This window comes from Carassius gibelio, chromosome B19 (assembly GCF_023724105.1).
Source record: "Carassius gibelio isolate Cgi1373 ecotype wild population from Czech Republic chromosome B19, carGib1.2-hapl.c, whole genome shotgun sequence".
Lineage (NCBI taxonomy): Eukaryota > Metazoa > Chordata > Actinopteri > Cypriniformes > Cyprinidae > Carassius > Carassius gibelio.
The window spans coordinates 28185278-28248993 of NC_068414.1; the positions used below are offsets into that span (position 1 = coordinate 28185278).

A 63716-nucleotide genomic window follows, 5' to 3' on the forward strand; every position below is an offset into this window, starting at 1 on the left:
AGGATTTATGAAATGACATCAGGCACTATATTCCAATTAATAATAGAATTTTTACATCACTATTTAATGAAAACCTTGAAATCTCCCTATGATTACCAATTTCATAAATTAATCATTCATTTAAATTTTTTGTACCAAAAACCATATCAAAAACATGTCCAGGTCATATTTAAAAACAAAATCAACAGAAAAAAACAAAAAACATTTTTGTATACAGAAATTTAAGCATATTTTAGGATTCATTGCACAATGACATTATCTTCACAATAATTACAGCCAATAAATAATAATAATAAATACAATTATTATTATTATTAAGTTGGGAAAAGTAAATACATCAAGTATTTATCATGTGATAACACCTTTAATAGATGAAATAAAAATATAGTATAGGATAATAAAAATATCCCTATTGAGAATAAAAGTTAGGGAGGGTTCTTAACTGTCCTGAATATATATATATATATATATATATATATATAGACTTGGTTTTCTTTATGCAATTTTTTCCCAACTGAACCGAATTCATCTCTCAAAAATTGTAATCATTAGTTCTACACATCAACCGATGCGGTTTCTCAGTTCAAATCACTCAATGATCCGTTCGCATCAGTTAACAGCTCATTGGAGTGGAAGATGATCCGATTATAACGTATTTTGAGTGAAGCATTAGTTTAACAGGAAACAGTTAATGTTCACACTGCTCTTCTAGAAGACAAAGACCCAGTCAAATGCAGACACATATGTTGGACAGCTCTGTTCATCTGACAATGACAGAGATCTCCAGGGTGAGATGTGAATGTGGTCCAAACATTAACTGCATGGTCTATTCAGCTCCTTTCTCACTCCCTGTCCTTTTCACAGCCAAACGCATTCATTTTACTGATGCACTCTAAACTACAAACCTAACCGTTTACAACTTGGCCTCCTGCTCTTAATGTTACTGTTTAGGTCACTTTTGCGGTTTAATATGTATAAAAACTTTTGTCCTTGCCTCTCTGGCTCGGCTCCACCCTATCTTCCTTTCTTTCTCTCACTGCCACATTCACAGTCCTATCACGTGCGAATGCGGCATGGTGGTGCCAGTGCCAGCTTTTTGCCAACCTGCATGTGTATGTGTGTGTCTCTGCCAGCACAAAGCATTGGGACATAAGGTCACACACTTGCCATGATCTTAATTATGAGACCACACAGTGATGAACCTGGAACAAATGAATTATTTTCATTTTGCGTTCTACATTTCCAAATGTGGATGTAGTTGGAATTTTAAATAAAAAAAGTGTTACTAAAAAGTATACATTTTCATTTAGTGTAAAATATAAAAATGTATCACGTTTGTTTAAGTTCAATTTAGGGCTAGTTAACAAACTCTCTCTCCATTTCTTTTACTCACTCGTTCCTTTTATTTCCTCTGTCAATCTTCCTTTACTCTCCACCTCACCCAAAGCCATGAGCCTGTGTGTCTGTCTGATGATACCTTATTCAAAAAGCCAGCGAATGGCAGGTTGCTATGGGAACTCGCTACTTGGCAACTTGCTGGCTTGGCGATGTGCCCATCGGTTGCCAGGGCAGTGTTGTCAGTGGCAGCTAAGTGCTGTGCCAGCTGTGTGCGTCTGGATGTGGATCTATAACGTGTTCGGTTTGTGTTTGAACATAACTGTAAATAATATGGAAAGGGTAAATATGCATTTAAACAGCTTTTTTGAAAGTAAAATTATGCCCCAAAATATATTCATAAAATCCATAAGTAGGTGAGAATTGCAAAGTCAGATTTGTATTCGGTGAATCTCACAAAAACATGCCCACATCATATTCAACACCAAAATCACCAGAAAAAAATAAGAAATGTGGCACTTAAACAAATTGTTAGGCTTATTGGAGACATTTTGCACAATTATTTTATTTTAATTCATTTAAATGCAATACATCTCATTATGTAGGAAAGCAACATCATGGTATATTATTTGTAGAACTGTTTATGCAATAAAAATATTTGTATTATAGCACAGTAGAAGTGGGCGATATTACCAAAATCTTATATCACGATATAGCTATTAACGATATATATTAAAATATAGTTATTTTTGCTTTTACTTTTTGATAACATAGAAATTTCACAATTCTTCACCGAAAACAAAATTAATCACCAAAAACGACAAATGACAAATATTCTATAAATTTTGTTTTAATTGTCATGAAAATAGACAAAAAAGAGACCTCATTTTCACATATTATATAATTTTTTTCTCTATGATCTTGTGGTGAAATGTGACCATGTTTTAACAGATTTCATGTCTCAAATATTAAAATCGTTATTTCTGAACATCAAAGAAACATGAAATGCTGGAAATCCCCTTCAGTCATAATGTATGACAGAGAGGTCAAGATATAAAAGAAAAGAATGAGAAAGAAGGTGATTTTATTACCGTAGATGCTGAAATTCTTTCCATCATTCCAGTCTTGAGGAAGGAATAACAAGGATGATTCCAAACTATAGTTCCACAGTATTCCTGCCATCAGAAAAGACATGAATTCTGTATTAAAAGATTTTTTATTTTTTTTTGCTTTACACAAAACATTTATCATATCTTAACTAGGTTTGCCTCTTAAAAAGGCAATAAAATGACAAATTGTTCTGAATGACACATTACATTGACAGATTTATCAATCTGTCTAAAATGTTTATCAATGTTCACTAATTGTGGATGTTCAGTACAGCAGGATTTACTTTAGATGCTATTATCAGTGTACATTGTCAGGTAGTACTTCCACTGTAGAAGTACTCCTTGACTAATGTAGAGAGACATAATCGGCAAGCAGAAATCTGAACTGAGGTCTACGTCTGTTGATGAAAAAGTCTATAGGTTAAGAGCTGCACTTATCCTGAATTAATAAAAAAATGCATATGTGGCTCGCACACACTCTCCATTCTTACATTGAACAATACAAGCTAATAAATTCTGACTCTCATATACATGAATAGTGAGAAAGGCAGATGACATATTACCAAAAAAAAATAAAAATAAATCTATGAACATCTTAGCTACATGAATAAAACAACACAAAAAACTTAAAGTGCCAAATTATTATCTCTAAATAAATTGTGAAGCACATTTCACATTATAAAATGCTTTAAAACTAGCATTAAAAACCCCACAGTGAGCAAGTCAGAGGTGACAGTAACAATGAAAAACTCATTAAGATGTTCCCAAGACATTCCCATGGACTTTCATGTATGAAAATGATAGAAATCCATGTTAGCTTGTTTTATAAGATATTGATCAATTTAATCAACTGATGTTGAACATAAATGATGAAAAACAAATATTTAAAAACTATAACTAAACCTCTGATGAATTCTTTTATTTTGTAATATTTACTGTATTTTATTTCTATTGTATTATATAGAAAATGCCTCTGACTCATACACACAAATATTCTCTTAAAACGCCATTCTATTTTTTCAATACTCACAAATTACACCCCCCCCCCCCCCCCCCCCCAAAAAAAAAATCTTCTTTTTTAAAAACACAAAGCATTTTTCTTATAAAAGAGGCTCTTTAGAGGTTTTCAAGGGACTGCGGCTTTAATTCTGTCACTTGTCAGGTCCTCCTCAATTCATTCTTTCAGGACAGTGATCAATATGGCATCTGCGCCTCCAGTCAACATCATTACACAGCCTGATAGAAGTGTGTGTCTCTAAACTCTACTTCTGAATTAAAAAGTATATTTAAGGATGATTGTAATTAATAATAAAAACCTTTTATGTCTTTTGTATTTGAATGGGAGTGATGTGCACTAAAGAAGTGACTGGTTTATGGCGTGCGAGGCTGAGTGTGTGTTGGCAGTGGTCTGAGCAGTCTGTGTGTCCTTGTGTTTGCACAATGCGGCAGAGGGCGGAGAGCTAAATCAATAAGAAACAAATGAATTCAGATCAATATTGAGTCGAGTGATGGATAAAAGGGGATAAAGGAGAAAGGGCGAGAGAAAACAGGAGAGAGGGAGAAAATGTACAAAGAGCCTCTTGGATTCACTAATGCACTAATGCAACGCAAAGAACACTTAGACTGGACTTTTGTGTTTTATTTATTGTAAAAGTCTGTTTTACAAGTATTTATGGGCTAAAAGGTGGCATTTAATATAAATGACTACCTAAGTTTTTTATTTTTGTAATGCATTTTATTCTCCATAAAGGCAGGTAACGGGGAAGCTGAGCTGGTTTTTCTCTTTGGTATCATCATTAAAAGAATTCACCATGGTAACCATAATTTTCCAAAAATGCCCTAGTAACAACAGTTATCATTAGTACTGTAAAGCATATCCATAATAAATGAATACTGTGGCATCACCATGGTGTCAGGTGGGAATACCATGGTACTTTGATATTAAAAATACTGAATTGTCAGCATATATTTATTTGAAGTACTATGGTATTTAGGTGGCAATACGGTAATAAAGTAGTTTAAAAAAAAGATTTATGGTAATCTGTTTTATTTTGATTAAGTGATTAATGTATTTCGGCAATTCAACTCTGATCATGTTTACAAAGACGGAACATGATGCTTAACATTAAAGTAAATTCCAAAAACGCTGTTTAAATTTTTTTTTCTGCTGATAGGCGGTAGGATTTTTTACGTTTTTGTCATGTTTTTATACTCTTAGGCAGTTATTTGATAAAAAAGGGAAATATTATTACAATATAAAATAGAAGTATTCTATTTGAATATATTTTATAATGTAATTTATTAGTGTGATGCAAAGCCGATTTTACATTATACTTCAGAAATCATTCAAATATGCTGATTTGGGGGACAAGTAATATTTCTAAATATTAGGTTAAATTGTGTGCATGATTTACTAATTCATTCCCTCGATTTACAATTTCGTTCACTCGATTTATAAATTGTGAGCACGATTTACTAAATTGTGAGCACAAAAACCATCGAGGGAACGCAATAGTAATCGTGTGCACATTTTAGTACATCGAGGGAATGAATTAGTAAATCGTGCAAACAATTTATACATTTTTTCTTGCATGTCATGTGCGGGGCTCCGTATTATGATGCTTTTTTGTGTGTATTTTAACCTGCAATCTTGCTGTTCATAACTAGTCAACTTAAAAAAAAAAAAGTAAGATCATTTATTCGATAATATTTTTTTTAAAACCATGACACCTATTTTGTGAGGATTCTTTGATGAACAGAAAGTTAAAAAACAGCATTTCTTTGAAATATAAATCTTTTGTAACAGTTAATCTGATCGATTTAATGTGTCCTTGAAGAATAAAAGTATTCACTTTTTGAATGGCAGTGTATTGCAGATTCACAGAAAAAGGTCTTAAATGATGGTCTATAATATGTGAAGAAATCCTTGTCAAACCACAAAGCCCAAATCCACATCTGCTCCCTTCCCTTCCTCTTTTACACCCATCACTTATCAAAACCACCTCGTCTGTTTGAGAAGATCGCCACAGACTCTTAAACACGATTTCAGCCTTGTTCAAGTCACCACACAGTCAGTCATAAAAAACAAATCTATAAGTCTCAGTTTATCATAACGCAAGTCACTATCTGAGGCAATTTCACTGAGGTACATTGTATGTATTTCCCATGAACTCAAATAAAGAGAATGAATGGATCACTCAAAAAGCATGGTCACAAATCAAGAAAGAATGTATTTATTTATTTTCTTGCTGCACTAAGTGATGCATGCGGCGAGATGTGCGTATGCGTGTGTGTTTAGGAGGACATTCAAGGAGGGAGGCAGAAAAGGATGAAGGGCTGGAAATCTATAGTAATTGAACTATTTTGCAATCAACTTTCAGCTAAACGAGTGACTCATGCAGCTGAGGGCGATAGAGAGAGAGAGAGAGAGAGAGAGAGAGAACAATGCAGGGCGAAGAGAGAGACGAGAAAAGGACAAGTATATAGTGACAGCAGATTTGGTAGCAGTCTGTGTTTTTAAATGTCGTAGAGCCTTGAACCTGAACTTAATTATACTCATCTTCTTGGTCTATGTGTCTTCTTTCTATGGCAATTTCAAGGTTTTGTGTATTAAAGGTATAGTTCACCCCTACTATCCCTTTAAAGACTGCTGTACTCTTTAGCTGTGTGGAAGCAACTGTTCTGAATCCACTGCAATGGGCAAGTTAGAAATGACTGCAACAATGTAGTTTATGTTTGACCTCGACATCTAACATTGTTATCAAGGTACAAAAAAAATGCATGTTTGCAGCATAACAGTTCCCACTTCAACATCTATCTGTTTTCTTTTTATTTATTATATTAAAAAAGTCATGGCACTTGCATATCGCTCTTTGGTTGATTTTGATTGCTTCCATTGTCCTCATTTGTAAGGCGCTTTGGATAAATGTAAATGTAAAGGTAACATCTTTCATAACAGAGAAGATAGATAGTACTGTAAACAACAATTTAACTGGTAGATTCATTTAAAAAGTATTTATTAAAAAGTAATTATAATAAGAAAATGTGCTCACGGTTATTTTCCTCATTTTGATCATGCATTTAATTACTTTATGTAACTGCTATTTCTTCCAGCTGAATAAGAACTGTGAACTGAAAAGAAAGAAAGAAGGGAGAGAAAAAAGAGTGTGATATAAAGATCTGACTCATATATCAACTCAAGGTCCATTAAATGTACATTCAAGACATACAGACACAAGCCCCAACATTAAATTTCACAACCAAATTGTGAAACTGAATCAGTATTACCGCAAGTGGATGAGTACGATTAAAATTAATATGAATCAAAAGCGTCAGTTAGGAATTAGGAATAACTGACCTGCTCACACAAACATTTTTAGATGTTTGTCCCCCATCATGCAAAACTAGGGTTGCAAAGGGCCAGAACATTTCCGGTAAAATAAGATGGGGAATTTTGGAAATATTCAAAGCTGGAAGCATAATGGGTAATAAAAGGAAATCTTTTGAAATTTGGAGTATTTAAATTTTGAATAATAAAAGAAAAAAATCATTTTTGACATTTTTTGTGTAGAAATGTATTCTTTCAAGGAACAACAAAATAGCTGAAAGAAACCTATTCAAAATAATGGTCAAGGTTTTTGGATGGATGAATGGATGAAAGGACTGACGGACTGACGGACAGACAGACAGACAGACAGATAGATCCTCATAGAGCCCCTCACAGAACTAAAAATATTAAATGGTCCCTGACATCTGGGAAAGGACGCTTAAAAATATTTTCTTTGGTTTAAAAGCAGAGTGTCTTGTCTCTAAAGCATGAATTGAATTTCTATGAGTGTCCCAAAGCTCCCTTGAGGGTCTGTTTAGCCACTTAGATCTATACAGACTGTTTACACAAAATGAGTTTGAGAAGTGAGTTGTGTGGAGATGGGGTGTTAAAGGGATAGTTCAGCCAAAAATGAAAATTATCATTATTATTTACTCACCCTCTTGTCATTCCAAGCCTAATATGATGTTCTTTCTTTTGCATTCATTGTGCATTAAATGAAGGTCCAGTGCATCCAACATTCTTTAAAATACTTTTTTGGTCACAGAATAAAGATCATACAGGTTTGGAATGACACAAGGGTAATAAATGATGACAGATTTGTAATTTTTGGCTGAACAATATTGTTCACTGCATATTACAGTAACAAAAAGTGTTAATGTAATGGTCACGACAGAACACCAGCACTCCTTTTCACTGTTAGATGAAACTCGCCAATCAAATTGTAAGAGACAGATGTGCGGCCCAATTACTGCAGGCCTTTGAGAACGAGAGCTACATATCAAACACGGCCAACAGTACCAGGCACTCAAATGCATTGATAGCAGACACTGTCTCTGTCTCTCTGTCTCTCGCCAGACACAAACACATGTTTGCATGTAAATGAACATACTGAAGTATCTGCTTTAGGATCCTCATACTCTATGCATGCATATAGATGACTCGTTCACACAAATACAGTCTCTCTCCTTGTCTCGCTATCGTTCACACCCAACCCCCCAGCACCTCAGGGTTTGAAATTCATGTGCGAAATAAATAGAGAGAGAGAGAGAGAGAGACAGACGGAGAGAGAACACATGGGGTAAGGCAGGAGGCTGGTGAAGGAAAGAGAGAGGAAAGGGGGGGAGGGGAGAAGCTAGCAGGAAGACAGTGACGTGAGGACAATAGAGGGGGAAAAAAGTCAAAAATGAAAAAAGAAGCACGACATCTAATGAAAAAGAGGATCTTGTCAAAGGTACGACTTTGCCAGGGAATTCTCTGCATCAACCTGGAAACATTCCAACACACACACACACACACACACACACATGTGGACACATTCCAGCGAGCCGCAGCTGTTAACCCTTACACCACAACTGTACTTCCATAATTACTGCTTCGCCAAAGAAACGTATGTTCAGACAGACCGCTGTTACCTCCTGCTAGATATTAAGTGCAGTGTATTAGACACACTATCAGCTCCAATCATCAGATCCTTCCTACACAGTGAAATGTCATTGCCTCTAACAGTAACACTCTCAATGTCATGACAATCCAAACACACGCAGACGACAGAAAACTCTGACAATAATATCCCAAAGCTGTTAACACAAACACAACTAGACACACCATTCAGAATAATGGTCAAGGTTGTCCAATAACCCATTTATAAACTTAATATAATATATAAATATTTCTCAAAAGAAATTTTTCAAAGACTTGAAAAATACAATTTTAAAATTTTTTTATGACATATTTATTTATTTAATCATATATAATCAGTACAAATACATCCATGGAAATTCATGCATGGCAGATGTTTATCAAAGAAATCATCTGTATAAGATAACAGAAATTGCTCTTAATAAGGTCCCATTAGGTCACTTTAAATGAATGCATTAATTAACATTAAATAATAATTAGCAATAGTATTTATTCATCTTTGTTCACATTAATCAAATAAATTTGTTCACTGTTAGTTCATATTAGCTCAGGTAATCATGTAATTAATATTACCAGATACAAGTAAGTAATTTTAATATAAGTATATGCTGAAATTAAGTAACATTAATTTAATATGCTATAAATTATTTTTCATTTTGAGTTTATATTAACTAATGTAGGTAATAAATGTAAAAAAAAAAAATAGTACCTGATGGTTTAGGTGGCATTTATATTTGTAAATTTTCAGTAATACAAAAATGTATTATTATATTATGATATTATATTATATCATATTATATTATGTGACAATAATGTATATTATATTATATTATATTATATTATGTGACAATAATGTATATTATATTATATTATATTATATTATATTATATTATATTATATTATATTATATTATATTATATTATATTATATTATATTATATTGTGACAATAATGTATATTCCTTAACTTGGCAATCATTTAAAAGCCGATGAACCACTATAAACCTGGGAGTGAAAAAATGTAAGCTAGTATGTAAATCAGGTTGAGGGTACTTAATAAAAAAGTGCTGATTCCAGCTCCAAACTTCCACTGCAAGCATATTTCAGTCTATAAGCTGAAAGTCTATTAAAAAATTCTTCTAGTTGTAACATAGCTTATTCGCTCTATAGCCTCAATCTAAGTACAAAAAAACAACAACATTTGGCCATCATTATAGACATGTGCATTACATGCGTCAGATCCACATTAGTGTTTGTTTGCGTTAGACAATTTGCAAAGTTGATCCCTTATTAATGCAGATTTAGTGCTTCAGTTGCGAGCAACGGTAAGATTACACAACAAAGATACATTTCAATGTGCCTTCCATTTGCTACAGATGCATATTCAGTGTTTTCCAAAAATGCCTCCCGGTCAAATTAGCGGGAACAATGAACCTGATACTTTAAACTGGTAAACAGCCCTTTAATTTTCAGCCCATGTTTTCCAAATGCATTGTTTTATGCTACTGACTGGAAATTGCATCATTCAGTTAATTGAGACATCTGGCTGAATCACACGCCACTGTGAGTTTGTACCAAGCGTGTGTGTGTGTGTTTGTGTGTCTGAATGCAGAGCTATGTGTGGCCTCCTGACACAGCGTTGAGATGCAGGGGAGGATGATATGAACACATGGTTGAAAGATGAATTATGAGATCCATGCAAGAATTACAAAAAGAGGCGATGAGCTCAAAACATTTCTCAAAAAAATTTTTTTACAACCTCTGTCTAAAAACAAATCGCATTTACATTAGCACTGGACCACTTGAGCATCTGCTCATAGTACCTAACATCACAATGACATCTGACAGACTTTTCCATTCAATTAATTCTATCCCATGCAAATTTACAAAAACAGTAACGATTCTTGGATTCTTTGTCCAGTTCATAAAAGATTAGCTTAGTGTAAGTTAAAATAACACTGATGTACCTGTGTTCTCCTCAGGTTCCTTTCAAGCTTGTACAAGTACAGCAGACCTCAACTGAAAAAATTCTGCATAGGGTTTAGTTTTAATCTTTCTTGAGGAATTCATCCTCCTGTGTGCATTCATCCTCCACGTATCCTGTGGCTATGTGGGAATTGAGACGTCAAAGTATCAACCCATTTCTGACACTGACACCAGGCTCTTCTGCTACCTCTGCTTCCTTTTTGGAACACTAACTGCTTATTTTCCTAAAGGATCTATCCTAAAGAAAGTTCATGAAACAAACAACCGATTAGTCCAAGATTCTGGGAAAAGTGGAAAGTCCAATAACTTATAAATTCTCTTCTTCAGTATTTTTTTCACCCAGAATTCCAGAGAAGCTAATGTTAATGTTTTGTTTCTCACCACAAAGATTTCCTGATTATCCTAAGAAATTCCTATTACAATCCTCTCAAGAATGTTATTATATAGTCAAGTATTTCAGATTTCAGTTATATATTTTTTTAACCTTATTTTAATATTCCACTTGCAACACAAGTTTGCATATAGCTGTTAACTCAACACATCAAATAATCACAGCTGGGTTGAGTTGACCCAAATTGGGTGGTGCGATTGCCGCAAGAGTGCGATATTGTGTGTCTTCCATATCTGGGTACTAGATGTAACTAGGTATGTATCTAGCAGTCATTAATGCCAAATGGCCCCTCATTTATTTTGAACACTTATTTTGTAAATGTGCCTTATTATGTTTTCTCCAATGCTTTGTTTGAAACATACTATGGTATTGTGGTTGTCAAGACCGCTAGAGACAATGATATATATCAGAAATATGTTGAACATTTGTTCCTGAAATATTCACAGTTCATTCTTTCTAAGAAGTAAAGCATTTCCCATGGTATCAGGTCAAGAGTAAGTGAAAGTTCCTCACGAGATGGGTTCATCCATCTCCCTTAACGGAAAAATCCAGCACAGTCCAGTGACTGGGGATATCCTGAGGTGTATGCAATCCATTACAGTATGGTATGTGGTTGAATTTCATCCATTTTGAATGAGATAAACATGAGATGGAGAGAACAGAGGGAGGGAGTAAAACAAGGAGTGGGAGAGAAAGAGTGTTACAATGAAATGTTGAAATGTTCCACTGCTTGATCTGGACACGGGAAAGGTAAGTTGTGAATGGATAAGAAAAGGAATGGTATATTGAATGTTGTGAATGTAATTTTTTTTTTTAAATGGTGCTTTGGCATGGGTGGGATGGGTGGGATGATCAAATTAGTTACTTCAAATAAAATTTGGATAGCACCAGAGAGTACTTCAACATACCTGTTGCAGAATATTAAGAATATTATACACACATACATACTTTAATAGAAATGTGTAGTTTAATTTGATGTAAGTCAATCTCAATGTCAGAATGATATACCGAAGGTAAATGGGAGTAATGATTCATGCATTTTCATAGTTCATCAACTGATTAATCCTACCATTTTGATTTTGAAATGAGTTTTTAATAATTGTGCGTCAGTATGTTACGTTTTTTTGTGGCAATATTGAAAATAACATATGGTATTAAGAAATATTTGAAGTCAAAGCTTTTTTCTCTATAACGTATCCATAACCATTTCTTAACCAGTTTCTAATTTTTCATTTTCTTGGCTAAGATACTTCAGAGGAGGTATAATAAAAACTCTGTAAAAGAGTATGTACACGTTACTAAATTGAATGACTATTCATTGTCCCAAGGTGCATTGAATCACTCTGAAAGAGTTATGAAAGTCTTTGAAGAAGCATTAAAGTTTCTATACACAGTTGATATTCAATACCCACAGGGCTCTGGCATGAACAAACACGGCTAAGACTGATGAAGTTTCTGACCTTGATATAAAGCACAAGGTTGGCGCTAATTTACACACTGTTCTGTTACAGAGAACCATGGGAAACATTCCATGATGACAACTTGGTTAGACTGATGAGCCTGAAACAAGGCCACAAGGTCTGCTACGCTGAGAGATTCAAATTTCGTACGAAAATATACAGAAGAATAAAGATCTATTCTCCAATGTAAGAAGAATAAACCACTTTAATGGCAAAAAAATTTTGTGGGTCAAAAACAAGCTTAAATAGACAGATATCAATTCCATAGACATCAAGCCATTCAAATAATCTGATACACAGTAAAAATCCCTGGCTCAAAATCAAATTTAAACCAGTAAATAAACAGAAAGTTTTTAGAAACTGTGTAATATAAACAAGCAATATTCTGCTCTATTTCAACATAATCTATTTTAAAAATCAAATTAGTGCCACTTATCACGTGAACCTCCCTTTACAGAATATCAGATACTCAAAAGAAAAATATCCTTACTGCACTACAAATTCTGAAATAATACAATTCACAATTGGAATGTTTAATTGCATTGTTGGATTTCAAAAATTATTTGAAAAGTCTTCATATATTTTGAAGCCTACTGTTATTTTAGAAAAAAAGGGACTTGTTAATGAAGGAAGACGCATGTTACTGTTGAGTCGTTCCTGTTGAGGTGCATCAAAAGAAGGGGTTACAAACCCAGTGACTGTGATTACATGCACTTCTTAAATTATACACCAAAGGACTTCTTCAGCCCCAATCCATACATTTCAAATATCCTCCTGATCACAAGTTGAGCTCCAATAACAGTTAGCACGGCAGCCTGGGTTATGTAACGTTACATAACAGACAGGCAGTATGAGTAATATTTCATAACACTAGAGACCCTGACACCATGGCATCATCTCTCCTTTGCTCTTTTCTCTCACTTCATCTCTCCTAAGATGTTGAAATCAATGTGTTATTTTGCAGAAAGTCCCCTTGACAGCCATCGATGGCTTGGTATCAAACGGAGCGTGTCGCTGCAGAGCAGCCGTGTGTTTTTTCCTCTCTCTGTCTAGCGCTGGACCAGACACTTTGCTCTTCCAAATTTTTATATCAAAGAGACATCAAATTCACCCCCCACCTTCGTCTCCACTCGCCCTGATTTCTTTCTTCCTTCTGTCCCCTTGAGTGCTAACAGGGTCAGGCTAGGGTCACGGCACAGATGCACGCCATCCACCAACAGGCCATGGCATGCAACCAATCACAGACAACAGACGGCAAAACCACCATCAGGATGCTTTTCTGAAGAATTGCTGCAGATTAATGAATATCAACAACAGGCTCTTTGTTAGATCAGATGTTCTGAATATGAAAGCTACAAACTGTAGACACATAAACAAACAAATAACAGCAAACACATTATTCTGATCATACTGCTGAAACACTAAATAATAAACATGTTAAAATGGGAAACAATCAAAAGGAATTATCTAATATAAATTTGTGTTATTACCTATATCTAAAATGTCCTTGTGGTTCAAAAGTCAAACCACTACAAATGATATTATCAGCATAACAAAAAGTGAAAAGAAATGAAAAGTGAGCATGAATTGACAAGACAGCTGACCTTTTATACAAAGGGCTTCACATGGTCAGTGTCACTAATTTAATAATATGATTAGTAATTATTCATTTGCATATTTGGATATTTTTTATATCTTAATATCATTTTTGACCCTAAATAGTTTTTCAGAATCCTATAACGTTACATTTATTTGCAGATTTGCATTAGATTTTAAATCCAATTTTTTTAAGTCGTATCAGACTTGTGAAGTTAATTTTTTGTATGTGCAAATAATATCTTAATTTATTAAGCTCGTTTTTTTTTTTTTTTTTACAGAAAATAAAATGACAAAACATCAGCACTTCAACTTCAGGATAACAACACTCTAATTGCAATGTGAACAATATTAATTTATTTATTTATTATTGTATTACTACTATTACAAAACATACTCCAATCTACAAACCAAGCATAATTTATATAAGACCAACACAATAAATTAATTCATTTTGAAAATAGACCTTTAATAAATTAAGTATCTTTGATGTTAATTAAGAAATACACAGTGCTAAACTGAAAAATCTAAACTGTTCAAATATGCAGCACATAGAATGTATAATATTCTAAAACAGACGCATAAAAACAACCATACATAATAAATGGACCCAAAACTGAAAAATGTGTCATTTACTCACCTCGTGTTGTTCCAAAGCTGTATCACTTTCTTTATTCTTTGTAACATAAAAATAATATATTTTGAGAAAAGTCTCAAAGTCACGTCTTTTGTGTTCCACAGAAAAACAATTGAAAAGGTGAGTAAATTATGACAGAATTATCGTTTTGGGGTGAACTATTCCTTTAATGCAGTATGTATAGATCCCTATTAAACTTGCTTCAAAAGAACAGCCTTCTGAAAATCACAAACACGCACTTATTTTCATTACAGCCTGCTTACCAATAAACACCTACACCCAGACAAACGTTAAACCTACCAGATCCAGGTGCATCGAGGACCAAATGCAGACAGCGGAGCATGATCTAAACCACAGACACTCCCTCTGTACAAAAATGTGGAGAGATGCCACAATAACCCACAAATATCTCATCCAGAATTATTCCAAGAGGAAACAGAGAATCGAACCTCATGACACACACAGCCAGAGCCAGAGCATTTGACTTTTGTGCATTTCAACAATAACATCTCTGATTCAATGCCTCGATGCACCAAGTAAAACCCTGGATGAAATGTGCACTTTACCACATGTTTCCATGAACTTGCTTGCCGTTCCTTAGCGGTGCAGTCGATGTATCGCCCTGGCGTTCGCAAGAAGAACCGTTACTTTTCCCAAACTCAAAGACCCAGTGTGCCTTTTTGCCTAGTGCTAACTGTACAAGTCAACTGTGTCACACATACAGGCCTGAGATCTGTGGCCATTGTCTCTGATTCCCCTGAGCTAGCGGACGACCGGATGGATGGACAGTGGTGGGGGTTCCCGGATGAAAGGGTGATGGACAGAGGAAGTTAGGGGCACACTGGGAACAACGAGCGAGGCAGAAATGGTGAAAGAGAGCGACCCCCACAATTCCAAGCACGGTTCGCCCTCCTGCATGTTCAAGCACGCATGGTGACATAAACACACTCACGACACACACATGCACACGCAGAATCATTTACGGACAAAACCTACCGTGCATACTCACACACAATATTTGCAGCACAAGCATTAGACAAGAAAAGTGAAGGAATGAGGAAACAATAATCATCCGTTTTCAACACGCATCTCACACACGCTTTGATTGTGTCGTCTGGCGAAGCCTGAATGGTCATTCTCGATATCAGCCTCGCAAAATATGAAACGAGACAATCCAGACTGAACTGTTGGTTTTCAAGAAGATTAAAATGCAGGGGACAGAAAAAAGGAAAAATAAGTGCCTTCTGAAGGTGATTTCAAAAAGTGAACAAGAAATAGTAGGAACAGAGACTTAAAGTTGAAAGATAGGGATGAATAGAAAGAGATGGTGACTAAGGAAAAAATAGAACTTGAGTACCTGCTCGGTCCTTCTTCTTTTCCCGCGGTTTCGCTGATCCCACGTTTGGCACTCTCTCGTTGCTCCGGGTCCTTCCTCCTCTCCGCTATCCCAGTCACTTCTCTTCCCTAAGCGTTTCCTCCCAAACCACGTTTTTCCTCCTACCCATCCCATTTCCTACTCTTCATTCAGCACTCTGAACTGCTTTCACATTATGAATGTGAGAATTTGCGGGATAGAGCTGGAAAATGATTCAACGCAAAGAGAAAACGAGAAAAAATGATAAATGTAAGTGAATTGTAAAGGAGAGCGGATGGTGATCAGGCACCGAGAGAAGTAGGAAAAGGGGCCTGTTTTTTTTTTTAGGGAGGCACGCAGAGGGGTGGGGGGCCCATTAAAAAGGCTGCGTGTGTTTCTCTGTCCAGGAGGGAGGAACACGGATGGAGCTGCCAGACAGCGAGGATGAGAAGAGAAGCACTGCAGCCGGCGGAGAGAGAGGAAAAGAGAGCGAGATCGTAAGGGCGCATGTGTACGCAAGCGACTGCATGAGGAGATGGGAGGGGAGAGGATGACACAGAGGGAACGACAGATAGAAAAGAGAGGCTAAGGGGTTCACGGGAGGGAGGAAAGAAGGAGGAGTGAGTCGTAGCCGAGAGTTCAGGGGAGGGGGCCGGAATACATTTTTCTAGTCCTCCGCTCTCGTCTCCCGGCGTTCGATTTTCTTTCATTTGCTCTTTTTGAGAGTCGAGAGTGCTTGTTTTTTTTGTTAATCTCACCTTCTTTGTTCCAGGGCAAAAATCAGTGCCTGGAAAAAAAGAGGATATTCCAGCCTGCGCTTTCCCATTCCGCTCTCTGTCTCGCTGTCTTCCAGGTCATTTTCTCCACATGCACTTGAACTCCAAATCCTGTCTGCAGGCCCCTCCCCCCGACCTCTGTGACTCGCTCTCCTTCGCTCCTTCTGATGGAGGCTTGAAATAGTGCTCGCAGGCTGTAAGTGAGAGTGAGAGGGAGGGGAGGACGAGGGGGACAGAAAGGGAGAGAGATGTGGGGGGAAGGGGAGAAGGTTTACACGAACAGACTCTGTGCAGAGAGTGTGTGTGCTGGTGTGTCAGACGAAGAGAAAACCAGAGGAAGAAACCCCGTGCACATACATGTGTTCAGTGACTTTGATTCTCAGAAATTACATTGAGCTCAGCTGCACAAAACATTAATTCTTGGAAGCAGTCTGAACAGGGGCATCTATTGTCTTCGAGGGGCCACCGCTGGCAGTCCTGGCTCACTTGAAACCCTATAGGCGAGATAAGATAGTATTAGCAAAAGGGGGAAAAAATTTACAACTTAGTAACTCTCTACATAAGTGCAAGTATTTTCTAAATAAATGGTAAATTAACTTGTTCATAATGCATTTTCATTGTATGGATTTTTTTTAAATAATAATTCTACTGGACAAGTAACATGGGAGTAACATGTGAGTAGATGATTACTTAAACCGATTTGTCAAGTTAAAGCAAATTAACTTATAATTAAAACATTAACTAAAACTAAATTTATTTTTGTTACTTGAATGGAAAATTAACTGAAATAAAAGAAAACATATAAACAATCTTGTTTTAATTTCAGCTAATTGCCAAAGAACCATATCTCACTAACTTTTAGTTTAAACTGAAGTACTAAAATAACTAAAAACTTAAAATAAAATCTCTAATAGGCATATTTAAAAAAAAAAAAAAATATATATATATATATATATATATATATATATATATATATAAATTACAAAAATACACAATAAAATTACTAAAAAAATCCAATTAAAATAGGTTTTTATCCATTTTTTTGTTTGTTTTAAAAAAATATTAATAAAACCTATAATAATATAACCCATTGATGTCTAATTGGATTGACCAAATTTAGACACGTTAATGGGTGGTTTTGTCATAGCATTGTAGACAACCAGTTTTTACCTACAATAAACATGCAACATAATAATTATTTGAAAAATGATTTCTTCCTTTACTGTTGCATTCAAAAAAATAAATAACCTGGTCAGGCTTACTGAAGTAATATAAATTCAACCATGATATGTTTTGGTTGTTGCAACAATATTTAAGCTGTTAAGTTTGTTTTTGGGGCATTTCAAATGTTAACATTTCGCTTAAAATAGCGAAAGTAATAACATGTGATTTAACTTAGAATCCACCGATGAAATACGAAATTGGTTTAAAATCCCATATTGCGTATTGAAATAAAAAACATATTTTCACTTCATTATCGATAGGCCTTTATAGTATAATGGGCTAGACATTATTTGTATAATAACCTGTCCAAAAGAGACAAATTATTGCTTTACTTCCACCTTTGCTGAGGACGATACGGTATCATAACGAAACATAAAAGTTACAAAAATGTACTTGAACATAACCTTATTTACCTAGGGTGATATCAGCTAAATTGGGCCACTTTTTGGTAAATCGTTTGGGACAATAATACAATACCATATATGCCTATTCCATGTGTATTTATGATTAATAATGACTGTTTTTGATCATTTTGTGTTGAAATTATGTAATAAAATATAATTATTTAGGCCCTACAGTTCTTGAAACATCAGTTGTGCCAACTTTTTTTGCATGAGCAGTTTAAGGTAAAATGGGCCAGCTGTTCAGGTAAAATGGGCCGGTCAAACTGCAAAGGGAAATAGTAATTTATCATCAATTTTAATTTAAAAACAACTGCTTATACAGCCACATAACATTTAAACTGCATTAAATAAACATATCCATATGTGCCATTAAAAAAAAAAAAAAACATTTTGGGTGCAAACCCACATATTCAAATGTGCAATTAAAAAAGTCAATTTTGGAACAACATAGATCAGTGAACTGATGTCAGTTGTGTGTGTGTGGGTGTGTATGCGTGTGTGTTTTTTGTGTGTGTGTGTGTGTGTGTGTGAACAATACATTTAGAACAAAATGTGCAAATTACAAAAATTCACATTCAAAATTGATAACTGATAACTGATTTGTGTGTGTGTGTGATGAAAGTTTTTTTTCAAACACAGTCTTTGCAAATTAAACCATCGTCATCACAGATACCATTCTCTTCACCACAGCTCTCATGAAACCAGGCAGAACATGGATCACATTTTATGTTTGTACACCTTTGGTGTGAGAGCCCTGGGTTCAAATCCACTGTGAGACACCAATGTGTCCCTGAGCCAGACACTTAACCTCTAGTTGCTCCAGAGGTGTGCTACCTCTGACATATATATATATATATATATATATATATATATATTAATTGTAAGTCGATTTGAATAAAAGCGTCAGCTAAATTTAAAAAACAGCTAATTTACACATGTATATGTATGTTTGTGAGTGACACAGATGATGGCCCATTTTAGCTGAAACCATGTGGCCCATTTTACCTCAGTGGGTTAAGGTAAATTGGGCCGCCAAGAAAAACATCACTTTTTCAAAAAATATGTTCCTATACCAAACTAACAACATTATTTCTGATTGATGCCATCAAGGCAGATATTATGCATAATTTTTTTATGTGCATGTTTGTTTTTTTATAGATTTATCATCCTTATAATAGTTTAGTTACATTTGGTATGCCAGGCTACTTACCATGCAGCTCTCTGGTGCAGTCTTGATAAGAATTATTACCCCACCCACCATAGCAACCATAAACCAACTAAATCACCTGCTACTTGTTAAGCACAGTTATGACAATAGTTTGAAATATTTTGTAGTCATTGGTTCTAAATTCCAGAGGGGCTAGGACCCCCAAACCTTAAATGGCCCATTTTACCTGATGGCCCATTTTACCTGATATCACCCTATAAAATATAAAGCACAAGGCATTTTAAAAAGTTATTGGTATCTAACTTTACAGTGATCGTCAATTAGATATCAAATCGATTTAAGAAAATACAAAACGATATATTGTGTTAATTATAGTTATAATAGGCCTACAGCAAAACGGAAAAAAAAAAAAAATTTTCAAATTCCAAGTTAAAAAACATATTGTAGTTGTAGTTATTCCACAATGATACAATGACTAGCTCAGTAAGACAATATCAAAATTGTGTATTACTCTATTCCTGCAATGTTAACATAAGATATGACATAAATAAAAGGAGTATGTAGTGCACTATTCACAAAGTCCCAAAGCTACAGCAGGAATGAAGTCGAAGGTAATGAGCCGATATTCAAAACAGCGCGACCTCTTTTAAACAAAAGTTAAAAAACAAGAGTATAACACCACTAACTTACATTAAAGACACAATTTTTCCAGGTCGTCTTTCTTATATAGCTTTGCCAACCACATTAGTTCCAGAGTCTCCGAGGAACAGGCGACGGTTTTAGTTTCTGTATGAATCTGATTCAATGACTCACTCAGCAGTGCAGTTTCCGTTCCTTAATGAATCAGTTTTATAACGAATCATTTGGTTGAATGATTAAATGAATGACTGTCATAAAGAGAACTGTCGCCACCTAAAGTTAACGAAAGACTCTGCACCACTAAAGCACCGATTCAAACTCTGTAACGTGTAAAACAGAGACAAGCATGTGATACAAACAGTCCCAATGTTCATTAAAGTAACATTAATGAAAAAACTTGTCTGACTAGCCAATTAGCTTGTAACCAAGACATTATGTCTATAGACAATTATGTTTTTAACAATGTAAATAAATACCATTTATTGAGGTCTCATATTTATGAAGGCCAAAGTGAGCCCTCATTTAAGTCTAAAGCAACCTAATATTTAAGTCATGGAGGTCTTTAGTGAGATAACAACCCTGCTGTAACACCACTGTGTCCTTCACCTCAAGCTGCTCCGCGGGAATCGTCCCTGCAATTAGTGTACTCGAATTCACTGTAGATAAAAAAATACTGCTAAACCACACATAATAGATCCTGTTATGTCCTGTTGTTTTTAAACTAAGCAGCAATATGTAATGATAATTGGCTGCTTGCTAATTGGCTGCTATTGTTGCTATTTCTCATACTTAACTTTATGATACATACTGTATCCTTACTGTATCTAATATGTGAAATTGTAAGGCCTCTAAATGCTCAACATTATCAAAACTTTGTTTTGTACACAATCTGCTTCATCCCTTCTGCCCTCTGACTGATAATTTGTTGTTTTTATACAGTAATTGTAAAGATAACTTCTATATTGTTAGCAATATTTCAAGATAAACATTTACTGGATTTATTAAGTTTAGGTTTACTTGACCATCAATACATTATTATAATTTTATTTATTTTTTAATAGGCATTACATTTTTGTGAAATGTTTAATTGTACATCTCTCAATCACGATTGCATTGCATTATATGTTTTGAATGAAAACTAGAGCTTAGATCATAAACCTAATCATCTTACTACGATATCTTATATACTATATAGAGTGACAATGGATATTTATATGCATGTATGTATACAGTCTGCTATACTGTTATACAGATCTCATTTAAGTACATTGCAAGCCAACATAATTTAATCTTAATTTTTAGTAACAACACATACTGAGCAGAGAGTTTTCATTTCATTCATTAATTTTCTCTTCAGATCCAAGTAAAGACAGTGCTTAAAGGAATAGTTCACTCAAAATGAAAATTCGGTCATCATTTCCTCACACTCATGCCAATTAAAACCTGTATGATTTACTTTCTTCTATGGAACATACACATATTATCAAAGTCAATAAACTTAAGTGGGCTATGTCAAAACTTACCTTATTATCTTTTTTCAATTGTGTGGATAAAAAAAGAAAAAAAAGGAATATTTCAGTGAACGATGACTTTTTCTGATGAATTTTTAATATTGGGTGAACTATTGAGCATCTTATATGCAAGAGCTCAACAGGGATGGCTCATGGCTTAGTCCTCATAAGGATCAAAACACCAATGTTCTAGTTATGTTTAGTTTGTATTAACCACAACAGAATAACACAGCTACAAAATTTCTACTGACAGTAGCAGTGTATGGGTTTCTTTCAGGTACTGTATTCAAACTCTTTTGGCTTCTCCACCAGAAGCAGCCAGGTGCACACATGCATCATTCTGGTGCTGATAAAGCTTCATTTTTTTATTTCATCTTTTGTTGCCTTTATGCTCATTTCCTCAGCTCCTCTACTTCCCCTAGGTCTCCAAACAAATCAGTCACAGTGACAGTACTGCAAACAGAGGTGAGCTGATACAATAGAAAGTCCCTTATCCAGACACACCGCCTCTGCTAGTGGCTGAAATTATACTCAGAAATCCAGCCATACTGATCTGAAGACAAAATCAAAATGAAACTATATAAAAAATATATAGTATCCTCTAACTACAGCATGGCATTAAATTTTATTGTATTTATGTCTATCATGGCGGCCAAGAAAGAGGATCTGTTTGGTGTCCAGTCAGTGCAGGTGGAGTGAGCAGCAGATGTCCAGCGCCCTCTGCTGGTGGATAATGGATAATTCAATTACTGCAAGGCAAAATGAATTAGTTCAAGTTTCCCTTTATTAGTCAAATGGATTACTTCATACATTTTATTAAAGCAATTACATTTGAGATGGCTGAGCTTTTTATAAATTATGTTAGGCAATTTACACCACAACAATAATTGTAAATTTTTTACTAATAATAAATATGTATATTAATTTACTGTATATGCATATGAATATTGTTACCTTTAAGGGCCCTTTTAAGTGATCAAATGCTCAAAGTATAACCAAAATGATTTAATGCACCTTCAAAGTACAACCAATGGCATTTAAGCATTGATGTATGTTGCTTTTTTCCCTTTCTGCTGACTTCGCAGACCCATAAATAGATGTTAGACATGCTTTCTCTATACCTCACTGCTGCCATCTTACTCCACCATCTTTGCATGGTTCTTTGGTAAACTAGAACTTCATTCTGATTAAGCTATTATTCAGTTAAATAGTAAATAAATAAAGGTCATAAAATCATAAAAAAGCAGAACAGATGTAATTTTTAAATATTTTAAAAATGAGCCGTTTAATCCAACATCAATGGAATAATTTCCCCAAAAATGAAAATTTGCAAAAAATGTACTCACTCTCATGCCATCCAAAACTTAGATTTGGAGAAATGTAACATTGATGTACTGGAGTCATGTGGATTACTTGTGGTTTTTGTGATGTTTTTCTCAGCTGTTTGGACTCTCATTCTGACGGCACCCATTCACTGCAGAGGATCCATTTGTGAGCAAGTGATGTAATGCTACATTTCTCCAAATCTTTGAGTCGTCTACATGATGGATGGCCTGAGGCCTGAGTATATTTTAAGCAAAGTTTCATTTTTGGGCACACAAACTAGAAAATATCTTGTTTACAGATTTGGGAACCAGCATCAGATGCATCCTCACAATGAAATGATGAAGCCTACAGCTCAGTTTATCAGACCTGACTTCAACATAATTGACTGGAAGCACCACAAAATCCTGTAGAATTAGAAAAAGGGTAAGGAAGGGTCATCACTGAATTTAGGTTTTGCCTTGAGAGAAATTAATCAGACAGCAGAAAGGCCAGAGTATTAACCAGGACTGTATTTGTGGCTTCAGCATCAATTTGCTAAGAGTTCTGAAAGAACAAAATGAAAACGTTAACAATTAAATCTCAACATTCCATGTTGTTTTCGGGTGTATTCTACTTTATGGTTTTGTAACTACTCATTTTAGAATTAAATATTTCAGAACTTGTAAATGTAAATGTTCTTACTCAGTGGAAGCACTGATCCTTTCCTCCAGACCATCAATATTTGTCGAAGACCATTTGTGTGATACTTTTAAAGGTTCTTTTTAAACACAAAGAAAACAGTGGAATTGTTATGTACAGTTTAACAGTTTAATTGTAATAATAATACAACATTAAAATAAGCATGTTTTTAATGTCTAAAGTAAGAGGTATGTTTGATGTTTTTTTTAGTTTTTCTTGTTTATGGAGACGTGCAAAATTTTATTACTAATAATATTCCATATTTCATATAAAGCACACCCCAAAGACAACAGAAAAGACAATTATTGCATTAATGATTAAATTATAATGATGAATCACAACATATTCTTTAGTTGATCTACATTGTCATCCTACAGGTGTAGTATGCTCAAATGTTTGGTAATTTGGCATTTATAACATATTTATAGTGCCCAGACTGATTTTACAGGCTAGTGTGAGATTAAACGTGTTCTTACTTCAATTTGGACAAAATGTCCTTGCCTACTAATTCAGCAAGAATGTCTTCAGTGTCAGTAAAAAAGATCATTTACTTCAGGCATCCCAAGGACATTTTTTTTAACAAACTTTCATAAATTGGAAGAGGGTATACTGTCAGCATCTTCATAATGGCTCTGTGAAACAAAAAGCAGAGTCAGTGGACATACATCGATGCATCTATAAAGGATGTTCAAACGGACTATTAAACTGGAATGCAATACATTCATAAGCCACAGCTTATGCTTTTACACCCACACAATAAGCATAACAGCATTATGAATGATTAATGGATTTTAATCATCCATATTTACTCTAATTATGGCTTGGGGTTTGTGGTCTCAGTTATTAATAATACAAAGTTATGAATTCCCAGTCATTTATTCTGCACTGTGTGCAATGAATTGAAAGTACTGTCATTCTAATCAGTTAGATTGATTGAATCTCTAATCTCTAATTACCCCATCAGTCATATTCTAGGGCAGCATTGTCAAAAAAAAAAAAGTCAAATCTTCCTTGCCGCTGTCGCCTCTTGGCTTGCTTAGTTTGGGTCACTTCATGTACAGCGATATCGTTGACTTGCACAGAAACTATTTAACTGAACAGAGATGACATCACTGAATTCAATGATGAACTGCCTTTAACTGTCATTTTGCATTATTGACACACTGTTTTCCTAATGAATGTTGTGCTATATAAATAAATAAAGGTGACTTGACTTGTCCAGCCCTCCGCAGTTCTCCTAACACCCTCCGGAGCCGCTCTAGGTGGTCGACGACATCGTCCAGGTAAGCGGCGGCGTAGGCTTGATGGGCCACAGGAGAATGTCCATCATGCGTTGGAAGGTTGCCGGCTCCCCATGTAGGCCGAATGGGAGGGTCCGGTATTGCCAGTGGCCACTTGGGGTGGAGAAGGCGTTCTTGGGCTTGGCCTCCTCTGTGAGTCCGACTTGCCAATACCCTTTTTGTCAGGTCGAGGGTGGAGATATACCGGGCCCTCCCAAGTCGGTCGAGGAGTTCGTCCACTCTTGGCATTGTATAGCCATCAAATTGCGAGATCTCGTTTAGGCGGCGGTAGTCATTACAGAACCAGAGGGTGCCATCGGGCTTCGGGACCAGGACGATGGGGCTGGAGCAGGGGCTCCGAGATGAGTCCTAATTTCAACATCTCCTTAACTTCCTCCTCGATGGTGTGTCTCCGAGCCTCCGGGACACGATAGGGCCGATGCCACACGATGAGTCCTGGTGGTGTTCGGAAGTCGTGCTGTACCACATTGGTCCGCCCAGGGAGGGGGGAGAACACATCGGGGAACTGACCGACCAGGTGCTGCAGCTCCGTCTTCTGGGCGGCGGACAGTTGGGGCTCCATGTCCACAACCACGGGAGAGGAGGTGGTAAGTGCGGAGAGCTGGGTCCGGGTTCCAATCCACATTTTTAACAGGTTGATATGGTACAACTGGCTTTCCCGTCTTCGCCCAGTTTGAGGCACCCTGTAGGTGACCGGGCCCACCTTCTCGGTCACGGTATACGCCCCTCGCCAGGTGGCCAAGAACTTGCAAGCCGCGTTGGGGACCAGGACCAGGACCAGGACGTGGTCTACCATCCAGAACTCCTGTGGCTGCGCCGCCTGATCGTAGTGGCGTTGTTGGGCCCGCTGCACTTGACTGAGGTGTTTCCAGACCAAGGGCATCACTCTGTGGATCCTCTCCCACATCAGATGGACGTGCTTGATTGACGACCGGTGGCCAGCTGGCTGCTGCTCCCACGCCTCTCTCACGACATCCAAGAGGCCCCGGGACTGCCGCCCAAACAGGAGCTCAAAGGGGGTGAAACCGGTGGACGCCTGCGGGATCTCTCGGATGCCGAAGAGGACATAGGGCAGCATTTGGTCCCAATCCCGTCTATCTTCAGCGGCCACACGTCTCAGCAAGGAACAGCTCTTGGGCAATGGCCTTCTGTAGGGGAATAGCCTCGGGGTACCGGGTGGCGTAGTCGACAATCACGAGGATGTGCTCGTGTCCTCGGCGGACTTTGGCAGCAGCCCCACGAGATCCATCCCAATCCGTTCGAAGGGCACCTCAATGATGCGTAGTGGAATCAGCGGGCTGGGGGGAGGGGTCCGTGGTGACGTCCGCTGGCAGGTCGGGCATGCCTGGCAGTACCTCTTCACCTCGGCGTCCAGGCCGGGCCAGTGGAAGTGATCCTGGATCCGTTGGATGGTATTCTGGACCCCAAGGTGCCTGCCATGGGGTGTGAGTGGGCCAGCTCTATCACAGTCTTCATCCGAGGCACTACAAGCTGGGTTTTTTCCTCCACCCTTCACGGTGCGACACTATAGAGCAGGCCTTTCCTGACGATGAAGTGTGGGACCGGTGTTAACACATGAAAATAGATCCAGATGTTATTGATATTAAGCTTGTGAATTTAATGTGTTAAGATGTCGGAGGATAAAAATGTGTAAAACAAATCAAAAGAAATGCAACAAAACAGGTTTCTGATGACAACAAAGCATTACAGTGGAACAATCAGAATGGAATTTGTTTTATTCAACGTAATCACCAATGTAATCATCCTAGTATTCTTTCAGAGACAGGTATGCAATAACAAGTTAATACATTGCTGGTATAATTCTGTTCATTGTCAGCAGTTGCAATCTTGACATTGCCTTCAGAGTTACTTCAACAGCAGGTCCCAGACATCATTTAACATGATGTTTGTGATGATATGAACTTGCAATATAATATGAACTTGCAATATTAACTGATATTTATTAGCAATCTTTTATTTACACAAGAAGTAACATTCAATATGGTTTCTGTTCAATTGCAGATATGGTGCTGAAGAAAGTCATAATCTTAAAAAACAGTTGTATCGAACTATATACATTTTACAAAGTAATTATACTTTTTTAAAGTGCAGTGTATTAACAGGTGTCTGTGTATTTCTGGCATCAAACAGGGTGGTGAAGTCCCAGCTGGTGAACATGCTTGAAGCTGCAGGTGGATACGGTCATGGAGATTGGAAAAACAGATTTGAACCAAATTGAGGAGTAAGAGCGGTTTAAAACCATGCTGTTCGAGCTTAAAGCAACTAAACTGAATTATTGTCCTCCACATTTAAAGTTTTTGGCTAAAATGCACCCATAAGCCCATTACACTGCATGTCATTTTAACCAGAAAACGACATGACCAAAATTGTCTACTCTCAGTGAACACATGCTTACCTCCAGATGTCTGCCACTGTCTCGTTTTTTAAGGTTTCAATGTAAATCTTCATATACATGTAGAAGAAAAGCTCAATCAGGAGTTTCAGAGAACTGGTCAGATCTGTTAATATCTTGACCAGGGGTCACCAAACTTGGTCCTGGACGGCTGATGTCCTGCAGAGTTTAGCTCCAACCCTGATCAAACACACCTGAACAAGCTAATCAAGGTCTTGAAACTTTTAGGCAGGTGTGATGAGAGCTAAACTCCCCTGGTCTAGACTGTCTTGTGTGAAGATAGTAAAGCTCTAACGGAAAGAAAAACTGGTCAAAGACTTGCCAGAACGTTGCCCCAAATGTACCGCCAGCCATCAACATAAAAAATCTCCTGTGAATCAAAAAACCAAAGCTATTAGCTCTTTATCTAATAAGTTATTAACTCTAAGAATGATAACTATAACTTTATTAGGTTCTATAATTTAAGTTCTATTATGCTAATCATTCTTAGAGACTTGAGAAGTTTCCATCACAACTATAACAATAGCAACACAGAGGAAATATACTGGTCTAAGTTACTCTTATTTTGTCTTCTTGGAATTGAGGTTTAAAAGACAATTAATACTCAGTAATATCTTTAATTTAGTCACTACTGAATAAGACAGCAATTCCCAGCAAGTCTGAATAAGACAGCAAGTCTTTTTAGAGCTTATTTAGAGCTGAAATAGTATTTGTTCAATAAATGAAGAACATTGCATTACTACTGTGAATACTTTTATATAGTCCAAAGTGTACACTATTAAGAATTAAGCTTATATATAAGCTTTTGAACCTTTGTGAATCTTCTTGACATGAGCTCAGAATAAACAATGTTGTTATTACGATTATACAGTAATATAATCACTCTGGACAGGTTAACTGTGGCAATATAGCTGATTTATCCTGGCTCTCTCTAGCACTCACTATTTTTCAGTGGTTTTGCATACTCTCTTAAGGCTTTCATGTATCCTTGGATAGAAATCCTTTACAATTACAGAAAAAGGTTATGATCAGGCAAGAGCTCAATAGCGGTGCATAATCCATAGCTGATCATACCTTGATTTCTAAACTGATTGATGTCTTAAGTCATCATATGAGGCAGCACCTTCAAAAACAGAAGTCAGAGGAACAGAATGAGCAATAGCTACCACAAAAGACAGCCAATAAAGCCAGAAATATACTGCTTTTCTCTAATGTAGTTTCAGTTGAAATATTGCACCACAAAAATGGGAAAAATGACTATACCACAGCAGCAGAGAAATGCAGTTAAACTTAAGATGGCCATAATCTTATTCATGTTTCTTTTTTGTGCTGCAAGAGAAGAAAAAAGAAAAAGCTAGCACTACACATGGCATTAAGGATTCAGAAAACCTAAGTCACTGAATATTTACTTTGTACGGAATCTTATCGACAACAGAAGCGATGAACAAAACCTTTGAGTCTTTGTGCATATAGGAAAAAGCCCTCACTGTTGCTTATATCGGTCATTACACGGTCCCCTGTTCACAGCAGAGTAAATGTGTGCACATTTCAACAGTGAGCGGAGCAGAAGGGCAGATGAGTACTATGTGGGACTAAACAAACATTTATCTGTTAATATTTTCATGTTTTGTCCATTGTTTCTTACTGATTGTGTCAACTTTCCACAGGCAAAATTGGACAAAAATGCAGATATTGCAGAGAGGAATCTCTTCCCATTATTAGCAGTGCATGCCAATTTAAATTCTAGCATATTTAGATAAGATTAGTTTGAACAATGAGTTGCATGATCCATTTCATTATAGCAGACAATAAAATGTAGCTTTTCAGAATTAGTTTTAAAAACGCTCAAGGTTTTAAATCATTGATATCGTAACATAAAATAAAGGGATGTCAAAGAAGAATCTTATTTAACTGTTAAAATAGAAATATAGAAGCTGACTGAATGATTCTAGGAAATTAGCATATACAATGATGGTGAATCAAGTCTTTTAAAGGCCAAATAAAAAGCCATTCAAAGCCCTTTTTTTCCTCTGAAATAACATGCTCTATACAGTAGTACATTTTGATTTCATGACTTCAAATATTTCAGAGAAAAAAAAAAAAATCAAGATTGCTCTTTGTTCAAATATTGTTGTATCTTTATTACATACAGAACATCATAAATTAAAAAAAAGTGCGTAGAAAAAAATGTAACAGATTTAGAAATTCTTGTATACAACTCTATACAAAGATTCACTCTGAGTGGGATCACGTTCAGTGATGGAATCAAGCTGCAGTCTTCATTTTTAATAATAAGCACACTTCAATTCTGTACAAAAGCATGAGGGAAGAGGGATCCGGGAATTCTCTGGAAAAACAAACAAATGAGACAAACAACCCTACAGTCACGTTGCATAAAATCAAAGCTAGTGCGGGATTATCCCCAGCACTCTTCATACTATTGTTTGCACTGTAACTTACTAGCTGTCACTGATGTACTGAGGTAGTCAACCCAGGTGAAGATGAGAGTCGGTCTTAATGTGCTGCGAGAGGAAGGCTATCAAGAGAAGACACATGGCTAGAAGCAGCGCGTCGGCTGTTTCCAGCTGAAGCCGCCATTCATGGGTATGGTTTTAAATACTTGTGTACTGATGATCAGAATGGGATTCAACATCATTCACATCTTTAACACTACACAAGTGATCCTACTGATTATGTATAGAATATTACAATTGACCCCCAAAAGACTGGCCTCAAGATATAAAAGCACATAAAAACAGTGGGTTCTTAAAACCAATCTGTCAAAAATTGAGCTTCAGGTGAAGTCTTATTTAGAATGGTAATGTGGACATGACCCAGAATGCTGTTAAATGGTCTATACATGCATTCAGAGCAAAGGTACACTAACTTAAATAATGTGCCAGTCAAGGGTGTTAAATTTGGTTATAAAATGTGCTTTAAGTGACACATTCATTTGCACCCATAGAAAAAAAAAGCAAGAAATATACACACGTCAATGTTCTGGAAACACACAGGCTCCTGTTCGAAACTAGGTTGTGTGGCAAGATTGTTCATGGTTTGACTAAAAACTACATCTGTTTTGGAAAATATGTACAGTGCCTACATTTCCAAAAAAAAAAAAGAGAGCAAAGATTATTAAGGTGCTGTTGAGGACGACCTATAACAGGAACTCCTCTTGATTCAGTAGCAAAAATAATCACACCCTTTCAAACTTCAGGGTATCTTCCACTATTAAAACCACTGTACATTTATTCTGACACTAAAGGCTCATTCCAGAATAGATCTACTGCATTACCAGCCACCAGTGGCAAGATTTGAAAGGCATGCTGGGACAAAGTAGCACAAGGACAGGTGAAATAGTTAAGTAAAGGGTATTCGTTTGAGGTCACAATTTTTAATTGTTGAATCAAAGCCAACGGCCTCATCCAGTGCAGGACGTTACTGGGTTGTTAAATGTTGGGGTAGGAAATATAACTCACGCGAGGTAACCAATCAAGACGTGCTGGTGGTCTAAAAAGGCCATACACCCTGCCAAACAATCTCAATATTGTGTTTTCTTCATCTCCGCACCATTAAGCACCTGTAACGAGTGTCTTCATTCAAAAATAGCCACCCATACCAAAATATCCCCTCCTAAACTATTGAGTAAACAAGCCAGTTTTAGTTCAGGAAGCGTCGGCAGCGCCGGGCCCCACAGTTACAGTGCAACTTGTTGTTTGCATCTTCAATGGGGAACTTGTAGTCATAGGTAAGCTCTTCTCCACGGTAAATCTTCCGCAGGGCGAATATAACGATGTGCTTCTGGCCCTCCACATTGATGACTCTTGAGTAACAGTTAGGGTCGCAGGAGTGATTTATAAATCGTGCCGCGTTTCCGTGCATGGTGGCATCCACCACATCAAAGTCGTCAATGCGAAACATATAGCAGCCGATGCCCTTTGAGGAAAGAGAGGACGGAAACAGACAGTAGGTTAGGAACTCAACAACACTGCAATGCAAGAGGATAAATGGACAGTTTAAGCAAAAACTGTGCATCACACTGGGACAAATCACTATTACCTTGCTGTCATAGTATTTCTCCCTTTTGTCAGTGAGAACTGCGCGGATGACGTTGCCAGCGTACTCGATCACCATCTCTCCAGCCTCAATGTTCCTCTTGCAGAAAAGACCACGACCTTGTATAGCAGATCTGTTAAATGGAGATAAGGAATTGCACCAGTTACTTTTGCTCTTAAAAGTTATGTTCATTCTATCTTTTTTCACGGGATTTGTCAAGTGATTTTACACAGCTAGATTTTATGCTGTAATACCATGCATCTCTCGGGAAGACATTACCTGTAAACTCCCACAGCCTCTTTAGAGGTTTTCTCCAAGTGTCTGAACCTCATAGCCATTGGCAACTCTGTACTTGTGGCTCGTCTAAAGGGAAGTCAAAATAACAGGATGAGTCACAAAAAACTAAAATGTTAACAACACTAGTAATGCACTGACTTTACATAAAGAATCGATTATTTTGGCATTATAACTGATAAACAACATGAAATTTGTTTGATCTATTTTTTTAAATTGTCTTTCAAATGGCACAAAAAAAGAAAAGAAAGAAGGAATTGTTCAACTAAAAATAAAAATTCTGTTATTAATTACTCACGCTCATGTCGTTCCAAACCCTTAAAACCATCGTTCATCCTGGTTCATCTTCGAACAAACTAAAATATATTTTTTATGAAATTCAAGAGCTTTCTGACCCTCCATAGACAGCAAGGAAACAACCACATTCCAGGTCCAGAAAGGTAGTAAGGACATAATTGTGACATCAGTGGTTCAACCTAAATTTTTTGAAGCTATGAGAATACTTTTTGTATGCAAAGAAAAAAAATGACTTTGTTAAACAATTTTTTCTCTATCCTGTCAGACTTGTTTTCTTTGCGCACAAAAAGTATTCTCGTAGCTTCATAAAATTATGATTGAAACACTGATGTCACATGGACTATTTTAACAATGTCCTTCCTACATTTCTTAGCCTTGAATGTGTCAGTTGCATTGCTGTCTATAGAGGGTCAGAAAGCTGTTGGATATCATCAAAAATATCTTACATTTTGTAATGAAGGTGAACGTAGGTCTTTCGGGTTTGGAACGACATGAGGGTGAGTAATTAATTACCGAATTTCCATTTTTGGGTGAAATTTTCTAAATATGTTGCTGAATGCCTAACCTGCTGGATTTTAGCATAACGTCATCCTCCTCATCATCACATGGCCTTGACTCAGGAAGCTGACGATGTTGCGATGCCAGGAAATTGAACATATCAAAGGTAGATTTTCTGTGTGTGGGCAGGGAGAAAGGCGATTTTTGATTTCCACATTTGGAAAAGAACAAATAAAACAACTCAAAGTTATATGTGGGGCATACATGAGTTTACAGATACGTACCGCACATAGACCTCTGCACGGGCACAGCCACTGGGGTTTATTGGCAGCTCTTCTTCAGGTACTTCATGCTGGTGGAAACGAAAACTGTGTTTCTGGCAGAGGGAAGCACCCTGCAGCTGCTCCAGCAGAAAGAGCACAGCATCGTGGAGGACACCCAGAACCCTGGCACCACTTATCCTGTTGAAGGGAAACTGCTCTAGCCGACAGCCTACCCGTGCCTCCTGGACACCGTCCATTACTGCCTTCCACGCCACTGAAAAAACACCATAAAGGGAAATATATCATAATGTGCCAAAGTGTGAAAGGAAGAAACTGATATTCTTATAACAGTGTCACTACAAGATTGATCAATACTGACCATCCATGCTGTCAGCTTCTACGCTAAAGCCATCCTCACTGGTAATCTGGAAGCACAGATGGGGCAGATAATGACTGGCACACTTATCCTGCTTGCCTGTTGATGGAGAGTCCTCGTCTGAACTCCAACCTGAAATGGATACACATGCAGTGAACTTTCAAAACCTCTGTTACAGTTCAAATTCATTAAATTAGCTTTAGCAACTAAAATGCTGCTTTAAGGTAACACAATATCTCACATTCACCTGCATAGGGGGCCCATTCTGAGGAATCACCATGTTTGTAGCTCGTACACTGAGATTTAGCACTGTCCCGTGTGTCATTTCCCTGCACTGAAGTGGGCTCTGATTGATTTGGAGTAATTCTAAAAAGAGGACAAAGAAAACACCATGGTTATATTTGGTAAAAGACAAGTAAATGTGATTTTTAAGTCATCAGTACTGACCTCTTATTTTCATCGTTCTTTGGCTGGTTAAGAGATCCAACATCAGGGTCATCAAAGTCGAGCACATCCTTAAAACTTGGGGCCTTTATTCTAACCCGGTTTGATCTAAACATCAACAAAATAACATGATTATCAATACATGATAATATAAGAAATAAATTAATCTTCAATTCATACATCTAGTTTGAATGTTCAATTTTGTTTGTGCACGGCAGGGCTGTTGCGCTGTTTTGTGTTTGTTATTAAAGTTTTAATTAAATGTCCACCGGGTTCCCGCCTCCTCCTTCCCGTGATTATGAATGTTTTTATAGTGTTACAATAATTAAAATACTTTTTTCACAACACTGTTACCTATTACTGCACAAAACAAAATCAATATTGTCTAAAATTTGATAGACTGAAAAAAAAAGCTGGGGTCTTTTAAAAATAATCTACAATAATGATCAATAAATTGACCACCCAGACTAAATTGAAATGACTGAATGTTTGTCCCTACCTGCTGTTGTCACTCTGAGAACAAGGACCCATCTGGTCCAAGAAGTCTGTACGGCATCTTTTCACACCAATTCGATCAGTTACTGAAGACACTCTCTTGACCTTGACTTGAGGTCTGGAGTGGGACAAGATGTTGGGTTGAGTTTGAAGATGAAAGCCAGGGAATGAATCCTTTGATTCAGGAGAGAGGTGTTTTTCAAGGTGGAGTGGAGAAGGGCTTATGTCAGTGGGACTGGCTATTTCACGGTGACTTGCCATTGCTTTGTCAATTATCTCCTGGGCCACTGCCTTCTGCCCACTTTCAGAAATCAAGCCAGTTCTTTCTATTGACGGACTGGTGCTGTGTAATTGGCTTCCAGGATGACTCTGAGGAATCCTCCTGATTAGCACCTGGGTTGGTGGTGTTGCTCTGTTGTTGCTGCTGTAAGATATGATACGTGTTGGTGTGGTTTTGCCGAGACTAGCCTGAACCTGCGGCACTGGTATCACTGTAACCTTAGGGACAGGTCGCTGGAGAACATTACTGCTGTGGATTATCTTCGCAATCTGGCTGATTTGGGTGTACGAGGGAGAATTAGAGTTAGTTAATTGGTATGTATTCGTTTGCGGGTTTTTCACTAGAATCTGTCCCGCACGGTTGACCAGAAGAACCTGAGGTGTAAGAGGTGTACCAGGTGAACTCTGGGGCAGAGACTGTTCAGACACTCGTTTTGGGGTGGCAATGCGTATGGCAATCCTATGACCCTTAGTGGCTTCCCTAGGTAGAGCTCCAAAACCATTTATTAAAACTGAAGCAGGAGCAAGATGAGTTCCTTGTGGTGCAACAGAAAAGGTGGGAGAAGATGAGACAACACTGACAGGCAAGGATAGTGGTAGAGAGTTGGCAACAGGCATTGTCATATGGAAGGGTTTGGGTTTGGAGCCCGGTTGTATTGTCACAAAGCGTCGTTTTGTGAGAGCAGCTGGTGCAACAACATGAATTGTTTTAGTACTACTCATTGGCACAGCGGTCGCCGGTTTCTCAACAGGTGACAGACCTCTCTTTAAAACAGCATCATCCTTGTTTACTGGTGAGGAATCAGTTGCCGCCACAAGACAAGCAGCATTTTTTGTCAAATCCAGAACTCTTCCATCAACAGCAGATATGAAATTCCCACTGGTGTCATCCAAGAACATTTCCTGCAAACATTCTGTTGATTCATTTTCGAGCAAGACTTCTTCTTGGGTCGTAACAAGATCACTGTCTTTGCAAAGGAGAGGGGTTGTGGCCTGTAGTTGATCTGCAAACGACACTGGTCCGTTCGATACTTCAGAATCAATAAATACGTTTTCACCGTCTTGTAAAGAAGTTATTTCCTGAATTTCCTGTTCTTCACAGACTTGGTCCATGTTTTGAGTCTCTAGCTCAGAATTCTGATGTTGATTTGCAATAGGTGATCTTGGGCAAACTAGCTGCCCGTCACCAAGAGTTCGGCCCTTGTTTGGACCAGTGCACTTTAATGGCTCAGTTTCCTGACTACAAAAACTACTTCCTACTTCCTGAGTATCATCAGCTGCATTGGCTTCACCTGTATCACTCTCCGAGTCATTGTCAGCTCCATCCAGCTGAGAGATGGACCCTGAGTTAGAAAGGACTGAGAGACCTGTCTGTGCAGATTCTTGGACCACAACTGTGCGAGAGAAATTCAGATAATGGTCAGCGACATCATCAATTGTTTCCATTTCCATCTCTGAAGTCAAGTCTTTGCTGCCAGTGCTGAATTTGCAGGTTCCTTCTTCTGCATCTCCCTCACCACCTTGAGGGTCGCAGTCCAGAGCCACATTTTCATTGAGCAAAGCCTCATCAAATTCAAGCTTTGCATTCAATACTGAGGCCACAGCCACATCTGTGTCTGGATCAAAGTGCGCAGAGAGCAGTTCTTGATTCGACTTGTTGGATGAGGCAGGAAATTTGTGGCTTGGTGCGCCTGCAGCCTCCTCCGGTTCCGACAAGGCAAAGAGCTCTTGATCCACCTCATCAGTCTTATGCTGTGTGGTTTTGAAAGGCTGTTTATGTCTTGGGGAGTGGTGGACAGATGAATGAAAGGTGGAAGAGGGACTTCGTAGAGCTGCTTGTGGAGGAGAGGGTCCAGAGGTGATGCTAGAGGGAGACAAAGAGGAAGGCCTCCCCCTTCGTCGAGGTGAGGTGGAGCTCATGAAGTTCTCAGTTGTACCAAGAGGTGAGACAGGGGGGCTGAATGAAAGCGACCTAGGGTGAATCGTGCCACCTGATCGCAAAGCCATTGGGCCTGACAGAACCACAGGGGGAGGAGAGGCATTCCGGCTACGTGTGGAAAGTCTCCGTGTTGCACGACGTGTCTCATCAAGGTCACTAATGGTCAAAATATGATGGGATGTGGAAACAGCATTTCCTGAGAAGGAATTTTAAGATAGCCATGTATGAAGTCATTATGAATAATCAAGAAAGCTCACCCAAAAACGTCAATTCTATCACTATTTACTCAATGTCATTCCAAATCCACACGAGTTTTGAAATTATTTAGCTGTATTTAGTATTAATCTTTGAAACACATCTGATGAAAGGGGAGACGTTTTGTGTAACCAAAACTTCCAAAAAGTGTACAAAGGCATCATAAAATTAATCCATAGGAAGTGAGCGGTTAAATCCAAGCCATGTGAAGATATGATTGCTTTAAATGAACAGATTTAATTTTTACATTTCATTTGCATCTAAAAAGTGATTGACAAACATACATAGTTACAAGCTATATGCTATATATAAGCTAGAAAATCAAAAGCGCAATGTCATTTTTTCCCAATATAGTGCAGCCCTAGTGTGGATCATTGTTTAGATGTAAATAAAAGCTAAATTTATTCAACATATGATGCACTCATATCTCTTTGCAAGTTAGGGACAGATACCTCTCAGGTTTCATTAAAACATCTGAAATGTGTTTCAAAAATTACCTTATGAAGATTAGTCTTATGGGTTTGAAATGACATGAATAGGGCCCTATGAAATCAGTTTTTTTTTTTCCCAAATTCCGTTTTATTTTTTCCCAAATTTCCACTTTAATTTTTCTGGATTTCATTTTTTTCTGTTTAAATTTTTCTCAACTCCATTTAAATGGTTAAAATAAATTGTATTAATCAAAAAGCATGTCCAATTAATTAAAATGATAAAACTTACAGATTTTCACATCAATTTATTAAAAGTTTAACAAAAATTACATGTTTAGGGCCCTATGAAATGTTTTATTTTTTCTTCACCATATGTTTTTTTACGTAATTCTGTGTTTAAGCATGTGTACTTATTTAAGTGAATAAAAACAAATTAATTTGTTAATTTTCTTAAAATAGCCTTATGAATTTTTTTTCCCCCTCAGAAATTCTGTTTTGTATTTACATTTTTCTGGTTATCAAATGAAGGCATAAAACATTAATTTAATTTATCTTTTAATTATTGAAAATTAAGCATATTTAAATAGACTTTTCCAGCTCAATATTTACAGATATCAGTCCATATCGCGAAGTGCAATGACCTACTTTTGATTAATTCATTAAAAATTTGACAAATTCCGTGACATTCTGCGTTAAAATGTAAATATTCCGTTTTTATGTATTCCGCGATTCCGTCAGTGTTTTCTGCATAGCGGAAATCACAGGGCCCTACATGAAGGTGAGTAAATTAACATTTTCATTTTTGGCTTATTGATTACCCTGAATCGCAATAAAATTTGATCTAATTAGATTTATTTGTTTGGGAAATAAGCATAACTTCAAACTGATGTAAAGATCTTACCTGGGGAAGGTAACGGTCTGGACAGTCCCCCTGTTGGTCTCCTGCTGTGTGTATAACCAGGAGTCTTGCCTCCAGCCCCTAAGTCTTGTTTGGTCTTGGAGGGGGTGCTGGGGGGCATCTCAGGTGACAAGGACTCGCTATCTGTGCCCTCTTCATCTATAAGACAGAGATATGAGTAGTCTGAATTAGGGCTGCATGATGTGTCGTTTAAGCATCGATATCGCGATGTACGAATCCACGATAGTCACATCGCAGGATGTGCGATGTGGGTTGTAGTAGTTGATCTGTTATTCATTAACTGTACATGCCAGCTGCTCCCTGGCCCTTGACGAATGTGATTCGCGGATTAATTGCATAGCCTAACCATCATGGGTGAAAGTTTATCATTGACAGGACTGAAAAACACATGCAAGTTTAATAGGGCAGAGAGAGAGAGAGAGCGCGAAAGAGACCGAGAGAGAGAGAGCGCGCGAGAGAGAGAGCACGCGCGCGCACGACAGAGACAGAGCGAGCCATCTTCAAACAACACGAGCGCTGTCTTGCTCTTTCTCCCTCACGCATATTAATCAATTGACACGATGGTGTCGATGTTTAAATCATTTAAAATGAGAATGTAAGTGTGCTCACCCCATTTTTGTTTGTAAGAAAAAATATCGCAATATATATCGCAGAAAAATAAAATATCGCAATGTCATTTTTTCCCGATATCTTGCAGCCCTAGTCTGAATGAAAAAAATTAACTTTAGAAAAATGTAATGCATAAACATATTTTTTTTTTAAATGCATGAATAAAAGAATGTTATATATGCACATACACACCATTGTGAGCTTTTGGACTGTGTACAATTGTGTGATTTTCTCCCTGATCCACCATGGAGCTAGGAGCTCTGCACCGTGTTGATGGTCGCACCTCTGTCACTTTACAAGTGTACCGGCATCTCCTGCGAGGGTCAACGGTGCTCCAATACCATCTAGAACATCTGAAACCACATCAAATTATATGAACAACTATGGCTCCTCATAATTCATAATTAAATAGGAACTAAAATGTCATCTGAAACTGAAGCTAGTGTATTGTTCACAGTTCTGCTAAATGTATTTTTACCTTGATTTCAGAGGAACAAGATGCCTTTTTTATTATTATTATTATTTTCTTGGACAATAAATATATTACAAAAAAATGTGGATGACGCTTTGATAACTGATTAAAGACAACACCATATTAATTAATTAATAATCAAGTGAAAGCTGAGTAGCTTTAAACTTCATATTACTCACTGGTAACCAACTGGATACAATTTTCCAGAATTTGCAGACAGCTCCGTCAGAACACCAAGTTTTTGTACATGTAGAGACCCTGCAAGGATACATAATAAAACTTGTTAAACTTTCTCTTATTTTTAATGCACCACCAGAGGAAAAAACATCTCCTGTTTACTCACCAATCATCACATTTACAGACTCTGGCTCCAAGCCTGTTAGAAACTTCCTACGCAGACTAATTCCATCAAAATCTACGTAGACCCTTCTGAGAACTTCAAACCCATTGCCTTGTTCAATCTACAAAAAGAAAAGCTTGTTTACATTCTTCACACTTCAATTATACAGTAACTGTAAAACATAGCGGTTTTCCTCGGAGTTTGCTCAAACATACACACCTTAGTGTTTATGAGGTCCCGATGTTTGTAACAGTACACTTTCTTATCACACTGGAAGACGCAGCTGCTGGCACGAGCACACATGAAGTGGTAGTTACTCTGACACGAGGTAAGACAACAGCCCACAGTCGCCCCTGTTTGGCCACAATGCTCACAACGCTGGCAAAAAATGTCAAATTAATACATTTATTTCACTAAAGCATTTAATATTCTATTAATTAAGATTAAAAAAGACTGCACAATATACAACCTACAAGTTATTATTGCTATGGAACCCCTGAACTGGGCTTAAAATATTTATTAATTTATTTAGTTATTTTCCGTTTTAGATTTTCGTTCAGTTTTTATCTAAATGACAATACTCTGCATCAGTTTATACCAACCATGAGGCGGCCCCTGGTGACGGCACTGTGGACATGCAGCAAAGCTCCTTTGACATCCTTCACCTCTGCCGACCACATGCAGCAGTTCACATGAGCCCATTCATTCTGTCCAATATAAAGCAGCCTACCAGCATCCTACACATACAAAGACAATACAACTCAAGTGAGCAAAACATGACTCATCTCTGAACACAGAACTGGTGAAGGCTTCACCTACATTCGGTTTGGCATCTCCATGTTGCTGGCAGAGGGAGCACTGTCTTTCATCCGTGAAGAACTGAGAGTTCACATTCTGCAGATCTGTGGTTCATGAGGAAAAAAATTAACTAACGATACAAACAAGAGGATAGCATGAGACATAAAGATAAATACACTGCACTTACCTTGAGATTTCGAATGAGGGTTTTCTGGATCCTGCTCTTTGAGCCATTGTGCATAACTGTGTTCATCGCTGGGGGGAATTATGGCCTCAGGGAGCATACCGCTATGAAACAAAAGAATCTTAACAACACAAACTTTGAAATGCATGTAGCATATTCAATTAAGAAACATTAGGTTTCCTACCTTGGATATTCTTGCATATGACAGTTCCACATTTTGGGGTCCTGACTGTTAAACCAGCTAAATACTTGTTCTACTAACTGCAAAGACAACGCAAAGGCATTTAAAAAGAGCTAAATATGCACCAGGATAAAATACAGACTGTAATTATCACTCATACAATATGCATTGCATTAAAAGGCTCAATAATAGCTGAACATCAGCAGCTATTGCAGGCTTACAGGAAAAACAAATTACCTTAATATAATACAGTTTGGCTTGACCGGTGGGCCTTTGCTCCTCTAAAAGATATTCTTTTCTCAGCCTTTCCACCATCACTGCCACCACATCCTCGTGAAACACTTTCTGAAAGACCAGCATAAACTGCTTTTAGTTACAGTTTTATACACATTTAACTGATGCCCAATCTCTCAACTGTGATTTCGTACTCAAATATATTAATAGACTGCTTTGGATTTAATATAAACAAAAGAATATTAGGGATATGGTAATGTTAGTTTCCAGAGAATCCTTCTGTTGTTCTGTTATAATAACTAAAATAAATCAATTCATAACTAATTTCACATGTATAAGCAATCTCACCAGTGAAGTGTACAGGCCACTCTCCAGCTTCTGCTCTACAGGATGCAGACAACAGCCTGACCGCTCCTTTACAACCTCAAAATCTGGACACACCTCACACTGTTGAGATATACACAAAGCACATCTGATTCACACTGCAATAGTATGAACTAATAAACTGTTTGGCTTCAAGGAGACATTTTTGGCAAACAGGCAGCTGAAAAAGTCACCTCTGCACACATGAGGAGGTGACTGATGGTCGGAGAACTCTTCAATCCATTCATGATCTTTTCCAGGCCGCTCCTCAAAACTTCCTGAACAACGTCCTGCCAACCGCTACGGAATTTCTTACTGCAGGGAGCACAGGAGAACACCAGACTCTTCCCCCGCAGACGACACAGGATTTCATACAGATCATCTGAAAAAGTAAAAGGTAGGATGGAAATACAAAACAAAGTACTATGTGTGGCATCAGTGAGGCACTGAAAATGGACAAATCATACCTGTGAGCCCCTCACACTTGGGATGGACCCAGTGGGCACATCGGGCACACTGCATCATACTGCTGTCAAACTCATGTTCTTCGTAGCACTTCAGACACACAGTGCAGAAGTTCCCTGAAAACAAATTACAACAATGGCAAATTAGACATAATGATTTTTAGAGTAACTGAGGTCATTAATATAAATTTTTAATATAATTTGCAACTATAATAATAATATACTATATACATACAAATATATAAAAGATTGTTTATAATTTAATGCCAGATATATATATATATATATTTTTTTTATTTATTTTTTAAAGTAATTTTATGAAATATTACTGTCATTTAAAATAACTGTTTTCATATATAGCTGACAATATGTTTGCATTGTCAAACCTTTGCTATGAAGTTTGCTACAGTCAGGGCAGAGTTCCAGCTCATGGTTCCAGGACGTGTCTGAGGACTTCCCAGGTGTGACACCACAGCTCTTACACCTAATACACAGCATACAAATCTACAAAGAAACAGAGCAAACTTAATTGATGGCCCAATAACATGCTTTAAAAAATAACACTACAAAAACTTATTGAATTTATTATTCTCACTGTAAATTTAATTCAAACTGAATTGTGTGACAAATTAGAAGAAAGTTAAAACTATGCATTTTGGACATGTGGCACCCTGTAGGAAGGAAATAACTCACCCATGAGGAGTTCATTTTGACAGGTTTGGGATATGTGGGTCCTAAACAAGATGGATGGTAGCAGTACATGCATCTTTTGCACTGCAAAACTGGCTAAATGGGGAAGCACAGAACATCTGGTGTCAAATATATATACAATTGCATGGCTCCTTCGTTTACAATATATCTTCTTCTGCAAATAAAAAAACAGTAGGTCTGCTTCCATAACTATTCTAGAATTAGTACTAAATTTAAAAGTGTAAAGCACCTTTGCTTGCTTGCTCTTGCGGCCACAAACATGGCAGAACTTGCAGCGTCTGCAGCACCAGTTCTCCTTGTTCTCCTCCTTTGGACGGTCATCCGGTGGCAGGCAGAAATGGTGAAAAGGCTCACAGCACATTTGACAGTAGATCATCTGGGAAAGAGAACAATTAATCTAAAAATTAAATAAGGATAAACTTTTTCTTGAGCATAAAATGAAAATGGATATGACCATTGACATGCTGTAGTACTGTGTTATGACAGAAATAGTGTGAGTGATGATTCAGAGATATTGAGTGATGTAATGGGAGATGGATCTTACATCATGCTGTCCTTTGCTGGCACAGAGCAGACACACAAACTGGGGCATGATGGGGACTGAAGTGAGAATACTCAATCCTCCCATCAACCACACATTCTGGATGTGACAGTCTTCCTGCATAAAGTAAAAAAAATTTTTTGTTAAAATAACAACAAAAAGAAAGATAAAAGTTTGTTTCGGCAAGTATATAACGGCTGGCCAATTAACACATTAATTGATTAACGCCAGCAATTATTTAATCGCATGCTAACACAGTTTTTTTATTATTATGAAAGTCTGTTGCTCACTGGCCAAATCCCGCTTGAAAATGAAATCAGCACGTTCAAACAGTTGTTTATCAGAAGGAAGCATGAAGTGCTCCAAGATTTCTTGCTAAAATGGTTGCAGTGACTTTGGTTTTCAAAAAACACAATGGACCAAAACCGGCAGATGACATTGTACCCCAAATCATCACAGAGTGTAGAAATTTAAAACTAGACTTCAAGCAACTTGGACTATGAGCTTCTCCACCCTTCCACCAGACTCTAGGACCTTGGTTTTCAAATGAAATACAAGACTTGCTCTCATCTGAAAAAAGGAATTTGGACCAATGGCAACAGTCCATTTTCTTCTTCTCCTTACCCCAGGTAAGATGCCTCTGACTTTGTCTGTGGTACAGGAGTGGTTTAACAAGAAGAATACAACTGTAGCCAAATTCCTTGACACTTCTGTGTGTGGTGGCTCTTGATGCCTTGACCCCAGCCTCAGTGCATTCCATGTGAATCTCTCTAAAATTCTTGAATTGATTTCTTGCGCATCTTTTTCTTCCACACTTTTTTGTTCCACTCAACTCTCTGTTAACATGCTTGGATACAGCACTCTGTGAACAGCCAGCTTAATTAATGGCAATCCATTTTTGTGGCTTACACTCCTTGTGAAGGGTGTCAATGATTGTCAGTGACCATTTTGAAAGCTCAGGATACCTTTGCAGGTGTTTTGAGTTGATTAGATGATTGGCATGTCCCCATATTCTAGTTTGTTGAGATAATGAATTGGTGGGTTTTTGTTAAATGTGAGCCAAATTCATCACAATTAAAAGAACCAAAGACTTAGACCTACTTCAGTCTGTGTGCACTGAATTTATTAAATACACGAGTTTCACAATTTGAGTTGAATTACTGAAATAAATTAATGTATCGGCACTTTCTTGGGTTATGCAAAGTTAAATCTCCCGAAATGAAACAGCAAAATCGTATTAGAACTGTGTCAAGGGACAAGCTGGCCATCACTGCTCCGACCTTATCAGTCCGTTTGTATCCTATTATTTGATTCGCTCTTGTCGCTTACGATAGACCAGCTGATCACGATGATCTTCTCTTTGGAAAATATTATTTCATTTGCTTTTGTCAGAAACAGCGATTCTCTTCTAAAACTGACTGTTGTATTCACCTCATTGCATTGTTAAAATTCTTAAAAGCTGTACCCGCCAACTGGTGACTGGCACTAGCCACGTTTACATGTACACTTTTTTTGTCATTTTGATTAAATTCATTCCGATTAAAAGATTCAGTGGACTGTTTACATGAGATGTTATCTAATCCATTATGGTTTACATGTGCTGGTGCTTTAAATTTCGGGACATGCCAAGTAGCCTTCGATGACATCAAATACAAATCACCAGAGGAAAAAAAAAAGCCCATATTTGCATTTATAATATTAGTAATAGAAAGGCAAACATTAGAATACTTTCTCATTTGCCATCAGCATTAAACAAATATTAATTTCATTTAAACAAATCTTTGAATGACTAATGAATATTTAATTTCACAAACCTTGCAAACTTTGTCGAATCCAGCTGCGAGATCTTGTTTTTATCCAGCATGATCACGTGTTCGCTGTGTGACGGTCAGTCCGTGTTACTTGAATGGTTTTAACTTTAAACGTGATTTAAAATTATGCTGCGATTTATGCATTTGCCCACGGTCATGCTTATGTCATTTTCACTGTGTGCTGTAAAATGAGTGTTACCTTGGTTTTATTTGAAAAATGTGATTCCCAATGCACAACAAACTTCCCAGAATACTGAGTGCCATGCTAATTACAGTGTTTACTTCCTTTTAATTATATTTATTAAATATTTATTTGAGAAAAATACTTTGTCATCTAAGGTATAAGTACATTTATTTTACAATTTGTTTTTTTTAATCTATTGTCAAATTATTTCAAATTTCTTAAATATGAATAATTCAACTGTCATAATGAAATAATAACAGAAATAATTCAAATATCGCCAACTGTTTCCTTATACCAGCAGAATCAACTTTAAACACATTGTCTTATTAAAAATGCATCGCTGCTTTTATTTGTTTACACTCACAATGAATAAACATTGTGCTTTTGTAAAATAAACAAATAGAATGTCGCTTTGTCAATTTGAGTTTCCTTTCATTAAACAAATTAAGCCCGTCACAAAAAATGTATATAGGCTACGTTTTGTGTCGCACTCTCCCCTCCCCTTGTTTACTTGTTTAACTGTAAACTAAATCAAATATTTAAAAAATATATTCCTTGTAGGGATGCATAGATCCGATACTCGGGATCGGTATCGGCTCCGATACTGGCACTTTCTGCGGATCCAGTATCGGTCAGACAAGACCAATCCAAATCCGATATTGTGCGTGTACTATTCTGTGTTATCGCTGATCCCCATGAAAGGCACAAAAACATTATAAAGCCCCAAAACATTTTCATGCACATATTTCAAGTGTTCTGAAGCTGTTCTATAGTTCAGTGTGAGGTACAGATTAATATTGAAGTCAATAAATTTAAGTTCACATAAACTCTTCTTTCCGCTGCGACTGTCAATGCAAATTGATAAACAGAGGTTTATCAATGAGTTTATCAATGACCTTTTCAGCTCATTAAAAATTAATCTTGCTGCCGCATTCTGGATTAAATGTAATTTTTATCATGGCCAACACTCCCTCGGAGTCGAAATAATCCAATATCCCAGAGGAATTCATTTACTCAAACAGTACAAATGACTGAACTGCTGTGAAGAGAGAACTGAAGATGAACACAGCTTGTGCACTGTGACTCAGTGTTGTTTCAAGCTCATCATTCTGCGCACGGGATACACATAAGCACTCTATTTTGGCGCCTTTAGTATTATTATACTTTTCTGCGCAATCAAAGATTATTAATAGTCTTTCTTGTTCTGTCCTATCTATCACATGTTGCTGCCTTTATTACTGTGCTATACATTTAAAAAAAATATCTTTTAGATTTCTATATAGATTTGATATATACTTGTTTTTCATGAATGTATTTTACAACAATAAAGAGAAATGTGTAAGATTTTACCAGATTTTAGATTTATTCACTTTTATTTGTAAATAAAATGTCACAAGATTTTATTAAATTTATATATATATATATATATATATATATATATATATATATATATATATATATATATATATATATATATATATATATATATATATATATATATATATATATACACCCATGATTTTTCTAGAATCTAGAGTATCTTCTGCTGCTGAATTATCAACTAACCTAGTTTATATTAGTATTTTTGTCAGATTATGATTGTATATTTTTTCATTTGTTATTTTTCATTATAATTGTAAAGTTCTTTATAAAAAATTTTTTATTAAATAATAAAAATTATTTAAAAAAAAAGTTGTTTATAAAACTAAAATTGTAAAGTTGTTTATATGTAGTAGATTGTGATTAACACAAAAGAGTGATGATCAGGTCAACACAGAGAAGTATAGAAATTCTACATTGATTTAAAAAACCGTGCTGGTATCGGATTGGATCAGTATCGGCAGATCCTCAGAATTTTTGGAATTGGATTGGTTCTGAAAAAATGGTTGCATGCTTAATTCCTTTTATGTATACATGTACTGCAGATTATATATATATTTAACAATGTAACAATATTTAGTATTTTCACATCTAGCTGAAAAAAAAAAAAAAGTGTAATTTGTACTACTGTCTGTTCAAAATATATGAAAAGAAACAAGCATAGTAAATTTGTAGTTTTTTTCCTGTTGTGTCAAAATTATATATCAAACTCTGACCCCTGGGCCTCTCCGTTAACAAGAAGGCGGGACTATAAGCTTATTTGAAGACTACCGGCGATTCAAAATACATCCTTATAGATATAGGATATTGTCTTGTCCTTAAAAATGTGCGTCCCTGTCACTTGATTGCAATTGGATATGGGTCGTTCGCATATCTAGTCTCAGTTAGGCAGCTGCAGTGGATGGGTAGACTACTAAAACTCGAACTAGCGATCTGAAACAATGGCCTTAGCACCCGAAAGGTTAGGGATAAGGTGACCAGAAGTCCAGTTTTTCCTGAAGGTCACAATTCGTTGTCGATTAACTTAAAGTTAGTGAAGATGGGATAGGCGGAATAGAAGTGCTCGCTATCGCACGAGCTCCACTACTTCAGTTCTCATGTACAGCACACGGTCAGTTCTCAGCTCTCAAATACACACAGCATTCCAAATGTCTTTCGAGTGGAATATATCATGTAAATACAGTTCATGGATTAAGGAAACGTGAACAGGTGGGTGAAAAATGAACGTTTGTCACAATTACGTGCATTCTGCTTTAATAAAGGGACAGCATTCCTACCTATCAGTGTCATTATAATGTTAATGAACAAAAGATTTTAAACATTAACAACTATCATTTTTATAAGATGCTCCATTTTCACTACTATTAAAGGGATAGCTCACCCAAAAATGAAAATTGTCCTAGTTTATTCAAGTTTTTCCAAATTCAATGCTTGATTCAAATTTATCATAAGCTTAATCGGTTTGTTATAAAGGCAAATCTGTTTGAAGACAGAAAATAACTACCAAAATAAAATACTGGTAACAGCAGCTTGACAAAGTAATGACTAAAAGTTGACAAAAATGCAATGACTTTGTCAACTAAAGCTATAAAAGACGTAAACAGACTATTTCGTCTGAAGATAAAAAAAAATACCCATCAAAATTAACACTGGAAGGCACACTAACTGTATTGTTCTGGGGATCCCAGCCGATTATTATTATTATTTGCTATTGCTTAACCAATTTAAAATGTTTTTTTTGGTTGCTTTTAGTCAGAAAACCCCACACACACGGCAAGATAATATAATTTCACTTACCTGGCCTATCACTTGAAGCAAACATCCATCCCTTCAAATTTGTGTTAAAAGAGCCGACTGCTGTAACGTTAGCCTATATCCAGCTTAGGCATGTTCTCCCTTTATTTTATATATACACACTGTCTGAATGACAGCTTATTAAATCTGTTGGTGATCAAATATTTAATATCGCTACTCATCATATGTACTTGGCACATTATCAGTGCAGCGGGAGACGTTCAAACTAATATAGATCATCATAATTTATGTCTCTATGATGATTGGTTGATATACCAGAAGAAAGGCTAGCCTCCCTTGCAAGGTTTCTTTTCTCAACACTCCTCAGCGCTGAAAGTGAACAATCGATGCTGATTGACTAATTTATTTTCTTTTTTTTAACCAAAGGAGGCACGAAAGCTCAGCTCTCCCCGGCCTCCCTCTGCCCTTCTCGATCATCTAGCAGTTGAAATTACATCAGCAGATTCGTCACATTCGCAATAGAAAATCTGCGCTTTTCAACTTCAGTAACATGTTATGTTATGTTCAGCTGTGAAATTACACAAAAAAAAAAAAAAAAAAAAAAAAATACACATACTGAGACATGAACTGAAATGTGAATTTTATTAACATTAAATCGTCCTCCTACCATTATCACCTCAAAATTTTGAGCTGTGCCGCTGCTTCTACTAGATTTTTAATCAAATAATTACAGTCTTGGGGAGCATAAGAGACTTTTTTCAAAAACAATTAAAATTACAACATTTCAAATCTAAAAAAAAATAAGAAAAATCGTAATCATTCCAAACTTTTAACAGCTAATAAGGTCCTAACTGAATTCTATTAATTCACTCTTCATGTGTTTTGGATGAGTAATCAAAACTTAACCACAACACCCAAAAAATTAAGCTTCTGGTTTTATAGAAAAGTCATTGAAATCTCAGTGCTGACCTTGAAGTCCACACGAATCTTGTTCATTGTCCCCTGTGACAGCTTGCCCCTCTGGGTGGAGCCATTGACCTGTGGAGTCAGGACACTGGACGGAGTGTGCTCCACCGAAGTCTGAGAATGAGCAAGAGAGGAGCAATGAGTAAAAAGTTGCTCCTCTTTCACCACTTCACACATCACTTTCTGTGAGTTTGTGCTGTCGCATTCAGTAAGCGGGACTGCTAATCCCAAATGGCCGGCTTGCACAACACTGGCTGGAAGCCTTTCCAGCCGCAACTGCAGCCTGCGCCCAGGCTTGAAACAGGGACTTCCTGTGGGGGTGAAGGGATGGTGGGGTGGTACTGGTGGATCCCAGGATGATGATGGTTCAAGTGGCTCCTGTGTGAATGTCAAAAGAACCAAAAGAATAGGGGGTATATGGAGGGGAGCAGCATTATAGTGGGACCACAACACAAGCAGGAAGAAGTTTTGATAAAAAGTAGGCAAGAGGAAGACCATCACCAAAACAGAGCATGAGAAGAAATGAGAAGGCAGACAGCAGAGGGAAGCATTTCCATCACCATCAGAACTGTAGATGTTCAGAACAACAAAGACAAGAGTAATACTAGTCCAACAATGTCCTAAACCAGACAGAACGTGATGAGCAAGTAGTTCTTTGATGTCAAAAAATTTTTTTCAAGAAAAAAATTATTTAAAATGGCAGAAATTTTATGTAACACCTGATTAGAACAAATGGTTATACTGTAGTTGTGTAAAGACAGGAAGAACTGCATCTAGGAACAGGGTAAAAAGCCTTTTTTTTTTTTTAAATGGAGAAAGACATGAGATGAATCAGGAATGTTGCCAAATGAAGAAGTTAACGAGGATGACATTCCAGATATGATTTAGTAATTGGATTACACTATAATTGAATGTCCAAAATGATAGATGCAACCCGAATGGAATTATTTGTGGGGGGGGGGGGGGGTGAAGGATTAAAACCGTATCATTTTCATCATAAAACAGTAATTGGTTAGTTTAGAAGTTAGTTGTCATTTTCAAATACTGTAAAAAAATTAATAATTCCGCAAAAAAAATCTGATTTTATTTTACAGTGAAATACTACAATTACAAATTCTTATATTATTATTTGTAATTTGTATATTATATTTTTGTATTCATTATATTTTTATTATTACAACATTTATGGACAAATTGTACAGCCCTACAAAAATCCCCAGCAAACACAGAGCTTAAAAAAATAGAAAAAAAACAGACTTTTTTCCGCCAAACTGATGCATTCCTTGACCAAATATATCGGTTGATTATTGATTATAGCTTGATTAATTGTCAGACATTTTTCCATCTTGAGATCATCAAAATCGAGATGAGTTACCTTACCTTATTTCTGCGTTGGGCCCAAAAAGCTTTGTAAAGCCCTTGCCGTTTCTGCTTTGCTGCCTCTTCTGGAGCAGTTACAGAAGTAGCCATTTCTGGAAAATAGTTCAAAGTATTGGTTTGGTCAACATATCTCAACTCAAAGACAAACTGAGAGCTGTCCAATGAATATATGGTTGTAAGTGTTAACATAAAATTCATACCACTTGACTGAGTCTTTTGGGTCCCGCTGGCCTTTGTCTTTTCAGAGCTGACACTCTGTGTCTCTGTGTCAGAGGAGTCGTACCCCAGCAGTTTTCTGTAGGACTGAGGAGTGACTTGTCGTCTGGGCTGCCTCCTAGTGGGGCTGAACTGGGCCTGTCCTCCTCCATCATCTCCCCCTTCCTCCTGGTTTTCTTCCTCACTGCTGTTCATGCCTTCGGCCACTGATTGCCGGCGCCGCTTCACCTGGACTGCGTCAAAGAGAGGTGGTCAAATAAAACGCATGCAATATACACGAATAACCAAAAGGCAAGACAACAACTTCTGCTTATGTTGGTGGGTCCCAGTAGTTTTAACTGCAATATTTGAAATCACATATATTTGATTCACTTTATACACTGTATTCACATTTTGCATTCCCAAGTCACTGAGAGGTTGATAATGAATTGCTAAAAGAACTATTACAATTTTAAATAGACAAGTAGAATACCTTTGTTAAATCGTTTCATTTTGTTCCGCTCAATCAGCACACACTTCTTTAGGCTGTTAAAACAATTAGAACAACAAGTCCAAAAATAGGATCAAACACTGAAAACAGATAAACAGAGGCTTTTTTTTTTTTTTTTTTTAAAGGAATTATATTATATAAAAAAGTAATGTATGCTGTGACCCCTTTAAAAGCTGGGAAAGGTTTACTCCATTTGCTAACATGTAATTGACACTATTCGTTCACTTACACACAGCTCTGTCGTTTCTTGTTGGGTCCTCCAAATTTGGGCTTGTCCAGACAGTACACACACCTCCCACAGTCCTCCAGCCGATTGCAGCCCTTGCAGCGCAAGCAGCGTTTTAGCCGACAGCCAAGGGCTGTGCTTTCGTACCTGCGTCTAATTGTCAGCTTCGGCTCAACAGATTCTTCACTCTCAGCTTCTGAGTGAGATGCAACATCTTGAAGAGCCAGAAGGGGCAGATGGAAGAGGGAGAGAGAGACAAAAGAAAGCATCTAATGTGAGAATAAGGGTATTTTGGGCATGTCAGAGTTTTTTTAAAACTAAAAACTAAAATTTTTAGGTTTAGAAAGAAACAAAGTGAACACTGCCTTCTAGACATTACCTAGATACAATACCATAAGCATTTCACAATTATTATTATTATTAGATAATGATTGTTTACTTTAAATTGCAATCACATGTTGCCAATTAATTTTTCAATTAAGGGAAAAAGATGTGGATTTGTGTGTTTTTACTTTTATGTTTTTGTGCAGTAGTGCATTATGTGAGCTCTCCAAACAACCTCAGACAATCTTAGGAGGCATCTTAAATACAGTCCACAATGCAGTTTGCATGTGTTATGCATTATGAATGCAACACACTCCAGGATCATTTTATTTTCACATTTACTTAATTACAAAACCTTTGGCCATTACATGCTAACATATTAAAAAAGGTACGAGAACATTGCTGCTACACAAATATCAAGTTAAAGTTAAACAGTTTAATGAAGAATTACATTATTGCATGCAATAACACTAAATTACTAATAATTGAAATAATACTAAACATACTATGCAAGTGGGCATTAATAATGCAAAGATAGAAAATGGTCCCAAAAAGAGATATTTTAAGAATTATACATTACATAAAAAAATAAATATTTTTAGGTTTTACAATATTTTTTTCTGGAATGTATAAATATTTATAACAGAATATCTATATTTATAACATTTTTCATTGGTTATATTTAACATTGAATATATTTTTTAAATCATTCTACCCTCTCTACAATTTGTTTACAAAGCTTTAAAGGAAATCATACATATTATGTTTCCAAGCCCAGTGTGAATACATTACAATAACACTGTAACTAGCCCAGATGTCTCCATGAGCAATTGTCACTTATAACGGATGCGGACAGAATGAGGAAAGGAGAGGTGTGTACCCTCTTCGGCAGGTGAAGGATTGATCCCCTCTCTCTCATGAAGAGGAAGGGCACTGAGCCTGGGAATGTCGTCGGGAACCATGGCACGTGGTTGTCCCAGTGCGACTGCTGCTGCTCGACACACATGCTTTATACGTGGACCACCAATCAATTGCTCCTATGGAGTTAAAAGGGCATAACGGTAACTCATGATCCAACTAAAAAAAGCTGCAGAGCAATATTTTTTATTGAAGCATACCTGTGGAGCTCCCTCTGGGTTAACTGGGACTACTCTCTTCCCCCTCTTTCTGCCTCTCTGCATGACTCCTGCGGATCGCTCTCTTACTCTCACAGAGTTAGACAGAATCTGCAGAGCATAAACACCATCATAACTATAATTATACAGAAAACTGTGGCATTCTCAAAGATAAAAAAAAGACTTAATATGTTTATCAGTGTCTTAAAAAATTATTTTAAGGTTTCCCTGTTACATGTTCTTACTATTATAATATCAATCAATTATGCATAATCACATGCAAGTAAGCCTAAACTAATCCGTAGAGTAAGTAATTAGTCAATTAATATTATTCAGAACTTAAATCTATAATTACACTGTAACAAACACACCTTAAAATAAAATTCTTATATAGAAGTTGCTAACCAAGGCGGATTTTTTTTTTTTACAGTAATATTGTAAAAAAAAATACAATTTACACATTTTCTGTTTGAATATATTTTAGAATTAAATTTTCAGTATAATTACTCCAGTCCTAGTTTTATTATTCTTAATGTTGAAAACAGTTCTGCTACTTAATATTTTTGTGAAAACTGTGATACATTTTTGTCAGGATTCTTTTATGAACAACATTTATTTGAAAGAAAAATCCTTTGTAACATTCTAAATGTTTTTATCACTTTTGATCAATTTTATGCATCTTTGCCGAATAAAATACTATTTTAAAATTTAATAAAAATAAATTGTACTGACGCTAAACTTTTAAAAGATCCTTAAATGAGTCTTTGAAAACAAAACCCATCTTATGAATACTGTCAGAACTTGTCAAATACACAGTGATTTGTACAAATGCAACAAAGCACTGTTTGTATTCTGACCTGAGCTGATTTGAGCTGTTTCTGTTGGTCGATTTTAATCAGTTGGACTCTTGCTCTCTTCAGCAGGTGGAACATCCTCTTATTGGCCCTGGAAATACTCATTCTCTGGGGGTTTCCACCTTGCTCCACCATCATCTGGGCACTTTGTGCGGTTGTTTCAGTGGTGCCTTCAAGGCTGGTAGTCTCTACTGAAGGAACAAATTACCTCAGGATTAGGAGGAGGAGAAAAGAACAGACCAAAACATTTGGAGTGGGTTTGTTGTTGTTTACTTTATTAGCATAATAACATTGATTTCATCTTTAATCTTGTTATATGAATTACTGCATTTGCATGTAAAGTACCTAAATTTTAAACTTTAAAGCACTTTGAGGTGCATTCCTTGCATAATAGGTAGTCTACAAATAATTGTGTATTATTAGTGGCATAATACTCAATCATGACAGTAAAAGCCTTACCGTTTTCCTTAGCAGGGCCTTCTGCCAAAGATACAAGCGGAATCTGATCAGAGAGTTTCCCAACATGTATGGTTACTTTTGGCACCACTCCTGGAGAATAGATGTCCTGCAATTTGAGATCAGACTTTCTTCCTCCCACATCAAGGATCCCTCCCATCGCACCGTCCTCTGTTAGCTTGGAGCTTGCACTGGCAATCCGCTCCATCCTTCGTTTTGTCAGGCATGCTGTGAGCTTCTTCAATTTCCAGTATATCTTATAGTGGTCTGCAGATTGGCCAAGTCTCCTACCCCTCCCGCGAGGACCACCAGATAGCCTATAGGAACTCAAAATGGGTTTGACGCCCTGAGATCGCATCTTTTCATCGTTGTTTAGGATCAGTGGTTCTTGTGCAGTCTTCGGCTTGCTTCCAGAATGAAGGGGTTGGAGCTCAATATTCGGTTCCTCGAGAACCACCGGGATCTCAGTAAGAGCTGGCTTCTTTGGGGAACCTCGTTCTGGAAGCGCAGACATGCGCTCATCATCCATGAACCTCTTCGGGACCTTGATGACCCGGGAAGATCGAGCACTAACAATTGGTCTAGCGGGGTGTTTAGGTTGTTTAGATTGGCTTCCAGGCTTGGATCTCTCAATCTCTCCAACTGCCTGTTCCTGTCCTTCCACCGGCTGCAGCACGTGTGTGGAGTCTGTCTCTAGAGCAAGTCGCTGTCTCTTTCTTGGCATGCTAGGGGCCTGTCCTGGACTGTGAGGTACTTTGCGGCGCACCTCCTGTTGCAGTAACTTTCTTTGTAGTCTAACAAAAGGCTGCTTTCGGGAAGAACTTAAACTATCACTAAAAGAAGGTCCTGCATCACCAAGAGATTCTAGAGGCTCCTTGTTTATGTCTGTCCTTCTGCCCCTTCTCTGTTTGGCCACTGGTTTTGAGGGTACAGCACCTTCCTGATCACTAGCAGTCATTCCCTCTGTCTTGTTCCTGTGGGTCTTAGCATATTCTGCTGAAGCTCTTTGGTTTTGGGTGTCTCTAACTCTGGTGGCTCGCTCTTTACCTTTAACCAGTGTTAAGCTCCACACTAATTTGCCCGGCCTCGTCCGTCTGTCTACTTTAATGGAACCACACTCCTTTGCCCTTCCGGTGATCTCCTCCTCTTCAAAAGCCCTATCACCATTTTCATGATTTTCTGTCTTTGAGGAGACCGCTGTTCCCTCTTTCTGGTTCCCGAGTACCCTGCCATTTCTCTTACTTGAGCTGCCCTGTTTCAGTGGTTTATCTTTATCCACAGATGGCCTTTGTGACTGTTCCGTGATCTTTTTGGTCACCTTCTTGGATGCCAATTTAATAACCATTTTAGGCCTCACAGATTTTTGGTCGGTTCTGGAAAATCTTTTGCCTTTCATATCAGGTTTTTTCAATAGTGTTGATTTTAGATTTGGCGCCAAAGGTGGCTTCAACTGTGAGGATGCCAGTTTAAGGGTTTTGCCTTTAAAAGAGAGATATATTTAAAAAAAACATTACAACCTTTTATTTTTAATAAACACAATAACTAAGAGCAAGAGGCAAGACAGCATAAACTATATAATTAATCATAGTACTACCCTAAATGTATATTTTTACTGAATAAATTATTCTCAATTAGGGATGCATCGATATCAAAATAGATAATTATTTTGATATTTAGATATTTCAATTGAAAAACTAAACTCTTTTGTTAAAATGTTATTATATATTTACTTATTATTTCTTTATATTTTAAATAAAGCAGCTAAAACTAGAATTAAGGAATTACACCATGTATACAAAATATATTTCCATTTAAAAATCTGCTAAAGATCATAATTAAGTGTTGCTTAAAATAATACTGTTACTAAAGATAAACATTAAGCGTAGGTAATCTTAATGTAAAAACATGCATAAATTTATGCACAATTATACAGCCAATCAGCTGACAAACAGCCAACATCAACCAATAAATACGGAAAAACACAAATATCAGAGAATAATTGACATTGTGTACTATAAAAATAGTGATGACTGTGTGAGCAAGTCCCACTAATTAAACCTTAAAAGTCAGGACACAAGAAAAACACTTTTCTTTAGTGGATACATTTTGGCTTGAATGACCAAGTTTAATATAAAAAACAGCACATAGGACAAATGAGACCAAATTATTGTTATACGTTTACACTATTGGTCTCAAACTCAATTCCTATAGCTCTTCACAATTTAGCTCCAACCTTAATCAAACACACGTGATCCAGCTAATCAAGCTGTTCAGGATCATTAGAAACTTCCAAGCAGGTGTGATTTGGAGCTGATTGGAGCTTAACTCTGCAGAGTGATTGAGTTTGAGGCCACTGGTTTACACCATCAAAATACTTAGACATGGAAACAACTGAAACACTCACTTGATGAGCCTTGTCCAGAACTCGTGGACCATTGACCATCCACTCTAAAGCCTGTGAAGTCTCCCTCCTGAGAAAGAATGATACATAAATATAACACCACAAAACCACATGTAGACCTAGACCGTTAGTCGATTTTATTGATCTAAAATCTAATTTATCTAATTTATGTAGGAACAGGACATTTTGATTGTTTACACAATTTTCTCTTTCTCTGCACTGGCTAATCCAATAGTAGTTCAATGAATGTATGCAGTCCATTATATTACTCAGTGCTGAGTACAATGACAGAAGGCAGGACTACAAAACCCCTGCTTGACTGATAACACTGGAATTATACAGAACAAATAATCAAAGGCATCAGTTTTTATAGGCCAGGCTTCACATACAACAACAAAATATGTAACATGGGGTCCCTGCTTCATTTCTCTAAAAGACTGAGTGGTGAGAAATGCTTCCACAGAAGAGTACAAACCACACATCCCAGTACTAAATTAATATAAGCTGAGAAGGAGGTTCTGAGTTTTGAAAGTTACAACTTTATCATAACAAATTTCACTTATGACTCAAAAGCTGCTTTTAAAAAAGCACTGAAAACAAACTGAAAATAAGAGCAGGCAAGTCTCAAAACAAACCATTTTAAAATGTATTGTATCATTTTACTAAAGATTACCAAGGCACCCAAGTGCAAAGAGAGCATTAACTGGTAAGTGACAACTTAATAACATCAGAAAAATTAGGATATTTCCAAAGTGCAACACAAATTAAAAACTCAATCTTTAAGTCTAAGCAGCTCAGGAAAAAAAATGTCCACACTTGGAAACATCAATACATGTAAGCATCACCAACCATTAACCATTCAATGCTACTTACACCTGCTCATGTATTTCCAAAATCCAGTTTTTCATATCCACAAGCGCAACTGTCCTTTTTATGTTAAGGATGATGTTGGAAAGTCCTCTGATTGCAGATAGCTCTGAATTACAAAGCACAGATTCGGATTGCATCAGTCTAGAAGGTGTGTGATGTCAAAGCTCAACATGAGCTGTGCTGGTTCAGCTTTGAATCACACTGCATTCAAGCTTTCAGTGCTTTGGTTTCACTGCATTAGCTAAGGGAATTTCTGAAAACATACCTTGTAATAAAAGAAAAAAAATCTAGCAGGGATGCTGCTCACTAACAAAAAAGACAATCTTTTGTACTAAGTGTTTTACATGCCTACTGCCCTATAATTGGGATTTCATTCATTTTTTGTAAAATATCTTTTAGTATAATACTAAAAATGTCTTCCTTCAGTTTATAATAAATTTGCTTTGATTTTTTATATAGTTAATAATATTTCAAGATTATAACATTTACTGAACAGAAACAATTTTTACTTTATTATCCATAGTTATGGATTAGTTCTGTTTTATGTTAAAACATAAGCATCACATATACAGCCTGGTCTTTTGAGCATTGTTCATTTTTACATCTCTAAATCATCACTGTATTGCATTGTACACAAGTGGAGCTTGAAAAGAGCTTTGATCATAAAAATATAAGCATATACATATCACCTTACTAAGATACTGACTGACAACTCAGTGGTCAGTTATAAGGATCTAAAAATTAAATTGATTTAAATTACAAGCTTTCACAATTCCATCTAACTTTTTGCCATGTAAATAACATCTGCACCAAATTTCAAGTTTTTTTCCCTCTTCTAATATGAGCCATAAAAAAACGACATATCAAATGACACAAAACATATGCAAACTTTTAATAGATTTCTTTTTACAGTATCATTTTATATGTCAGGCTTTACCTGGTTAGTCTATTATTTAACAGAATTAAAAGTGGAAAAAAAACACTCAGACAATTAAGTACATACAATTCAAATTAAGCGGTTCTTATCGTACTAAACGTTTTACTGAATGAAAATGAAGTTGAACCACACTTCTAGCACACCTTGACTGATTAATAAGCTGACTATGAAACAATTAACTTGTCTGTAAACACTGTTAGCTGACGAATGTAGGATTTCTTAGAAACATTGCATATTTTAACCATACTTATAAAGACGATTCGCGACAGAATGGATAAACAATAACTGTATCATATTCCAGATGCACGCCACGCCTCCCAAACATTTGAACTAAATATGTAACAAATACTATTGACTGAGAAAAACAGACAACACTGACATTAGATCCCAAAGCCTAGTTATAACTTTACACAAACTCCCTTAAAACTAATCAGCGGATACCACGCTCTCACTGAACCGCAAACAATCCCAGTAGCCACGGCAACACCACCAACCGGAGTTAAACACTCGCCACGAGAGCTCGACCGCCCGGCAAAAGCCCAAGTTACGACTGGCGTCTTTTTAAACGCTTTACAGAGACTCCATCTCTGTAATCCGTGAAGCTTACGACCGCGCCACTATGATCAGGTGGCCGCATCTCTGCAGGAACTGACACCAGCAACTCAGCGACACGCTGATGATGCTCTTGCTACGCATTAGTACTATAACCGTTAACGGTTTTCCTCACCTCATCGCTCCCACTCGTGCAGAATCCCGCCTCGCGCTGGCGCCGGTGTTTCTCCGCCAGCCCGAGCAAGCGTGATAGTGACGAATCCTCTCTCAGCGTAGCTCTAACGTCGACGGGCCTCGGCCCTTCTCTGTCTTCAGTCCTCACCCGACCGACGTGAAAGCGTTTCTCCGTCTTCAGCAGGCTCCGAGATGTCCATGGCCGACCTGGGAAACGGCAGCGAACGGTGGCGGAGCTGTTTACGTTCGCTACGACAGCCGAGGCTGGTAATCCGCCTCCTGCTGCCGCCATTATTACATACCACAACAACAACTACGGCGCTGAGCTCTAGAGTGGAACAAGATGGAAAGGCGCGAGATAGCGGAGGAAACGCACGGCATCATGGGAGATTGAGTTTTTATTTTTGTTGGCCTTTGCGCATAATGGCGCATCATTCTGTAAACAGATAATATAAAAAATCAACCGTTTAATGCAGTTTAACATTTTAAAGTCTTACATATGACAGAATAGTCAGTATTTTTTTTACATTTAACAGTTTATTGAACCTTTAGTTACAAATATATATATATTATTATTTTTATTTTTTTAAATATGCATGTTTGTATATTTTGTATCTTATTTGATTCATTCATCTTTTATGGCTCATTTTATAACAGCATAAAATACTACTACATGCATGTAATATCAGTTGTCACTTTATTTCCTAATATTATTAATTCTAATAATAATAATAATTAGATATTTTAATGTTTAGTTTTATGATGTTTTTTGATCAAATCTCGGTGGTTTTTACTGTGGGGGAAAAGATATAATGCAATGAAATACAAGAATGACTGAGAGATGTACAAATAAACATATCTCAAAAGCCCGTTTACTTCTTAATTTGAACATAGATTATGGAAAATTTAATTAATACTGAAATATTACTAATCATACAAAATTTATTAATTCTTAAGTTTACCATATAAAACTCATTAAAGATTTCACAGCATAGAAGTAAAGCGTAACACAAATTGAAGGTATACCTTCAATATACCAATATATAGTTTTTTTTCCTTAATAAAAAGGTATGAATTAGCAGTCAGAGTGTAGAAGGTTTTTTCAAGCAAATTTCTGATCATGTTCATAATGTCGAGGCCATTAGGAATTAATGTACTATCATATACAGTGGTGTAATGTAACGAAGCAATAGTATTTTGGGGGAGTATCTGTACTTGAGTTTTTATATTTAAGCCAACTTTTACTTTTACTCCACTACATTTCCTAATTAAAATGTATACTTTTACTACGATACATTTCCCCGAAGCATTATACATTAACAGACCCTTGCTGCCACCTACTGGCGGTTTTAATTTCACTTTTCGACTATTTTTACATTCGTTAAAATAATTTTAAATGATCAGTATTCAGCATTTTACGTTAAAAACAAAACATTATCTATGCATCTGTAACTGCAGGTTAAATGTATCAGTGTCCCCTCTGAGCTACATTAAACTAAATGTTAAACATGTATCTCTGAGCTTCTCCTGCTCCCGTTAGATGTCGCCAGAGCCTAATCAACCGCCGCTTGCACAGATATTTGCCAACATATAGGCTACGTCAACAACAAGTCAATAAAAGCACACTTTTTCCTCAATAAAATGAATAAATAAAATAAAATTAATCATTTGTTGCGTTCCTGCTGAGTAAAATATGAAAAAAGTTCTGAGAAATGTATTGGTCCGCGTATTTTTCCCAGAAGCCTTTGCAAAACTTGTCGTCACAGCCTCGTTGGCGCAGTAGGCAGCGCGTCAGTCTCATAATCTGAAGGTCGTGAGTTCGAGCCTCACACGGGGCATGGCAATGTTTTAACTTCTGTTAACGGTAAAAATACACTTAATGTAAAAGAGCAAATTACGAGGCTTGTCTGTACTTTTAGAGAAGTCCTATCAAAGGAAAAGTCACCATGATATTTACAGATTTATATTATTATTATTATTATTATTATTATTATTATTATTATTATTATTATTCCTTTATTTAACCAGGGGAAATCATATTGAGAAGATTTTTCTTTTTCAAATGGTCCCTGGCCAAGAAAGGCAGCACTTAACAATTTAAAAAAAGAAGAACAAAAGAAAAGAAAAACCTCATCTACAACAAACAAAGAATACCAAATTACACAAAATCATATCAGCAGCACATAAACCATACCACAACACATAACAAAGACAAAAGTCAGATACAACTGTATTATTCTCGTGTAGTCACTCAGAATAGTGTCGTACCAAGAAATAACCAAGAGCACACATGTTTGCGTCTAGCTTCCGTCTTTACTGGAAATCAACTGCCTCTCATACAGAAAGCTACCAACCAATCAACATTCAGTATGCAAATATTCACATGTGAATCGATAACATTACATCCCCCTCTTTGTGAAATACTTTGTTACCATATAAGTCTAATATTGCAAAATTAAACTTCCCTTGAACATATCGGTTCCCATCGGGACAATACTTAACGTTGTATTTGTAGAACAAATGAACTAAGGTTTCATAACCAATGAAATGCAGAACTTGCATTCAGAAATACTCTCGTGTGTAACGTCCCCACTACTGCCACACTTGTTTTATTTTATTTTACCAAATGTCAGAGGTTTATAGGTCAAGAATGTCTCTAGGTTTCACCATGCGACCAGAGCGTGTAAACTGAGGAGTCACCGCTTTTTGATGCATGCTACCATTGTTTTCTTTCAATCCTCCTGTATCCACAGGTGCAGGAATGTGCATGCTCTCAGGTGCTGGCTCATTTGTTTCTGATGCCATTTCTTTGGTTTCCATTAAGTGTCGACGATTACGGCGGAACACTTGGTCATCGTGAGTACGGATAAGGTATGAACGGTGTGCATCCACAGGTTGCAAAACAGTGGCGGGCATCCATCGACCATTGGTTTGTTGAAATCGAACATTATCCCCTTGTGCCAATGCTGACAATGGCTGTGCTGTGCGATCATAGTACTGCCTCTGTGTTGCTTGCTTTAGCTTTCTTTTCGCATTCACCAGCTTTTGATCCACGACCTGAGGCTGTAGCTGTTTTTCGGACATAGGGAGGATGGAGCGAAGACGTCTACTCATCAGCAACTGTGAGGGAGACTTAAATCCATCAACAGGAGTGCTCCTGTGTTCAAGTAAACTGAGGTAAGGGTCCTTCTTATCAGCCTGTGCTTTGCTCAACATGGCCTTTGCTGTTTGTACAGTCTTTTCGGCGAGACCATTGCTTTGCGGATAGTGTGGACTAGATGTTACGTGCATGAAGTCCCAGTGAATTGCAAAGTTTTTGAAGTCATGCGAACTGAACTGTGGGCCATTGTCTGAAATTATTTTTTCAGGTATACCGTGCCTGGCGAAGATGGCCTTCAGCTTACGGATGACTGCTGATGATGTGGTCGAGTGAAGTCTCTCAAGCTCGAAGAATCTGCTATAGTAATCTGTGGCTATTATATAGTCATCTCCATTCCACATGAACAAGTCTGTTGCAACGACCTGCCAGGGACGTTCTGGTATCTGGTGAGATATCATGGGCTCTTTTGCATTGGATTTGCGACGCTCTAAGCATGTGGTGCATCTTTCCACCATTTCTTCAATTTGCTTGTTCATGCCTGGCCAAAATAAAATATCTCTGGCCCTTTGCTTACTCCTCTCTATTCCCATGTGTCCAGTGTGTATGCGCTCTAACATTTCTGCCCTAAGCGCATGTGGAATGATGATTTTCTCACCCTTAAACAGAAGCCCATCGATCTCTGAGATCTCATTCCTGTGATTCCAGTACTCAGTAAGGTTATAGGGGCACTTTTTCCTCACATCAGGCCATCCAGATTTTATGACACTTCTCAGGGAAGAAAACTGTGGATCTTGCTCTGTTGCTTTTCGGATGCTCGTTAGCTTACTGTCGCTTACAGGTAGATTATCTACAACTGTGTGAATTTGTGCATCCATATCCTCATCCAGTGATTTGAGTCGGTACGAGATGGACTTCCTGGACAGCGTGTCTGCTATTGGAATGTCTTTTCCTGGACGGTGCACAATTTCAATATCATACCTCTGTAGTTGTAAGATCATTCTCTGGAGGCGTGGAGGCGCAGCTGCAAGAGGCTTTCTCAGGATGGGTTCTAATGGTTTGTGATCAGACTCGACAATCACCTTTCTGCCATAGACATATGCGTGAAAACGTTTGCATCCAAACACCACAGCATACAACTCCTTTTCGATCTGCGCATAGTTTTCTTCTGTTGGTGTGAGGGATTTTGAAGCATACGCAATAGGCTTTTGGTCCTGGAGCAGTACGGCTCCTAGGCCGCTTTTTGACGCATCGACCTGTAGGTGGAGCTCTTTACCAGGGTCATAGTATGACAGGACAGGACCAGGCTCTCGTGTGATCAGTTCTTTCATCTTCTCAAATGCTGTCATCTGAGTAGCGTCCCACACGAACTCACTGCTCTGTTTCAGGAGCTGCCTCATGGGTGCATTTATTTCAGACAGATTTGGCGCAAATCTGGATAAATAGTTAACCATGCCTAAAATGGTCTCCAGTTCTGACTTATTTTTTGGAGGGCTCATGTCTCTTATCGCACTGATTTTTTCTGGGTCAGGTTTGATGCCTTCTCGTGTTAACTTGTGCCCGAAATAACTGACCTCAGGGACACATATCACACTTTTGTCTGGGTTGAGGCGTACTCCTTTTTCACGGGTCCTCACTAGCACAGCGCGCAAGTTTGCATCATGTTCCTCTTTTGTTTTCCCAAAGACGAGTATGTCGTCTACAATGGCTGCAACTCCGTCGAGCCCCTCATAAGTCTCATCTATCTTTCTCTGAAACTCATCTTGAGCAGAGACCAGTCCAAAAGGTAGACGTAGAAATCTGTACCTTCC

The 63716-nt window shown here is 37.2% G+C and overlaps 1 protein-coding gene and 1 non-coding gene across 5 annotated transcripts; one reads left to right on the plus strand and one right to left on the minus strand.

The window, feature by feature from the left end:
- Positions 1-29390: 29390 nt before the first annotated feature.
- LOC127979018 (histone-lysine N-methyltransferase 2B) lies at positions 29391-59160 on the minus strand. 4 transcript variants are annotated; one of them, XR_008158695.1, is made up of 38 exons: positions 58810-59160; positions 56279-56345; positions 53878-55353; positions 53422-53609; positions 52568-52675; positions 52330-52486; positions 51129-51339; positions 50882-50934; positions 50394-50642; positions 50194-50285; positions 48817-49191; positions 42721-42834; positions 42406-42552; positions 42159-42251; positions 41852-41969; positions 41469-41582; positions 41196-41383; positions 40987-41085; positions 40642-40749; positions 40408-40484; positions 40227-40327; positions 40061-40143; positions 39844-39978; positions 39461-39619; positions 39245-39362; positions 39081-39159; positions 38622-38782; positions 37803-37958; positions 34002-36411; positions 33506-33610; positions 33306-33424; positions 33062-33190; positions 32704-32956; positions 32487-32594; positions 31610-31693; positions 31334-31463; positions 29735-31210; positions 29391-29621 (listed from the first exon to the last, which is right to left on the minus strand). XR_008158695.1 is itself a non-coding variant. In XM_052584111.1 (37 exons), exons 1-37 carry the CDS (start codon positions 59098-59100, stop codon positions 30935-30937), a joined length of 8928 nt encoding a protein of 2975 aa, XP_052440071.1. In that variant the 5' UTR covers positions 59101-59160; the 3' UTR covers positions 29391-30934. The 4 variants fall into 4 exon arrangements, 3 of the variants coding, with proteins under 3 accessions (XP_052440071.1, XP_052440072.1, XP_052440070.1); XM_052584111.1 differs by having other exon boundaries at positions 29391-31210; positions 53422-53606; XM_052584112.1 differs by having other exon boundaries at positions 29391-31210; positions 48817-48927.
- Positions 59161-60573: 1413 nt separating this feature from the next.
- On the plus strand, positions 60574-60646 carry trnam-cau (transfer RNA methionine (anticodon CAU)). Its single transcript has one exon. It is a non-coding gene; the product is annotated as a tRNA-Met (tRNA).
- The last annotated feature ends 3070 nt before the right edge of the window (positions 60647-63716 follow it).

What these genes read in the sequence shown, in the direction of transcription:
- LOC127979018 (XM_052584110.1), bottom strand. Translation starts at nt 59,100, where the DNA reads ATGGCGGCAGCAGGAGGCGGATTACCAGCCTCGGCTGTCGTAGCGAAC. An exon ending in GTGGCCTGTACACTTCACTG is followed by an intron (nt 40,750 to 40,986) that starts GTGAGATTGCTT and finishes CTGGTCTTTCAG; the next exon opens with AAAGTGTTTCACGAGGATGT. An exon ending in GTCTGTAAATGTGATGATTG is followed by an intron (nt 39,160 to 39,244) that starts GTGAGTAAACAG and finishes GTATCCTTGCAG; the next exon opens with GGTCTCTACATGTACAAAAA.